This window comes from Cricetulus griseus, chromosome 7 (genome assembly GCF_003668045.3).
Source record: "Cricetulus griseus strain 17A/GY chromosome 7, alternate assembly CriGri-PICRH-1.0, whole genome shotgun sequence".
Taxonomy (NCBI): Eukaryota; Metazoa; Chordata; class Mammalia; order Rodentia; family Cricetidae; genus Cricetulus; species Cricetulus griseus.
The window spans coordinates 4,171,623-4,243,711 of NC_048600.1; the positions used below are offsets into that span (position 1 = coordinate 4,171,623).

The 72,089-nt window shown below is 39.0% G+C and overlaps 1 protein-coding gene across 2 annotated transcripts; it reads left to right on the forward strand.

Moving 5' to 3' along the window:
• The first annotated feature begins 11,749 nt into the window (after positions 1-11,749).
• On the forward strand, positions 11,750-54,558 carry Atl2 (atlastin GTPase 2). 2 transcript variants are annotated; one of them, XM_027426030.2, is made up of 13 exons: positions 11,750-11,905; positions 29,955-30,199; positions 37,692-37,826; positions 38,070-38,174; positions 41,653-41,703; positions 42,086-42,142; positions 43,443-43,535; positions 45,822-45,960; positions 47,065-47,192; positions 48,733-48,789; positions 49,836-49,907; positions 50,528-50,959; positions 53,345-54,558. In XM_027426030.2, the coding sequence occupies exons 1-13, from the start codon at positions 11,788-11,790 to the stop codon at positions 53,462-53,464; spliced, it is 1,752 nt and encodes a 583-aa protein (XP_027281831.1). In that variant the 5' UTR covers positions 11,750-11,787; the 3' UTR covers positions 53,465-54,558. The 2 variants fall into 2 exon arrangements, with proteins under 2 accessions (XP_027281831.1, XP_027281832.1); XM_027426031.2 differs by lacking the exon at positions 53,345-54,558 and adding an exon at positions 52,859-53,177.
• Positions 54,559-72,089: the final 17,531 nt, after the last annotated feature.

The following is a 72,089-nucleotide window of genomic DNA, read 5'->3' on the forward strand; positions in this document are numbered from 1 at the left end:
CCCTCACTGGGCTCTGTTGTGGAGACTTGCCTAGTGCCCTGTCTATGTCTATGGAACTATCAGAGATGACCCATCTGTGCTTCATTCTTCATATTTCCTAGGACTCACTGTTCCCTTTTTGCTGATGGAGGCCAGATCTGAATCCTGCTCTGCTTCCTACCTTGGATTAGACCCTATTACCACTACAAGGACCTCTGATTCTTAATTCTGCTATATTTCTGGTCCTTGATAGAGTGTATGATACCCTCTGGGCCCTAGACAGGTAAAGGAGTGCTAATGGAGGATCATTTCATCTAACTATCATTTACTATCACTTTAATCTGCTGTATCTTCTTTTAAATAAAGACGATATTTTGTGGCCCTGAATCCCTTCCCTGAGTTTCACACAGAAGAAAGGGACACACATCCCCCTTGCTTCCTGTTTTCTCCCTAATCTATTTAACAACACCTTCTAGGATGCAAGCCCAACAAGGGAATGCCAGACCACAACTGTCCTTTGTCCTTCAGTGCCTTTGTTTTTGGGCTCAAACGTGACAAGAACATGTGTAAAGTTCAGAGGCTGAAAGTATCTATCTTACAAGGCCCAGCTCCAGAAGTTGTGTGTGTGTGTGGAGTAGAAAATAGTATTGTAAATATATGAAACAAAAAAAACCAATCTATAAGAAATCCTTTCCATCATTACATGAATAAAATTGTAAAAAGAAGATTTTTGTCTTTATCAATGATTAAAAATGAAATTTCTCTCCTATCGGTAATATTTTGAAAGTCAACAGTATATACAACTATGAATATCTCATGCATCTCAAAACATATTTTAAGTTTATCACTAAAAAGAAATTTGCTATGTCCTGACATCTGAAGCTTTTATATGAAAGAGAGAGGTCTCTCCAAGTTTGACAGTGTTCCTAAAAATTTATACTGCACTAGCAATAGAATGTTATAAAGTCCAGAGTTCTAAGGGACTAATAAGTAAAAACTCATGGATTATACCACAGGATAAAATAAATTCTTTCTACTTTCTTTTCAGAAAAAAATGATATCCCCAAATTGGTATGGTATGAGGAGCTGATCGAAGATTCTACAGCCAAGAAGTCAGGGAAATGCTTAGGAAAATATTTCATGAAGCGAATCAGCTGAGAGATTATTTTTTGGAGTATATTTGTGGCATCTGTGGTATGTATTGGCTCTAAGAAATTTGAAATTTGGGGTAGGATTTCTTTTTTAAAACTATTAAACCTTAAATTTCATAACCTTACTTGAAGAGATGCTTCATGTTTGTGGATGCTTAAAATTTTGGATCTGTTCCTACTGGGAGCTGCCTGGGGCATACTCCAATTGACAATGGTCACCCATAGGTATTTGTGCACATCTGTGGGACCATGTCCTGCAGGTGAATGTTACATATTACTACTAGTCTTCAAACAACAACAACAACAACAACAACAAACAACAACAAAAACAACAAAAAGCTAAGAAATGCTTTGCTTTGTGTGGAGGCCCCTAGAAGTGGCTTTGTCCCATCTTGACTTAAGGTCAGAATATTCAAGCCTATTATTGCTCCTTCAAGGTTATACCACAAAATGTTTGGCCTAAGGTATGTCGATTGTATGTCTTGCCTTTTCAATAGGATATCTGGTTTAGGGTGTGGTTATTTGATGTTTTGAGTGTTAAGGAGGTAATTGCATTTGTTTGCTTCTGGTATCATGGTAAGGAAGTCTTTTGCCTTCCCCTCTTTTGAGTATGTAAGTATGTATTTTGGGGTATGTAAGAACTTGGAGCAATAAACTTGGAGCTAATCACAGTAATCACTGGATGCCCTCCCGACTCTTCTGTTTCTTGTTTATTTCTTTCCTCAGTTCACACTCCTCCTTTCAAACAAGAACTGGACAACTTGGCTGGACTGGACAGCTTTGTTGTGTTTTGCAACAAGGTTTCCTTGTGTAGCCTAGGTGGGCTACATAGATGGTTCTGTCTAGGCCTTTTGAGTACTCTGACTGCAGGCATATACCACCATGTCTTGTAGAACCATTGCTCTGGATAGTAGAAACTAACCAAGTGATTGCCAGTACCCAAACATGGTGTTTATTGTTATGATGCATTTACTTGTAATCTTACGTCATTTTTATTTATAGATTACTATTGTATTTATTATCTATTGCTGCATGGAAAACTACACCAAAATGTCTTAAAACACTATCATTTCATTGTATTTTACTAAATCTTCTCTTTAGGGGTGATCAGGACAAGATGGAAAGGTGTCTATTTCCTGAATCTAACATCAGGTAGTGGTATTACATGACATTGCCTTTGATTAAGCAGGAAAAGGAAGGAAGGTATTTATACTTTAATCTACAATTGAACACAGATCTCAAGGATGCTGGGCAAGAGGGGACACAGCATTAAACTGCAGAAAAGTATTGGGTTTAGTGAGATTTGGTCACTAAGATACAGTAATGAAACGTCTCTAGTGGGAGTGAAACCAAGAATTAAGTAGGTTGTAATGACAACAGATACTAAGGACATTGTGGAGGTGGAGTGGTTCCACTACCAGCAGGTCAGTAAGGTTTTAAGAGTTAATTACAATTGGGTTTGAGATAGGAAGGTTTGGTTTTCCAGTTATGAAGTATGTATTATAATAATATGGATGCCGACATCATCTCAATGATAAGGTGCACTATCTGTAGCTCCTCTGGGAAATCTGAGTTTCCTACTAACTCCAAAGGCATTCATGGGCAGGCAGGCAGGCTCTGGAAACATGCTAGGCATTGTTAGCTCGGGCAGTCTGAAGTAGAGACCATTCAGTATCTTGTTCTCATAGGAGCTGAAAGCACACGACAATGTTTACTTCATGCCACAAGCCATTTCCACTCATTCATTATGTTTGAAAAAAGTGCTACAGAGTGTGATATAGTTCTAGAAAGTCCTGCCAGTGATAATTTATATGAAGACCATGTCTTAAAAACCATTCTGGTATGTATTCTTCTGAAACTGCTTAAGCAGTTATAATGAATGGATTTGGATTTTTGCTGTTATCGCTACTAAACTGTAATACCTAAAGATTTAAAACATTAATTGTGTTGTGTCCTATGGTACGTATGTGCAGGCCAGCAACAAATTTTCAGAGTTGGTTCTCTCCTCTCCTTCTACCATGGGTTTGGGGGACTGAGTTCAAGTGTTCAGGTCTGTGTGGCAAGCATTTTTACCCCTTGATCATCCTGCCAGCCATAAACTGCAATTCTTTAGTGACTACAAGATCCTTTAGGATTCTGTAGAAGTCATTTATTTGAGAGATGATCTCCATTCCATTTGGGAGAGTGGTTCCCATGGATGCCTTTGGTCTGGGCTTCATTTACTTCAGCAGTCTGAAACAGTCTTGTAGACATCCAGAACCCATGAAACCAGCTGTCTAGGGCCCTGAATGAATGGCTCTTATGGTTATAGACTTTTTAGTCCATGTTACTCAGAGATCATAACATGTTTAAAGACATGGACAATCCAAATAGACAGAAGCAGGTTGGATCTCAGTTCTCCAGCTTACTAGAAATATGGGCTTGAAAAAGTTCTGCAACTCCTTCAGCTTCAATGTCTTCCTTTGTAAAAGGATATGAGTATGATGCCAGTAGTTCTTGTCACATGGGATTTTTTTGTAGGAAAAATAATCATGATGGCTCTCATTTATTGATGTGTGTAAGCTCTGGGCCAAAAGCTTTATTTATACTACCTGTGATCACAATGAAAACTGCTGGGGAGAGACCTTCCCAGCAGAGGAACTGAAGGAGGTTAATTATCTTTTCAAGTGTATAAAACCAAGTGGCAGAGCTGGTATTCTTTTCACTATGTTGAATGGTTAGAGCCCCATTTATTTATGTGAAACTCATGTGTCCCAGTTTAAGGCATTGCATCTCAAGATGAATATGGGTTAGAGGAATCATTGACTTACTATTGCATTCATGAAGGATGGCAGTCCCTCATTCTGGACAAAAATGGGCCCCCACATCTGAGAAGCAGGAGGAAAACACTCTATTCATAGTGTTCTGTAATGAAGGGTTGTTTTTCTAGATACCCACAATTCTTGACCTCATGAGATGGACAGGAAATCATGCACAGCTTTCCATTCCTAGAAAGATCTGCCTCAAGAAACTCCTCAAGCTCTATGTTGTCCGTAGGGTGGTGCTATTGAGAGGTGGGGCCTTTAAGAGATGGGGCTTTGTGTGTGTGTGTGTGTGTGTGTGTGTGTGTGTGTGTGTGTGTGTGTGTGTGAGTGTGTGTGTGTATTAAAGACCCCTAAAGAGGCCATTGGGTGCTGGCCCTTAAAGGAATTCTGCCCTTTCCTCTGCAATGTTTGCTGCTTGGATTACAAACAGGTGAACAGTCTTGCTCAGCTACACCCTTTGTGAAATTGCCATTGGGCACTCCACCAGATACCTGGAAACAGTGAGTCGACCTGATCATGGACTAGAATCTCCAAATTTTTGAGCCCAAATAACCCTTTGTCTTTATGCATAGTTTGTTTGTAGCTATTTGTGATAGTAACGGAAAACCAAGTGACACAGAGCTTGATTTTTAGACATATCCACTCCAGCAGGGACTCCAATTTCCCTCTTCACCTGTGGAAAATTTCTTGTCTGGCCATTCCATGAAAAGTTCAATTCCAAAGGAAGCCTTTTGTGAGGCCAATCAGTTTGTTAGGAACAATCATTGTTCAATTTCTGGGATTAACCAGTGACTGCTAGGCCCCGAGGTCAAGGGAAGTCTCTTGCAGAGTCTTGGTGAGATTGCCGGTGATTGGGCCAAGTTTGTGGTTTCCCATGCTTTGAGTGCTACCTGTCCCCAGGGTCATACCCTGGCATCCTGGTTCTGTTTTTTGTCTTCTGGGCTGTGAGGTGACTCTGCCGATGTGCAGAGCTCCTCATATTCCAGGGTAGCAGCAACTTCACCTCCTGTAAGCCATTCTTGCCCCTATCTTCAGGAGCAACAGTTTACAAGTATGCTTGGCTGGAGTTCCTCCAGAGAGCTTGTCTCAGCAAAGGTCACCAGGTCTCCAGAAAATCCAGTTGCCCCGAACACAGAGAGAGCAACTTAAGCTATTTGAATAACAGCAATATCTAGTACTTTTTCTACCTTGGTTATTCGTTTATATTTTTCTGTCCATTCCCCGAGTCCAACCCTGTCTTATCTATCTGATAGACTGTGTATCAAGGGAACAGTTTCCATTAATACTATCCAAATCTCTATATCTTCCAGGGAGAATCTCATTTTCATTTCCCCAACCTTTCCTCCTTCCTTCAGCTCCTCCATCCCCTCCTCCCTTTCTTTCTGCAAGGTCTTAAGCAGCCAAAGCCAGCCTTATGTAGCTGGTAATTACCTTGAATTTCTGATCTCTGGTCTTGTCATCCTGAATACTGGGATTGCAGGTGTGTGCCACCACGTTTGACTTATGTGGTGCTGGGGTTTGAGCCTAGGGCTGTATTCCCTGTTCAGGGAGAGTCTTTCTATCTTACATCACCTTCTGAAAGTTAACACGATGTCAGGGCAAGTCCTAATCAGGTCCTTTATCCTCATTTCCCTAAGAAGAGGCCAGGGAAGGTTTTATTTAGGAACAATGGCCCCTTTTGGTGGACAATTCATACATAAAAATAATACAGGTTATTATTTAGAGATAGGGTATATCATGTGGTCCAGGTTGACCTTGAACTACTGTTATTCCATATTCCAAGTGTTGGGATTATAGATTGCAGACATGAGCCACTATGCCCAGTTTTACACACATGTATGTATATACTTAAAAAAGATTTATTTTTATTTTATGTGTGTATGTGTGTGCCTGAGCGTATGTAAGAGCACCCTATGTGTGTAGGTACCTGCGGAGGTTAGAACTGGAGCTACAGGCAGTTGTGAGCCATTTGATGTGGGAACAGGGAACCGAATCTGGGTCCTCTGTGAAACATCAAATACCCTTAACAACTGAGCCATCTCTCTAGCCCCCTGTATATGTATATTTTTAAAAATAAAAGTTTGAATCTTATTGATTCAGGTGTAGTGACCACAGGATGTAAAGGGAGTAGGTTTGGAGTTCAAGATAAGTGGAATAGCAAAAAAAAAATTTTTTTTAAATGGAATAGGGAAGGAAAAAAGAAAAAAAAAGAGAGATGCAGGGAGTGGTGTGGAGGGGTAAGAAGAATGTCGGGGGGGGGGGGAGAAAAACACAAGGGGTTGCAGAAGCCTGGATTAATAGAATTAGATTCCTTAGTTAAAAGTGGGGAGGAAACCCATATAGGCTCTTAATATTCTGGATGTCTGTATCATTCAAGAGAGTGGATGAAATTACAGGTTAGAGTGTACTCAGATAGCTGTGTTGCTAACTGTATCAACTTTAGCAAAAACTATGGTTTTATTTTAACATTAGAACTACTTCCTAAAAGTCTGAATTTTTAACTATCCTGTGAATGAACACCTTTTTCATTCTTTGCACCTCTCATCTAACGAGTAATTAATTGACTGTACACAGAACATTTTGGAACCGTCCTTTCAAGCCCCACCCCTTACCTCCTTTGCCTTCTTCTTTTTGAAAAGTAGTATGTTCTTGGGGATAATAACATCCTGATAAAAGGAACTCTCCAAGCTGTACATCACAAAGACAGTGCAACACAGCTTCACAAGTGGGCAAAGAGCCTGCCATAAAGGAGGGGGAATGTTAATTACCCTTTGGATTATGTTGGTGGTTCAAATTTCAGAGTGAGACCACGAGTTATTCCTCAAACAGTGCCAGGAGTCTATCCCCATGTAACCCTATTATCTCCTTTTACCTTTAATGAGTCTCTTTCCCATTTATGTATGTATGTATGTATGTATGTATGTATGTATGTATATATGTATTTATTTATGTCCAAACATGTTTTACATGGCTGGACCTTTTATTATTTTGCAATAACCTGACATTATGTTTTTCCTCTAGTGCCAAACTGTTCATGACACTGATTCCTCATAACAGAAATTCTATATTTCTTTTAGATTTGATTACATGATAGAGCAAATGAGTTTAGAATGCCTTCACGTTTGAGGCGTCATGGCTCTCAAAAGGACAGAAGGGCCATTTAAATAATGAAAGAGGGAAGAGCAAGTGATTCCTATGGAATGGATTTAGTTTCAGGTTTCATATGGATTCTGGGTTTCTAATATACATAAAAGTATAACTGTGCATATAAATATATGTATATATGTGGATTATTTCTCAACCATGTCCACCTACTAGCAAAGGTGCCTACTTTTAGTTACTTTTATTGTTTCTATAACAAAATACCTGACAGAAGTAGTCTGAAGAAGGAAAGCTTTAGTTTGCTTAGTTTTGGGGTTCAGCCTCAAGGCAGAGAAGATATGTTAGCACTAGCAGGAAACTGCCAGTCACATTGCATCCACCATCAGGATAAAAGGTGCTGTTCAGTTTGCTTTCTCCTTTTACTCAGGCCAGGAACCCAGCCCGTGAAATGTTGCCTTCCATATTCAGGCTGGTCCCTCCCAACACAGATGAGCCTCTCCGAGAAGACCCTCGAAATCATGTCCTCATAACTCTCTTCTGTCCTTTTGAGAGCCATGACGCCTCAAACGTGAAGGCATTCTAAACTCATTTGCTCTATCATGTAATCAAATCTAAAAGAAATATAGAATTTGTTTTAGTTAGGGTTTCTATTGCTGTGGCAAAACACTGACCCAAAACAACATGGGGAAGAAACCGTTTACTCCAGCTTACAACTTAAAGTCTATCATCCAGGGAGGTCAGGGCAGGGTCTGAAGGCAGGAAGCTAGAGGCAGGAGCTGATGCAGAGGCTGTGGAGGGTGCTGCTTACTGGGTACTCCCCATGGCTTGCTCAGCCTGCTTTCTTATACCATAGAGGACTACCTGGCAATGGTTGGCACTAGGGGGCTGGGCCCATTAGTAAAGAAAATGCTCTACCTACTTGCCTACAGGCCATGCTTATGGGTGCATTTTTCTCAATTAAAATTTATTACCAGATGCCTCTCTGTCAAGCTGACATTAAAACTAGTCAGCACAATTGCATTGCCCATATCTCTACAAAAAGTTTTATTTTTATTTTTATTTTTATTTTTATTTTTATTTTTATTTTTTTGAGACAGGGTTTCTCTGTGGCTTTGGAGCCTGTCCTGGAACTAGTTCTTGTAGACCAGGCTGGTCTCGAACTCACAGAGATCCTCTTGCCTCTGCCTCCTGAGTGCTGGAATTAAAGGCATGCGCCACCAACTCCCAGCCCAAGTTTTATTTTTTTAAAGTTGTTTTTTTTTTTTCCTTTGTGTACCTTCTTCCCTGACCTTGAATAATATTAGAAGGCAGGGTTTTTGTTTTGTTTTGTTTTGTTTTTTGAGCCGATATTATATTTGTAAACTACTTGGATTATTTGAATTTCCTTTACCCTCCCTTTTCAAATAATTGTCATTAGTTTTAAATCCTATTAAGATTATTTTCAATTTTATCATTCCATAAACAGTCTTATACTTTTCTGTAATTTTTTTCCCCCATGTTAAGAATTTCTCTTGGAAATCACTCCAGATCAATTCACAGAAATCTTCATTTTTTTTCATCTAAGTGGTACAAAGTGATCAATTATGATTATTTATCGTAGTTTCTCTAACTTGGACATCTAGTTTCCACTCTTCTGCAGCTGCAAGAGCTATGGCAATGGGCAACCTTGGGCATAGCATTCTGTGTTGTTGGGAGTTACAGTCTTAACAGCTGATACTCAGAAATGCCATTTGTGCCTTGGTGGGAAAGCTGCACAGGCTTTGTGGCTGATACAAATTCTTCCCTTAGGGTCATACTACTTTGTATTCTCATCAGCAATGCATGAAAAGGGAGTTCTTTACATTTGCCAACACAGTGTAATCATAAACTTTTGAGTTTTTGCCAAGTTGTGTGTGAAGTAGTTTCTATTTGCTATTTTAATCGGTTTTTCATATGAATAAAAAGGACATTTTTACATGTTTGAGTCCATTCTTAGAAATTTTTAGGGACTTTGTGGATGTCTTCTGCACATTTTTTTCAATCCTATGAAATTAAAAATCTCAAGTTGCCCATTTAGCAGTATATCTTTTGATCTGACTGATGCTAATTGAAGGCAGAACAACAGATTTCTTGTGGATTAGCCATGTCTTGCACCCTGTAGACTCTGTCAGTCTGTAAGCAGGGCACTGGGACAGTGATGATGATTGCAGGAGGTGTTCTGTTTACCTCCCAATACTACACCTACCACTTAGGCAAGTCAGTTCACACCTGCTGCACGGCAAGGACCACCTACAAGAAGACAGCAGTGACAGCATTTACCTTTCAAGATTATTGTATGGATTCAATGACTTAACTTGTAGAGTACTTTAAATAGTGCCAGGAACAGCAAGAATTCCACAAAATGTTCCTGTTTACAGTCAAAATCATATTCTCAATGTCATGGAGAAGCTTAAGTCAAGCATCCTGGAACCTGCAAGTTTACATTTTTGAGGCAAATCGGTAGAGACTCAGAATTTTAATTAATTCGTTCATTAATGAACTCATTTGGTCATTAGCCATTTCATCATTCCATGAGCACTTATGGAGGATCTGCTATTTGCCATACACAGGTCTAGATGCTGGAGACACCACAGGAAAGACTGATTTTGAGCCCTTGCCGCTTACTCTCTTGTGGTAGAGGGGACGTGAGTCTATTTTATCTCTTGCATCTTCAGTATCCCAGAGCAAGATTAATGCATGGATCAAAGAATGAAGGAACGAGTGACTGATGGGAGAATGAGGCAAAGACATGGGAAGAAAAATGGCAGAGTCCAGACTGTAACAGGTCTTGTCAACTATAGCTTGGAATTGATTCTGAGTAGAGAAATTGTGTGATCCTATTTATATGCAAGAAATCTCAAACCCGTGGCTGGGTGAAGAGTCCATAAGAGAAGGAAAAATTTGTTACAGTGGGACTAGGGGAGAGATGACAAGGGTTTGAATGAAGCAACAGGCTGGCAGTGGTGCTGGGGGGAATTGAGTTAGGGAGATACTCAATAGTCACAACTGGCAATGTAAGACGGGTTGGGTGGAAATGGTTTGAAATTGAAGAGAGATAACTAATGGAGGGTGTTTTTTTAAACTTGGATTTGAGGTGACCCCGGTCCATTCTTGAGACCACCTGCATTAAATTTCTCTCTGTTCACTGGAGTCAGAAGGTGTGGGTCTATCTGGGATGCCTGCAGACTTCAGTGTCTGATAGTAGTACTCCCTTGAACACCAATTTGCAAGCGGCATAGCTTTGGGGATGACTAAGTTTTCTGGGATATTTGATAGGGCACACTCACTGCCATATAACTGCTAGCAATAAATGCCCAAGGTAGACCTTCATACAGCAGAGTGTAAAGTGTTAAATAGATACCACATAGGGAGAATGATAAGAGCAAATCCAAAGGTGAGCATGGTGGGCGTGCCTTTAATCTCAACACTGGCAGGCAGAGGCAGGCGAGTTCCAGGACAGCTAGGGCTGTTACACAGAGAAACCCTGTCTCAAGAAAACCAAAACCAAAACTGAAAACCGCAAAACTCAAAACAAGACAAATAATCCCCCCCAAAAGAACCCGACAAAAAACACCCCCCCCCCGTTAAGCAAATCTTTCAAGTAAGAAAGCAGATACCTAGGCTGTTCAGGGAACATGGAACCAAGATACAGGGAGTTAGTATAGAAGGAGCTAGGAGGTGGTGGCAGCGCAAGCCTTTAATCCCAGGCCGATCTCTGAGTTCAAGGCCAGCCTGGTCTATGTAGTGAGTTCCAGGATAGCTAGGGCTACACAGAGAAACCCGGAGGGGGGGGGCGGGGAGGGGGAGAAGATCCCCAGACAGTCTTACAAAAGCCCTTCTGAAATGATACCCTGCAAAGTTTGATGACAACTAATGCTTTTGTAGAGTTCTAATGGAAGTAAAGGTTGTGAAGTTTAGGCTTAAGAGATCCGGACAAGACAGCCATTTGGACACTTTACCAGCGAAAAGGAATTTCTAATGCCATTGTGGATGTGGCAAAAAGCCACGAGAATAGGAACCGTGTTCCACAGATGCCTCCACAGGATGACATTTCTGTTATAAAGTTTGTGGAACTTCTTACATTATGTCACTGTACTCGCACAAGAAGGTTTATCACAGTTAGGAAAAGACCTGTTGGGATCCATTTTCTAATCAGAGCGCTTTTTTTTTTTTTTTTTTTCTTTCCAACCAGGCATGTATAGTTAAGAGGGCAAAGTAGGCTCTCGGAAGATATGGCGAGCTAATGCAAACAAACTGTAGGACAGTGGTGGGAAGAGAAATGCTCTCTGAGAGTTCAGGGGGAAGAAGATACCAAGAGAAGGCAGGCTCTGGCGACAGTTGGCAGGGGAGAGGGCTGGGGATAAGGAGAGGAGGGAAGCATGCGTCTGCAACCTCACGTGCAGGGCACGGGTGCACATCAGAGATGTGGAGAAGTGAGAGAGGAGGGACTTGGTTCTCCGGGGAAGCCTCCTCCGCCCTGCGGCAAGGGGGTGTGGTGCCGAGCCCGGGAAGACAGAGGCGCAGGCCGCCGAGGGTCCCCCAGCGGAGTGGGGCAGCGGGCTGGCGGGGCGGAGGAGGAGCCGGGGCGCAGATGGGCGTGGCGGGGGCGCGCAGGGCGGCGCAGGCTGAGGGCGGCGCTAGGACCCGCAGGCCGCCCCTCCGGCTCCCGGGAGGTTGATAAAGCGGCGGCGGCGTTTGACGTCAGTGGGGAGTTAATTTTAAATCGGTACAAGATGGCGGAGGGGGACGAGGCAGCGCGAAGGCAGCAGCCGCACCACGGGCTGAGGCGGCGGCGGCAGACGAGCGACGCGAGCGTCGGGGTGAACCACGTCTCGTCCACGACCTCCCTAGGTACGGGCCGACCGACGGGGCCGAGACCACGGGGCCTGCGAGTCGGGAGGGCCGGGCCGCTCGGGCTGGCGAGCCCCGGCCGCCCGGAGGGGTCCAAGTCAGCGGCTGGCTGGGCTCGCTCGGTTCTCGCCGCCGCGGCCGCTCGCAGGGCCTCGCCTCAGCCGCGCCCCGCGCTCCCCCGCGCGGCCTTCGAGGGCGGCCCGCGGCCTCAGCTCTCACAGCTGGCGGGTGAACGGGCGGGCGGGCGGCCCGGCCCCCTGCCCCCCGCCGCCGCCGCCGCGTGGCTGCCGCCGTGTCCGCCCCGACCCAAGGGGGCGGCCTCGAGCCGGGGCCGCGGGCCCGGGACGTGCGCCGAGGTCGGCGGCGGTGCGGGCTCGGGCACTCGCTGCCTTCGGTGCCTCGCGGGCCGGGAAGGGAGGGAGAGCGGGACGCGCCGGGCCCGCGGCGGTGGCGGTGGCGGTGGCGGCGGACGCGGGAACCGCTGGCACCTGGCTGCCAGGTCGCAGAGCTCGCCACACACACCCTTCCCGGTGGGAGCCGCAGTCCGCAGGCCCGGGCTGTGGCCCGGGCTCAGGTTCCCGAGCTCTCCGATCCGCCAGACCCATTCGCAGGAGTTGTGCTTGGCTGGGGTTCCGAGTGTTGGCTTAGGCTGTCACACTGGGGTTAGGAGCCCTGGGGCTGCCAGGCTTTGGCTTCAGGCTGAAAGTGTCTGGTGTGAAGTCACCTGATGTGTCGCGCCCGGGGTTTTGCTGAATGTGAGCTCCTACTGTATGTGTACATGGCGCCCCTGCCCCCTCGAAGACGCAGTTATGCTCGCTGCCAGCGCAGTGCTGTGTGTTGCGCTCACTCACAGCGCCCTTATTATTATTATTATTATTATTATTATTATTATTATTATTATTATTATTTAGGGGAGCTTAGCATTTGATCTTTTACGGTGGTATGAACTGAACGCATGAAGTCCTTGTTGAGAATTGTGATGGTGGCTAAAGGCATAAAGTTATTAGAAGGCGTATAAATTAGTAAAGCCTAGGATTGGATACTTGAGGTCAAGATAAGAGTATAGTAAACACACTGAGTATGAGATTGCTTTCATATTTCCTTTTTCACAATCTGATAAAGGTTTTACTGGGTGAAATTTAAAACATTTTGATTAAACATTAAGCACAGACATAGAAAACTTTAGATTACATTTCATCATGGACATATATCAGAGGTGAGAACAGGTTAGAAGTTTTCTATGAGAAAAAGAAATGTTACCCGTCAGCTACAAACACTTGCTAGAACTGACAACCCGGGTAGCCCTCTGCCCTTGAAATTACTCCCAGAAGGACTTTCACTTATTTAGGTGGCTGATGGTTGAATTTAAGTAAGTATTTATTTGTCCTGGAATGTGTGCGCACGCGTGTCTCTCTCTCTCTCTCTCTCTCTCTCTCTCTCTCTCTCTCTCTCTCTCTCTCTCTGTGTGTGTGTGTGTGTGTGTGTGTGTGTGTGTATGTGAATAGTTTGAGATGTAGTGTCAAAAATACCTTATGTGCTCATTAGGAAAAGCTTACATTTGATTCAGTCATGGTTAAGAGCATGTTTTTATGCTGTTGGACACTGAGAAGAGATGGGACTCTTGGGACTGTTGATAAATAGTGCTTGCCCAACATTTATGAAGTGTTCCTCTCTGCTGCTCATAGATTTTGGCTTTTCTTCTGGTGTGGAAGACTTTCACTTAATAGCCATTCCTATCACATGACTTCCCAAGACAGTCCCTGCACCTGCTAATTTGCTTCTGAGTCACCTATTAATGTGCTCCAGACCTAATAAACTCGTTAGGATTTGTGTCTAAGGTACCTCTATTTTGATGATGTCGAAACTCTTCCTCCTCCCTGTGCTTTTTAGAGCAGTAGTAATTGAGTTTGAAAGTAATAAAGTTTAAAAAGTTAGTTGGGGTGAGCCTGGTGTCACTTTAGTGACACAGACTTAGGAAGATGTCCTGTCCCTCTAAGAGAAGTGTTTGGGTTGGGTTTTTAGGAGTTTAGGATCTCTAGAAAACATGTTTCTTAGAAAATTTAGGACCGTTTTAGAATTTATTCACCATGAAATATAAACTTAGGGATTTCATAAAGTTAACAATTAAAATTTTAAGTACAAGGAACCTAATATTTTCAAGGTTTCTGGTGTTGATGGTCTCATATCTCACTTAGATGAAGGCAGGAACCTTTCTGCAGCTGGTACCAGGGGGCTCCCAAGAGTGACAAGAAGGCAACCAGATGATGATGCTGTAGTTGAAGACACTTTTTAAAATGTGAGGCATATTTACAAATTCTTATTTGTGGGAGACATTTGACATACAAATGTGAGTCAAGCTTGTTTTCAAGCAAGCTCTCAAAGTTAAAAGCCAGACATACTGCATAGAAGTAGACTTACTTTTTTTCCTTTTATGTTTGTTTTTTGACTTTATAAGGAATGTTTTCTCTGGGGAAAGTACAGAGAAATAATTTTAATTTCTCTTTTCCTCCTTAAATGCAGTGGTATTCTGATATTGTAGCCATTTGAGGTTTTTAAAGCCCAGGTGTGTTACTTCATAGAAATTGGTGTTTTTTACCTTAAGGAAGATAGATGTGACCGCAGAATAAATGAACTTGATCCCACAATAAATTCATTTCTGAAGTTTTGTCTTATCTTTTAGTCTCTTTTGCCACCAAGAAATGGAACAGTTGAAGGCTTTCTCTGTTGTTTTAAAAGTGGTAGAAAAAACACCAGCCTGAACATTTAATGACAACCAGGTACTATTTGGTGCTTTACAAAGCACTTCAGCCCTGCTGCATTTTATTTTTTAAAACCCCCTCCTCCCTTTCGGGAGGGAGTTCAGTCACTATTCCCATGGGAGAGTGTGCTGTTCTCTAGTCACAGAAACTTCACAGATACTTGATCCATTCCTCCCTACATTTAGAGGAGGTGGGGGCCCTTCACTGGATTGCCGCATGTGATTAGAGATGACTGAGTAAATAAAGTTTAAAATGCTAACTGGGAAGGCGTATGTAAGGCAGTATCCAAGGGAGAGTGTAGACAATTCAGTAAGTGTGCTGGACTGTTTTTGTTTGCTTTTCATGTGATAAGTACTTAAGATTGAACCCAGATCTTTGCCCACAGAGGCCAGTGTTTGTCATGGAACTGTATTAGCTATACTACCCTAACTAGACTTGAAATTAAAAGTAGGTGGGTAGAGGTAGATGTTGTAGAAAGTAGAAAAATCAATGAAGTAGAGCAGTCTAATGTTAGGGACATCGAGGGTCAAAGTGTTCAGATGTACCAGCTGTTTAGTTTTCAAGTGATTGCTACATATATCTGTCTCTTTGTGTGTGTACTCACCAGATAGAATTTGTAGTGAATTCGTGATTTGCAGTACTTACTCTGGGATAAATGCCTATACAGTGTTGGTTTTATGGGTATATATAACTTCTAGAAATGACATTTAAGTTAGGGAAGACTAACTTAATAATCTGTCACTTTCCCAATGAGATAATATGATTAAGTTGTACATGGTTTTCTGGCCAGTACAAGTAGAATATAGTGGGTTTACTTCCTAACTTTAGTTTTATGAAAATTATTTCAAAAACCTGTATCTCTGATGGATACTAGTCTAACCAGTTAGTGGCAGCCCACATAGCCTACTGCCAGAACTCCAGCTGGAGAGACACCAATCTGATGAAAGATGGTTATCTAGAAACTTCCAGTATATTTCATCTTTTTCTTTTGTTTCTTTTAAAACGTCCAGTTTTGGCCACGGGCTTTAATTGTAGAGAAGGATAGTGTTGTAGGGAAGAAGGATTCCATAGATTGTGTGACTCCTACATTTTGAAGCCGTATTGGGAAGCAGATGACAGAGTATGTGTTTGTAACCTTTTAAAACTTATTTGTGTATGTCTTAGTTTGCTTTCTATTGCTGGGTTAAAACACTGATTACATTCCATCACTGAGGGATGCCAAGGCAGGAACTCCAGCAGAGACCATGGAGGAACACTGTCTACTGCCTTGCTCACTATGGCTTGCTGGGTGTTTTTGTTTGTTTGTTTGTTTGTTTTTTTGTTTTTTTTCTGTATACCACCCAGGACCACTGTTTAGGAGTGGTACCACCTCCAGTGGACTGGGCCCTTCCACACCAATCATTAATCAAGAAAATGTCACACAGACATGCCTATAGGCAATATGAGGGAGACATTTTCTCAATTGAGGGTTCTTCTTCCCACATGACTCTAGCTTGTGTCAAGGTGACAAAGTAAGTAGCACTGTACATGTGCACACATGCCTATTGGCCAGAGAACCACTTGTAGTGAGTTGCTTCTCTCCTACCATGTGGGGTCTCAGGATCAAACTCAAGGTCTTCAGGCTTGGTGGCAAGCCCTCTTACTCAAGGCATCTCCCCAGTCCTAGTATGGGTTATAATAGGCTTTGAAGATTGGGTGGGTCTTAGATATCGAAGTATTAGACTTACATCTTGATAGGCAGTGTGTTGTTTAATCCTTCTACAAAATAATTAAGCACTCTAGAAAATTTATAGCATTCTTGAAATTCTTTATTTCTAAGGATTTTCAATATAAAAGAGGCTTAAAAGTATTTAAAAGCAACTGGAGGCTACAGGAAAATCCAATTGTGTTAAGCTTGTTTGATAACAAAAGAATATGGGCTATTTTTCTGTAATTAACTAGAACAAAGAATTGATCTCAAGCGACTGAATAATTTTTGGAGAAACTCAGTAGCCCAAAAGTGGCTCAGGAACTCTGAGCAGTTTTCTCCCTTGTTTTTGAGCAGGTGTATTTATTTACACCATAGAATCCTGACATGGACCCTAAAATTGTCTTGGAACAAAAGAAAGAGTCCAGTGGGAAATTGACTTTTTGGTTTTGTTTTAGTTTTTTGAGGCAGGGTTTCTCTGTGTAACCTGCGGCTGCCCTTGAACTCACTCACCCAAGTACTGGAATCTAAGATAGGTGTGCTACCACACCTGGCTAAGGGGAAACTGGTTTTTTAAATCCTGTCTCTCCCCCCCCCCTTCAGATTAGTTACGTTTTATCTAGTTTGAAGGATAGTTATTCCCTTCTTTTTGTAACCAGTTTCATAGTAGACATTTGCTGGTATTGTGACAATGAGTATGTTCAGCTTTTGAACTGCTGCTGTAATACACACACACACACACACACACACACACACACACACACACACACACACACACACACACACACACACACACACACACACACACACACACACGGAGTGGGGAGGAGCTGGAGGGGAGAGTACAAAATGGAATTCTGTGTCTTAAATTTCTTTAAGCCTTGAGATTTGTCATGATAACTCTGTTCTGAATTGAAGTCCAAGTCTCTCTGTGTATGCGCAGAGCGCTTGTGCGTGCGTGCACTGGCTAAATGATTACAACAGATTTGTTATTCTTTAACTACTAACTACCACAAAGTTGTTTTTTGGGCCAAACAGGGAATTGTTATTTGTATAAGTCAAGGAGACCTTTTCTGCTTTTTTATTTATTCTTCCTGACTGGGCTATAAAACCGTGTAGACTTGGTACCAGTATTATTTTTGGAAGTGGAAATGATGTATATTGTCACTTAATAAAGGCTTTTATGAAAACATAGTGCCTCTTATAAAAATATGGAATAATTTTAATGTTGCCTCATTGTCTAGGCCAAAGAAGAGCATTGATGATTGTGCTCTTGTATGTATGTTTGCCCATTTTTACTGTCACCTTGGGCGTTGGGCTTCTTGCCATAGATCAAGCTCTTCTGATTGCCTTCTGTCTGATCTCTCTGGTTTTAGACTCCTTTACAATTCTCACTCACCACTTACAGTTTATCTTAGCGTAGCTTTGATCTTGTCAGTCCTCTGCTCCAATTTTTTTTTTTGTGGCTGTCCTTAGGGATAATGCCCTGTATTCTTAGCCTTCAGTTTTAAGGTTAGCCTTCACTTGCCCTCTCTAGAGACAGAAAGATGTCCTTATCTCTAGGAGTCTTCATTGACAACCTGACTTTTTTTTTTAAGACTTTCTTTTTATTTATTCAATGTGTCTTTCACATCATTCATCTTGATCCCATTCATTTGCTCATCCCTTTGCATATGCCCTCTGCTCCTGTTACCCCCTCGCATCAAATAAAACAAAATTTAAGAGAAAAAAAAAGAAAGATAAAGGAAAAAAAATAAAATTCTCATTTTGGATGCTGCAGTGTGACACAGTGAGTCACGAAGTAAACCCTTTTGTCCCTATATCTTCACTTGCAAGTGTTTGTTGGTTCTAGTGCCTCTGGTTTCTGCTACACTATTGATGCTGGGCCCTCACTGGGATTCTTCTTGGTTATCCTGTTGTTGACCTATTTTGTGGAGATCCTGCAGCTTTGGGTCTGTGGGTCAGGCCCTTCATGTGCTCCAGCAAATCACAGATGGGATGGATGACAACCTGATTTTAAGTAATTTAAAATAGTGCTGCCAGCACATCCAGGAGCTTAAGTATATTTTTAAATCATAAATTCATCTAATACTTGTCTGTTGTTTAAAGAACTGGTCAGGACTTCATGGCAGTTTTTGGAAAAAATAATTTGTGTCTACACATAATCTATTTTACATTTTTCCTCATCTAGTTCCATAAATGCATAAAAGGATTTTATGCCATAGTGTTCTTTAAGTGGGAACAGCAAAAAAAAAAAAAAAAAAAAAAAAGTATGGCATCAGTTGCTGGTTGCTATGGAAACAGGCTAGATTTCAAATGGAAGATAATATGAATCTTATAGGAAAAACAATTCTTTGTTTCCTGGGTTGAGTATAGTGAAGGAGATAAACTATATTATATACTTTCCAGAGCATTTTTAAGGTCTAGTGTACTGTGTTCCTGACTATCAAGCCGAACTAGTGGGGGGAAAGTATGAGAATTGACATAATGATAAATCCTTTTCTGGAGTATGAACCTCCCACCCCCATCCCTCCACCCCCTCACCTCCCATTTACATTATAGTTCTAGTTTTCTAGAGAAAAAAATTAACTTTATAAATTCCTACTGTTTTTTTTTTTTTTTTTGAGCAAATAGAGTTAAAATGCTTTCCAGTGCCCGATTGGCTAATAGCTGCTTGTCTCCTTCAATAAAGCATTTAGTTGAAGTTCAGGTTTGTGTGCTTGTCAGTATCCTATCCCAGACTGCACCAGGCTGGGAGGCAAGTTCCAGCACTACCATAGACGCTCACTCTGGAGCAGTGTTTCCAGTACTGGCTACAGCATGTTGACATTTTAAAGTACTCTTTCCATCCCCCCTCCCACCCCCCCACCCACCTTTAAGTACAGGTTGTTTTAGTTTTTTGTTTCTTGTGCTTCTGATATACTCAATAGTTTGGCTTTGGTTGAATCGGAGAATCAGCAGTCTCCAGGAAGAATGGAGCTTATGGTCTAACCTGAAAATGCCCCCTTCTTTGAATACTTTGTTTGAACATTATTAGAGACTAGCTGAAATAAGTGTAAATGCATGACATTTGTATACCAACCTCCAGTAAAACATTGTGACCTTTGTTATCCGTATGTTTTTAGGATTATGAGTTTTGGCCTCATCTTGAAGTTAATTACAAACTCAGGTTTTCAACCTCCACCTTAGGTTTAAGGAGTCAGAATGCATTTTTAACAAGATCCTTAGATTTGTATTAAAATTTTGAGAATGGGGCTAGAGAGATGACTCAGCAGTTAAGACCACTGGCTGCTCTTCAGAGGTCCTGAGTTCAATCCCCAGCAACTGTATGATGGCTCACAACCATCTATAATGGGATCTGATGCCCTCTTCTGGCATGCAGGTGTATATGCAGATAGAGCACAGATATTATACATAAAATAATCCTAAAAAGAAAGAAATAAAAAATAAAAACATGTATGAATTTTGGGAATGACTGCTGTAGAAGATATAAGTCATGATCTAGTCTCCTGCCTACAACATTAGTCATGTAGTTTTAGAATAAGAGAATTGCATTACACAGTCTATAAAGTACTTGGCATTTAAGTATAGATGCCAGTTTTTAAGCACGTGTATTAGCATTTCAGTGTATGTATGACCTATAAGCCATGTCTTCTAGGGATTATATGTGTAGTTTATTGATGCTTAAGACCCTCCTAGGACTAGGAAAATGCCCCTTCTTTCCTAATAAGAAAGGCTCAAAGAATTCTTTAAGAAATTAAGTATAAGTAACTTAGAATTAAATAAGAACTATTATTTTTTAGTTTTTTTTTTAAGTAGGCAAGAGATTTCTTAATTGTCGCCAGGAGGAAATACTTTAAATTGAAGTGTTAGAACTGAAGGACAGCCCCAGTTTTTAAATATTTATTTATTTATTTTGTGTGTATGTATATCTGTGTTCTGTCTCAGTGTCTGTGTGTGGGTAGGTACATTTGAGTGCAGGTGCCTGGGAGGCCTTGTATCCCATTACTGGTGGAGTTGGAGTTGCTGGTGGGGTTGTGAGCTGCTTGCCTGGGTGTCTAGTCAGCTCAGGTCCTCTCCAATAGCAGTTCATGCTTTTAAGCTCCGAGCTATTTCTGCAGCTTCAGGTTTCAGTCATACTGGTATAATTTTTCTGAAGTTGCCATAGAAGTGGACAATACTGATTAGGTTGTTTTTGTTCTGCAGAATGATTTTTAAATTGGTAGCATTGATTCTATTAAGAAACGAAAATGCTAAAAGGAATTTGGCAGAATCCGATTGATTAAAAAATATGCCTTGCTGAGATAATTTACATAAAATCCCCTGATTTAGTAGTATATTTGGATAAGTTTTGACAAATGTATAATTTATAACCTGAAATCCTGATGCAGAATAATACCTCAAAAGTTTTTTTAAAAGTTAATAGTCAATACATTTGTTCTCATTATCCTTACATAATCATTATATAATGACACACACACACACACACACACACACACACACACACACACACACACAAATCATATTATTATGTAGTCAATATGTTTATTCCCAGCTCCTGGTAAGTACTAATCTGTGATTGTGGTTTTGCTTAATTCAAGAATTTTATAAAATAAAATCATACAGTATGTATGCATGGCATCTTTCACTTAGTATACAAAATGTTGTTTAGGCTTACTTGTGTTTTTAATGTGTATATTTATATACATATATATGTGTGAATGTATGTATATGATCCATTTTTGCATTGCCAAGTAGCAGTTTGTTTTATGGATTTAACAGTTTATTTACTTTCTAGTATATGAACAAATATTTGGGTTATTTCCAGATTTTGGATATTATGAATAAATCTGCTGTGAACATTTGTGTTTAAGTCTTTTGTTGTCTTATGTTCTCACTTCTAGCTACGTAGGGGTAGGTATGATTGCTGACAGGTATTTAGCTGTATTCTGTTGTCTGGTAATGCTAGCTGGTATGCAGTAGTATTTTGCTGTGGTTAAAGAATTTATACTTCCTTAACACTTAATAGCATTGTGTTTCAGTTTACTATTTGTGTATCTTCTTTAAATTGTGTGGTAGAAATGTTATGTATAAAAAAAAGAAATGTATATTTAAAAATAATTTTTAGTTGAGTAAGAGTTTCTGTGTATTCTGAGTATTAGATTCTGATGTCTACTTATGAGGGATATGGTTTATAATTTTGTTTTCTATTGTCTTTGTCTGGTTTTGATATCAGTAATAATTTTGGCTTCATGAAGTGTACTGGAAAGAATTCCTTTTCCTTCTCTCCTAGAAGAGTCTATAGAATTGGTTTTATTTCTTGGAAGTTTGGCATAATTAACTGAAGCCATCTGTACCTAGCTTTTTCTTTGAAGGCATTCAGTGGATTTGATCTTAAAGCTGACTCTGTTTAGTCTTTCATACTAGTGAGTACCTTCTTTTAGTCAGCCAACTGTTAGTGAATTTCATTTTTTTTGTCTTTAAAAAAAATCTTTGCTTTTATGTGTATGGGTGTTTTGTCTGAATGTGTGTCCATGCACCACTTTTGTACCTGATGTCTGTGGAAGCCAGGAGAGGGTGTCGACAGTCAGATCACCTGGAACTGGAGTTACCGCTAACCTGGCTCCTCTGGAAGAGCAGACAGTGTTCAGACCTGCAAGCCATCTCTCTCTCCCCTCGGCTAACAAATAACAGGCTTAAGTCTGATTGTTAGTTCCTGTAGGTGTATTGTTTCTAGATGGGTTTCTTTTAGGAAATCTATTTTATTCTGTGTTACATGTAATTTAATTTGAAAGTGATAATTGGAAAAATATTCAGTATTCGGCATATTGAATAATGATTATGTTTTTAGTACTACTGCAGTTTTTTAAAGGAATTTTCTCAACTGAATTGGCTAGTCTGATGGAGGTGCCATGTGTCTTTTATAGCTCTTCCAGGAATAGATAGAATAAAACAAACTTAGGAGATACCCTTTCCTTGGTCGATGAGCAGCTTCAGAGGACTGACTACATTATTCCAAAATTTTAGCATTATTTCTTAATTATTAACTGGTTATTATTTTTCTTGTTAGTGTTCTAAAACTTTGTAGTAACCATCAGTCAACAAACATTTCCTTTAAATGTTTGATTCCCCCTTTTGCTTGTTTGTTTTTTGAGACAGGGTTTCTCTGTAACAGCTCTGGCTATCCTGGAACTTGATTTGTAGACCAGGCTTTTCTCCCTCACTTTGAAAGTACTTTATTGATGAATTCCTTTTAGTGAGAGTCTAGTAATTCAGATAAGTTTTCTTTGAAAGCATTCATTGTTCTTTTTTGCTTGGCATTGTAGCTTGGTATTGTAGTTTAGCATAATGCATTCACTTCATGAGAAATTATATTTTGTTGTGTTACTCTCAAATAGTAAAAAAGTAATTCCCTTTTAACATCTAGGTAATATCACTGGAAAACTCCTCAGTTTATCTTTAATGGCACTCGTCTCTCATACTTTGCACTAAAAACATACTCCTTTGAGAGCTTGCCTCCCAGTATTTAAGCTTTTTATAGATTGCAGATTAAAGTGTGCCTGAATCATTACTGCTTTGGTTCTGTTTGGGTTTTTTGCTTTTGGTTCCTTGCATTTGCTGATAGGCATCGTATCATCATCATGATCAACCTGTTGGTTTTCATAGAAATGACTGGCGATTGCACTGACCTAGAGAGCCACACTACCTCCCGATGGGCCATCTTGTTCTTTAGAGCTATGCTGTGCTGAGATGATTGTCCAAGGCTGGAAGATAACTTCTGCTCTTTCATTTCTTATTTTTCAAAGTTTAAAATAGCACTGCACATTTCCAGAGTGACAGTTGGTTTACTTTTAAACAGTTTGACATTTGAGACTTACCGTTTCTGTTTTTAAAATACTAAGATAACAAAGTAAAAAAAAAAAATCCAAAAATTGAAGAAAATGTTCATTGCTTTTAAAATTATTTTTCAGCTCTGTCCTCCTTTTGGGACTCATAGTTACACGTTGGATGCTGTGCCACACTTCTCTGAGACTTAGTTTGTCCTTCATTCTTTTTTGACTCTTGCTACTCAGGTTAGAGAATGTCTTCAGATGTTTTCAGACTTTGCTGCTTTCCGTTCCTTTTGTCTATTCAGTGAATATTATATTATTCAGTTTTAGATTTTTCTTTTATTTCTGTTGATGTAGTATGTTTATGTATGTGTGCTCACACATGGGTGTGTGTGCACACTCACACGTGTGCACAAGAGCATGAGCGAACACACAGAGACCAGTGGTTGATATGTCTTCCTTAGTTGCTATTTATTTTTGAGATAGGGTCTCTTACTGAACCCGGAGCTCACCAGTTTGTCTGGCTGGATAGGATCTTGCTACTGCTCACCCAGTGCTAGGATTATAGATGTGTGCCTGGTGGTTTTTTTTGTGGGTGCCAGAAATCCAGACTCTGATGATTGTGTGGCAAGGATTTTGTGTTTATACTACATTTCTTTTGCATGTGTCTGGGTATGTATTTGGTGTAGGTGTGTATATGTGTGCATGTATGTGTTTGGAGACCAGAGGCTGATAATGGGTATTTTTCTCAGTTTCTTCTCCATCTTATTTTTTGAGACAAGATCTTTGAGACAAGACTGGTCATATTATATTAAGCATTATAGAGTCTGGAGTTTCACTCAATTTTTGTTGTGATAAAAATTAGCCTCTGATACTTTATGATCATTCAGAATTGATAAATTAGGGTTCATTCTTGGTGTTGTATATTAAAAAAAACTGAGAAGGACCTTCCTCATTGTTTGTATTAAATTTCTTTTGTGTGTGTTAACGTGTGGACATGTATGTATGAGCCTGGAACTCAGCGATTTGAATAGTCCCACTGGCCAGAAAGCCCCAGGAATCCTTCTGGTTCCTGCTCCTCAGGCTAGGATTTCAGGCCTATCCCATGTTCTGGGCCTCTTTTGCATTGGTGCAGTGGATCTGAACTCTGGCTGATTCCCCAGCCCCTATACTATATTTCAAAACTGCACCCTACTTATCTTTTCAAGTCCTGTTTTTAGGGTTTGTTTGGACTTTGTTTAGATAGGATTGTATTTAAGGACAAAGTCCTTAATTCTGACTCAGGACTTTTCTAGTGTTTTAGCCTGAGGTTTGATGTGTCACACCCACAACTACTTCAGTTGGGCCTTATATAGAGACATGTTCTCCTGCACCTGTGAGGTAGTTGCCCTTGCCCAAAGGCTTCTGGTTGCTTTGTCTCTAGTGCTCCCTCCACCTTACAGATTCCCACTGCTTTAGTACTTGCCGACTCAGATTTGCTTGTGCTCAGTTCTACACTGTAGTTAGGAAATTGTTCCTACCTAAGGGATTGGAAATGAGCATATAGTGCTCACTTTATGAGTGTCTTTCTTAGGGATTGCTGTTTTGTGTTGCCATGCTGGCCAGGGTTTGGAAGAGAGATGCCTTTTTGTTGATTGCTGTTTGTGCAGAGTGACTGTCTCACACTATTAGTGACTTCGTATTTCCAGTTCCTTATGTGCCCAGTTACTTACAGTTTACAAAACAGCAAAGCACAAGAGGGCTAGCCAGTTGGTTCAGTGGTTAAGAGCACTGGCTGCTCTTCCAGAGGACATAGGTTCAATTCCCAGCACCCACATAGCAGCTCATAACTGTCTGGAATTCTACTTCCAGGGGATCCCACACCTTCATCCAGACATACATACATGCGGGCAAAACACCAATGCAGATAAGATAAAAATAAATAAATCATTAAAAAAAAAAGCAGACCAAAAGCAAACAAACGCAAAAGAAGAATTGGGGCCGGTTCCTACCACTTTATCTGCTTTTTCCTCACTATGTTATGCTGATTTTTAAATTATCCTAAGGGGCTGGGGAGGAGTTCATCAGTTAAACTCTGTTCAGTTCATCTGTTCAGTTCCCAGCACCACTTCATGTGTCCCAGAAATACAGATAACTCAACTCCAGGGGATCTAACGCCATTGGCCTCTGCAGGCTCTTGCACTGACAAGCACATACCCACACAGTACTAACACACACAAACACTTAAAGATAACAAAAGATCTTAACCATTTTTAATTTTTAATAGTGTATATGTATTTTAGGCTACCTAATATGTCATTTGTGGCTAGAAGTTGGTCCATTTTCCAGTTTTGAGACACTCTATTAATTTTGTACTACTAGAAATAACACTGGAAAACAAACTTGTACATATTTGTTAACACCTTTGTTTATCCTTTGTTTATTCCTTTATAGCATGTTCCTAGAAATAGGGGTTCCAAGGTATAATCTCTTGGAAGTTTTAAGAAGCATGCACTAGAGGCAGGTGGATCTCTGGAGTTCGAGACCAGCTTGGTCTACAAGAGCTAGTTCCAGGACAGGCTCCAAAGCTACACAGAAAAACCATGTCTTGAAAGACAAAAAAAAAAAAAAAAAAAAAAAAAAGCAATAGAATGAGCTCTTGAATACTTACGTGATATCCTTAAATTTGAACATGGAATGTAAATGTTAAGGTCTAAAGACCAGACTTTAAAGTACTTGCTTTTGTCAGATAACTAATGTTTTCAATGAACTAAGCAGACTTAGCTTTATTTTATAAAAGTTGTTTTAACATTGTGTTTGAAATTTGAATAACCTAAAAGATACTTCCATTGTCTCTGAAAAGAGTACTCTGTTCTATTTCTGTAATTTAGGTTTGGGTTGGTATAATACAGCTAACATTAGCAGCATTTTATCTTAATACAGATTGGGAACATATTTTTATTGCCTTATAATTAACTTATAGTTGGTGATAGAGATAGGTCGTCTCTGAACTAATGCATTTTGCTATTGGAATCCATGTGAATAGATATATTTGGTAGACTTAAGAGTAAAAAGGTAGGTATCTTTTAAAGTAGATTTTATTTCTTAGAGCAATTTTAAGTTCAAGCAAAACTGAGTAGAAAGTACAGTTTCTAAATGCCTCCTCCTTATACCGACATTCTGTGTTACAGTAGTTCATTTATTACATTAACCTTCGCTGATGTATTATTATCCAGGATGGATACTTCACATTAGAATCCACTCTTAGAGCTGTACATTTTAATTAACATTTTTAAAGTTAATCAATTTGTAAACATGTAATGAGTGCATTCACAATTATTGTTTCACACCCTAAAACATCCCTCTGCTCTGCCTATTCCTTTCCTTGCTCTGAATCTCTGGCAGCCATTTTTTAAGAATTAAATAAGACAGGTGGTGTGTGTGTGTGTGAGAGAGAGAGAGAAGAGAGAGAGAGAGAGAGAGAGAGAGAGAGAGAGAGAGAGAGAGAGAGAGAGAGAGAGAGAGAGAGAGAGAGTGCACTGGAGAACCAGAGCAAGCTAGCATGAGTTCACACAGTTAACCTTTGCTTGCATGCATGTGGAAGTCAGAAGAACTGTGGTGAAGTTGGCTTGTGCTTACTTCTGTGGGTTCTGGGGTTGAACTCAGGCTGTCAGGTTTGTGCACCAAGTGCGTTTACTCACTGAGCCACCTCCCTGGCCTTGAATCTCATATCAGGTACTCTCCTAGGTGTTAGGAGACAGCTAGTCAACAGGATGAGTGGTGATGCACACATTCCCAGGAGGTACACATGCAAATGTTATTTTAGAAAAGGACTATGGGGGCGGGGCACTGTTTCAAAGTGACTGGGAGGAATCTGTAACTTTGAGTGAGTGAAAGACCACACTAAGGAGATAACTGTTGTTAACCTGGAAGGAGGTGTAAATTTCTAAGGTCAGCATTCTATACAGAGGGAGCTTCTGTACAGGATAAGATTCTAAGGTGAGAAGCAGGTCTGTTTGCTGAAGGGACGCCAGGAAGGCCAGAGGGCTGGGCCTTTGGGGATGGACAGCAGTGTTGTAGGATGGATGAGAGGGAAGCAGAGGCTTGATCTCAGCACTCTGGTGCCTATGACAAGGAAACTAAGAATTTTCTTTTTTATTGTTTTAAGTTTTCTTTGGTTAAAGTACAGTGAGAGTTTATCAGTATTTTAGCTGTTTAGGAGGGGATACATATATGTAAATATTCAAAAGATATATTAAAATTAACAGAGTATAGGAACATTACATTTAATTAGGGGCCTTAGGGGATTTTTTTTTTAATTCTTGGAAATGACATTTAAGTTGAAACTTGGGTACTATGAATTGATTAGGGGTTAACATGGAGAAGAGTGTATGATACTCCATGCAGAGGAGTATCAAGACTAGACAGACCTTACCTGTGTGAAGACTGAAGGAAGACTGGCTTGGCTTACAGAGGGGAGAGCTGCATCACATGACAATAGAGAGATGGGCAGCTTGTAAGACAGATTTTAATGAGAGTAATGAGCAGATATAGAGATGTATTTAGTCTTCTGGTCAAGGTTGGATTTTAGGGAGGGGATCACGTGTGTTTCTGATGTAGACCAATAAGATGTAAATATGACATACATGAGATAAAGGATGGTGGGAGGGACAGGCCTTATTAAAGGCCAAGGGAAAAGGGTGTATGTTAAGGATGGACCCAGATTTATGCCTCAGCAACAAGTATGTGGTGATAGTAGTATGTAGACACAGATTGAGTGAAAGTCACAACAGTATATGTGGTGTGTTAGTGTGTAGACACAGATTGAGTGAAAGTCACTACAGTGTTTTGGCATTTCAAAGTGTAAAAGTTCCTGTTGGAGTATTTTAAATGACTTTTACCTTAGGAGCAAACACCCATAGTGCTTACTGTGTACCACACTACTTAAGTTCCATTTAACGCTGATGACAACCTTATGAGGGAAACATGTGGTTGCCATTTATTTACAGATGAGAAATAGGCACAGGGAAGCTCTCATGTCAATATGGAAATTTTACATTCTCCTGCTGGTGTTAACCTCTAATTAAGCTTGGAAACTTAATCACACAATTTGCATACTGTTTTGGCACTTATCTGGTCTTTCCTAATGGTTTCTTGGGATTTTTAGCTGTCTGTACCTGTCTTGAAAAGCTAACTTTTGTGAATTCAAATATCCTAATGGGCTCAGCCAAATGTTATTGAAACAGGAAATGATAATGCCCTCTTTAATTAAATGTTGATTGCTTTTACTTCTGCAGACTCGCTTGTTCTCTGTAGTGCATTATCACCACTCAAAGCACATTTTGAAATGATGTTGATTTAGGTGTATAGTGTTAAAGGTGCCTTTCGATATGACCAGGAGGCAAATCAGATAAGCTAGATGTTTCTTTCTGTTAAGAAATCCTTAATAGGGCTGGAGAGATAGCTCAGAGGTTAAGAGCACTGACTGCTCTTCTAGAGGTCCTGAGTTCAATTCCCAGCAACCACATGGTGGCTCACAACCATCCGCTGTGAGATCTGGTGCCCTCTTCTGGTGTGCAGATATACATGGAAGCAGAATGTTGTATACATAATAAATAAATAAAATCTTTACCAAAAAAAAAAAAAGAAATCCTTAATATAGATAGAAGCGCTGATCTGTGGATGGTGTCTATGTGGGAAATGTGTTGTTGACTAATATGTTCTACTAAGTTAGAGTCATTGCATGGAACACAGTAAGTATCAGAGGTCTCCTTAGAGTGGAAATTGACACTTAGTGGACAGGCTTAAGGGAGTGTGGCTTATAGTTTTTGATGTAGGAACGTTGATAAGGTCTCAGTGTTAACCTAATTGCTACATGGCATCAGGAGGTTGGTAGAGAAACTGAGCAAGGTACATATGAAGAGTTATTAGATACTTTTAGTATTTTAAAGAACAGAAAACTAATCTTTGGGCAGTTGTCTCAGTTTACATTTTCTGTAGTTATTTTTCTGCAAAAGTTACCTTATCGTGGTGTGTGGTAGTGAACAAAGGAACAGTCCAGTTGTTCATAGAAGCTACATATTCTTAAAGTTGTGGCTATGGTGTTTGAGGAAAAAGTCCAGTGGACAATGGCACCTGGCATCTCAGTGGCTGTTTTTCTCCACTAAAACAGTCCTGTGTACTTTGCTTTGGCAAGGGAGCTTATGTAAGCCTTACTTGGAAAATTTGGGACTTGTTAGCTTTATTGGGTCACGTTTGGACACTCCCTAGAGTCGTAACTTTACATTTCAAATTCCAGAATGAAAATCACTAAAATCTATATGCTTTAATCTTTGTGCTGTGAAGTCATTTTCTAGGTGATGGATTAAAGGAGAGTTGAACTCTAAAGTATGAGGTGAAGCTGATTTTTGCCCGTGTCTGAGAAGTGTTTGCAGAGTGCTGCAGTGCTGGAGAGCAGCTGTTGCTCACTGTTAGTGGGTCAGTCAATTCAGCAGAGATAGAGGACCTAGTGTAGATGCTTCTGGATCTCTGTATAAAATGGGAAATCTGATTGATAGTATTTGCCCTGTTATAGAAGGATTGGAAAGTCCAAAGGAGCTTGAATGTTATACATATACATATACATATACATATACATATACATATACATATACATATACACATATGTAAAACTGTTCTCAAACATTCTACAGAGAGAGTATTTCAAATTTTGCTTTAGGTCAGACCCTTAAGGAAAAGTTGGTAATGTTGGGATTAAAGTAATGTTTTTTGTTTTTTTTTTTTTTAAATTCTAGGTGAGGATTTTGAAGATGATGACCTAGTAAACTCAGATGAGGTTATGAAGAAACCATGCCCAGTGCAGATTGTTCTTGCTCATGAAGATGACCATAACTTTGAGCTTGATGAAGAGGCCTTGGAGCAGATACTACTACAGGAGCACATACGGGATCTTAACATAGTCGTGGTCTCTGTGGCAGGAGCTTTTCGTAAAGGGAAATCATTTCTCCTGGACTTTATGCTTAGATATATGTATAACAAGGTGAATAGCGTCTTTTAAATTGACCCCAACAAATACTAAAAATTGCCAACCAACATAAAAGAAGAAAAGACAGAGGCCGAAATTGTATTTTTAATTTCTAGCTATGTCCAAAATATCTGAGTATACCCTGAAAGATCACTGAGGTGTTGTGCACTTCCTGCCTTTGTTATTTCTTTACATATTTTCCTTTTTGGCCATGAACAGTAAGTGCAGAAGATGATTAGAGACCTTTGTACAAGTATATCCGTAGTCTTCAGATTGTTACTTGTAGTGAGTAAATTCAGCTCTTCAGAGTGGCTTCCATGTTGTCTGAGCCCCATCTCTTCCTGTAAATCAAATATACTGTAATATTATAGTTTTTGTGTGTTTGTTTGTTTTGAAGAGTATGTCATGCTGTTTCTTGAATGTTGCTATATTCGTGGCTGATCTTTCCGTAAGAGGCCTTCCTTTGCTTCTGAGGCTCTTATGTACCTTTCCCTACTTTGATGGTTCAGGTATTTTTATTAATAGCGCTCTTGTTTGTTTTTAGCTAGTTCACTCTAGGAAAGGTGCTTTTTAAAATTATGAATCACTAGCTTCTACCAAAAATGTTTTTAGTAGACATGGTTTAATAGGTGCATTTCCCTCCTCTACACCTTCTCACTTTTAGACAGTATGAGAGTTTTATTTTTTTCCTCCCTGCCTTTGACTTTTTTTCTTAAGAAAATGGATGTAATGATTCACTTTAAATCAGAATGCTTGTTTAATAGCTAAAAGTTGAGCAGAGGGAAGGGGAATTGGATAGGAAGCAAGAAGAGAAGGTATTGTGAAATTCTGGAGTAGGGCATTAAGATGGAGTTGCTTTGCAGGGAAAAGCTACATTCAGAAGCTACATGAAGACACTAGAAATAGCACTTAGCTGAATTATGCAATTATCTAAACACCTGTCTGACTGCTTATTGTTCTAGTTCATCTGTCTTGAATAAGAGAGAAGCTAAACATTGGTTTTTCCTGGAACCATTGCAGTAAATTATTTTCATAGGAATCTCTTAAATGTACCTTAGTATCAAGATTGTAGTTCATATTAGTGAACAGTATTTTATGTGTTTAGCCAATTAAAAAAGTTGTTATATTTTAAAGTTTTCCACTTAAGGCTTATTTCTGAAGTACTGACATATATGAGTAATGCCATAGTCCTATCTTGTTTTGTTTTGTTTTAACTCTGTTCATTTCAAGGCAATAAAGATCTTCTTATTTTGAGGTTCTCTAATTCCTTAAATTAACTTTTTGTTTTTTTCAAGACAGGATTTCTATGTGTGCTTTGGAACCTATCCTGGAACTTGCTCTGTAGACCTGCTCTGGCCTCAAACTCACAGAGATCCGCTTGCCTCTGCCTCCTGTGTGCTGGGATTAAAGGCATGCACCACCAACGCCTGGCTTAAATTAACTTTTTTTTAAAATAGTATACCTCTTTGAGCTGTGAACTTCAAATACCTTTGATTCTAAATAGGTCAGAGGTAGTAAGTGGAGTGAGGGGAAGACTTAGATAACTTGTCTAGAAATAATAAAAACTTACACCCCACACAACATATCTGCATCTCTGGGTAATCAGTGACTGTCTAGAGGGAGAGACAGCTCTCATATATTCTGTGTTCAGAACCACAGGAGTGAGCTCCCCCTTTACTGCAGGAGGGTCTGTAGAAGGTTTGCATACCTACTCAGTGGCTAGCTTCTAAGTTGAACTGGCTTTCTTAACTGTCAGTTGGAATGTTTCATATATAATGGAATGCCTGATAGTAGTCACCTTATTTTGTTAATCAGAGATTGATTACACTAGGCAGTGTCTTATTTTTTTATTTTGTTGATAACATACTGATTTTAGTTGTGGGTCATGCTTTTCCTAGGGAATGTAGGTAAACGAGACATGACTGTCACTTTAATGTGTAGTGAGTTATAGAAGAAGAATTAAATTATGCAACCAGAGACAGAATTGGTGGTGGTAATGGGAAATGGTTAATTTTTTCCCCTTTCAAAAAATATGTGTAGAATTTTAATTTTTCCCTATTAATGGTTCAGATAAATATGTATTCCTTAAAATTTAAGTATGACTTACAAGCTGAAAGATACATAAATGTACAGTGTACAGCTTGACAAAACTTTGTACATGTATGTATGCTTTCACAACCACCATCCCAAAGTAACTACTGTTCTGAACCTCTTCCTATCTGTTCCTTTCTGGTTTCGAACTCTAGTGAAGGAAGTCATCCTGTGGATAAGTTAGGTGCATTCATACATATGCACGCAGCGTTTGTGATGTTTCACAACATGATTAAAATGTATTTTGCTTACTTATTAATCTGTTAATGGAGATTTGCAATCACCTTAATAATTTTTAGTCTGCTGCTTGTATGAATCACCTTCTTTGAAAATGAAGTAAGTTATCTTAGTGTTAGTTTCTCTCCTCTCCCCCAAATACAAACTAAGGAGATTAGATGCTGATGTTAAGTGGCCTCTGGGCCATGTTCTTCCCTTCCGTCTCTGAGATTTTGATTTTGGAACTGGAATTAATTTTCCAGCCTTCCATATGTTTTGTTATGCATTGCTGAAGTTATAGAAGTTAGGAATGGATGAAATAGAGAAGCTTACAAAACATTGTTGGATGTCCTTAGTAAAGTGTTGTCAGTGCTCTTTTGATTTGAAATTATGACTTGTTGGAAAATATTCTTTCATTGTAGCATTTGAAATATTCTTCTGTCTTTAAACTTCAGAATGTATTTATTGCCTTTTTGGGTAATATAAAAAAAATTATGGGACCCTTGTCATATAGTATTTTAACTTTGGATATCTGAAAGCCAGGTGTGAAATTTCAGAGATTTCGGGTTTTAGTGTGAAGTTTTTGTTAATCTAGCTGGAAGGAGGCCGCTGTGTAATGCTCTCTAGCTGTGGGCTATATGCTTTAATTTTCTTGGCTCTCTTCCATTGTCTTGGGTTTCCTTAAAACTCTACTTTTTGTTTGAAGAGTGTTTTTTCATTTTACTGTTTCCTCTGTGGTTTAGAAGCTCTTTAATTTTACACAATCCTAGTCATCTGTCCTTGGTATTCTTTCCTATCATTAGGATTTTTATGATGACTACATTGAGTCTGATGATTATTTTGAATTTTGCTATCTTATGCTAATCTCTGAGCAGGATCTTTCTGTCTCCTAATGTCATCTTCAATTTCTTTCTTCAGTGTTTACAAGTTTTTATTGTAGAGGTATTTTACTTCTTTGGTTAGATTTATTAATTTTTTTTAAGCTATTGTCTTTCTGATTGTTTCTCCGCATATTTGTCATTGTGTGAAAAGCTGCTTATGTTGATTTTGCATCAGGCTATTTTATTGAAGGTATTCATCAATACTAAGAGTTTCCTGGTAGTCTTCAGGGTCTTTTAAGTACAAAAGCATATTGTCTACAAGTGGGAATGACTTGATTTCTTCCTTTTCATCTGTGACCCTTTCTCTTACAGATTAAGCTTACTGCTCAAGGGCTGTATTGAATAAGAAAGGAGGTAGGGGGCACTTGTCCAATTTTGATTTTAGAAGAAATGCTTTACTTTTCCCCTAATTTAGTATAATTTGGCTACAGGTTTGTTTTATGTGTGGGCTTTATTACATAGGAGTTTTTCTTTCTATTTCTAGGTTCTTTGAGGCTCTTATGAGCGGATGTAGGCCCTTGTCAAAGGCCTTTTTGGTACCTTTTGAAATGATGATGATGACTGGCTATGACCTTTATTAATTTGATTTTCATTTTATTTATTTAAAATTTTTTGAGATAGGGTCTTGCTATGTACCCCAGCCTGGCCTTGAATGTTCATTGATTCTCCTATTCCAGTTCCTAAAGGCTGTGATTAGAGTGCTGTGTCCTTCGCTTCTTATCCCCTAGTTCCACTCCTTAACCCTAGACAAGAGGATAGAGGGGGCTAAAAATGGCTAATTGTACCTTCCCAGTTCCACATAAATCTCTGCTAGGTTAGTTTGCCCATAAGGGCAGGTCTCTGTCACAAGGACTGTTCTGGGTATATGTAATTAAAAACAATCATTTTCCCTCTAGTGAATTAAAAAAATTTTTTTTTTCTTCTTCTTCCAACTGTACCTTGAGAACTTTGGAGTTCTGTGAGCAAAGCCTACAAGTATGGGGTCTGCCTCTCGACTTCCGTAATTCAGTATAGTTCTGTTCCTGCTAGGGAACTCAGCTGTGGGCAGTTCTTGGTCTCTTGTTTTTGGGGTGGTATTTTGCTTGTGAACTCAGTTTTTTGTTCAAGGAAAAAGTTGTAATTTTGAGTTTGACCTTTTTTCTTGTAAGGATTTGTAAAGACTTTGGCTTTTACAAATGAGGCTGAAACTAAAAGTCCATTGCAAGATGGAAGTCAAATCCCCATGTCCGACATCAACTCAGTAACTGGGACTCTTTCCCCTTTCCATTCTAGCAGCCCTTGGGATGCTTTTTCTCTTTTCTATTGTCTTTTTTTTTTTTTTTTTTTTAAGCAGTACCCATAGCATAAAATCTACTGTGTTAACCATTTTCAAGTGAACAGTTCAGTGGCATTAAGCTCAATCACATTGTTTGTAGCAGTTGCCATCTTTCTAGTTTTCAGCTTAGAAACTCTGAAGTATTAACCCATTTCCTTGTCTTATAGGCTCTGGAAGCCAGTGTTTCGTTTGTTCATTCTTTCCATCTGCCTCTGCCTCCCGAGTGCTGAGAGTGCTCTCAAGGCATGCGCCACTACTGCCAGGCCAATTTTTGTTGTCTTTTGAAATTTAATTTTTAACTGTCTTTGTCCTTATTTCTAGGAATAGAACAATTGTTAGTGCTTCCTTGTAAGCCAGGCAGAATGAAGCAAAACTTCAGCTTTCATGAGTGTACATTCTCATATAGGAAAGAGACATAGAAACAGATCATGTATTGAATAAAAACAGATTCTCTGAGAACAATCTTCTAACTTATCTGTGTAGGTTAGACATTGGAAAAAAGAACCTATCCAATACCAGATACTTACTTTGACATTGTGGGAGAATGAACAGTAGTTTCTTAAATAATTTTATTCTTCCACAGTGCCAAAAAGTTTTTGAGTGTAGGCAGGAAAAGTATGTATAGAGAAGCTAAACAGTATATATGTAGGGTTTGTCTGATCATAGTGGTGTGTTAGAGACAGGAAAGTGTATATATTGTTTGTGTTGGGATCTATGGAATATTGGTAGCAGAGTTTGGAAAAGTGAAAGATGTTTTGTTAGGCAGCAAATCTCCAGATGGCCCTACAGGTAGTGAGTAAGCCATAGATAGCTTTTCAGAAGGTAGAGACATTTCTTGTGAAAATAAGTGACATGGACAAAGTGATTCAGAGGGTCCAACTTAGAATATCTGAACTATAGAGTAGGGCCAGACCACGTTTGTCTAGGGGCATCATTCAGTTTCTAACCCTGTAAAGGGAGCTTTGTGAATCTTACAGTGTGTAACATTGGCAGCCTATTGGGAGTGGAACTTTTTAGAATAGTAAATTCCAAGCTCCAGGCTGTGTTTTGACATAGATGATGTTTAGGTTGCTGTGTTTGTCTACCTTGTATGTGCCTTCATAAATTACATCATCCCTCATTGATCTTGTCTTAAATATATCTCCACCCCTAACTTGGGTCATGTAATCTGTTTTGGATTAGAGATTCAAATTTATTAGAAATATTTCTAAACGGGGTGATAATGGTGCACGCCATTAATCCCAGCACTTGAGAAGCAGGAGAATCTCTGGATTCGAGGCCAGCCTGGTTTACAGAACTAGTTCCAGGAAAACCAGGGTTACACAGAGAAACCCTGTCTCAAAAAAAAAAAAAAAAAAAAAAAAAAAAAGATTTCTGAAACAAAGATTTTCTTTGAGATGCTTTAAATAAAGGATATGTAGACTTTAAAATGTAGGCATCTTGACATATGGCAGAGTTGGTCATTTACATCACATAGTTAACATTCTCAACATATTACATTGTGGTATACTGTGTTTATAATATTTATTTAGGGTGGAGGATATTGAACCTAGGCAAGGCCTTTAGTATAGAGGCAAGTGCTCTCTCATTGGACTATACCCCAGTTCCATACTATGTAATTACAGTAGTCGTGGGCCTGTAACTTGAGTTAAAAGATATTACCCACTAACCCACCCACACTGACACCCCCTACACCTCCCCTGTCCCCCTACACCCGTATCTCCCAAACACACTGGTGATAAGGATCAAATCCAGGGCCTTAGGCTTATTAGGCAGATGTTCAACTATTAAGCTAAATTTCCAACCCCCAGAGATTTTATTACAGAAAAATTCTCAAACATACCTCAAAATAAAAGAGAATAATATTATGAGCCCAAATGACCTGTAGACACTGATGGTGGTGTTTTAGCTATTTCCTTTGTGTGTGTGTTTCCTGGACAGTTTTAAAGCAGTTGCCAGGAAGGCACACCCTTTCATCATGGATATTTAGGCATCTAATAGATAAAGACTCAATGCTAATTTCCTTGCACACAAAATGTCTTTCTGCTGTTTTTCCTGTTGTTTTCTTTCCTTTCTTTTAAATTATAGTTTGTGTTTGCCTGTTTGTTTTCTAAAGAGAGAAAGAAGGTGTGGAATCAGATGGGTAGGGAGGTGGAGAAGATCTGGGAGATTTGGAGAGGAGAAACTATAATCAGAATATAGTGTATGGAAAAATATTTTAAATAAAAGAAAGATGTTTATGCCTATTTAACACTATCTTATAGGGAGAATAATTTGGGTTCAGATACCACTTTGTTTCATAAAAAGGCTTCCCTGCCCCCCCCCAACCAGATTGCTAGAATCAGCTTAAAAATAAATCTTTTTTTGTTTGTTTGTTTTGTTTTGTTTTTTGAGACAGGGTTTCTCTGTGTAGCTTTGGAGCCTATCCTGGCACTCGCTCTGTAGACCAGGCTGGCCTCAAACTCACAGAGATTCGCCTCCCTCTGTCTCCTGAGTGCTGGGGTCAAAGGCTCGAGCCACCAACACCCGACTTTTGGTTATTTTTAAAGGACAATCCTAGCAGTGTGAAGTGTTTTGTATATACTATTCTAGGAGAGGGCTACTGTTTTTATATCCTGCTATCTGGAACTTGGTTTTACTGTTTTGTACAACAAGATAATAAAAAAAAAACTAGTTCTTGTATTTTTATGATCTGTAAACACAGAAGAGCTTCTCCAAAGGTGGTGTGTGTGTGTGTGTGTGTGTGTGTGTGTGTGTGTGTGTGTGTGTGTGTGTGTGTGTGTGTGTGTGTGTGTGTGTGTAATCCCACTCAGCTAGAAGTCCAGAGTGGAAGCTCGGAACCCTGATTGGAGGAGACTAGGGTTCTGCACAGGATTCAACTGTTTGAGTGATGCTAGACAGGGTGTTTTATCTTTTTCCTCTGTAAAATGTGGAATGGGTGACTTAAAGATTTCAGGTCCTAATTTTGTTGTTGTTGTTTTACATTTATCCTTGATTTTAACAGGATTCTCAAAGTTGGATTGGTGGAAACAACGAGCCATTAACTGGTTTTACATGGAGAGGCGGTTGTGAAAGAGAAACAACAGGCATACAAGTTTGGAATGAAGTGTTTGTGATTGACAGACCTAATGGAACGAAAGTAAAATTCTACTTATACTTGATATTTTCTTTATTTTTTTTCATGAGCAAATTTCTGGTATTAAATTTTAAAACACCACAAAACTACTAATGTCAGGTACTTCAGTAATTAGTGTGTTAAAATGTATAAAATATACTTTATTTGATTTAATTACTGTTTTGAACTTTATTATTTAATGTATAATTTTTTTAAGGCACTTTTGGTGATTGTTTTACTAAGTATTTTAAACTTACAAATTCCTAGGTGGCTGTGCTGCTAATGGATACCCAGGGTGCCTTTGATAGCCAGTCAACCATTAAAGACTGTGCAACAGTGTTTGCTCTGAGCACTATGACCAGCTCTGTCCAGGTGAGAGTGTGTGCTGTGATAAATAAGTTCATTCAATCCTACCTGTGCAAATCCTACCAAAAGCAAAATGCTTTTGATCAAAGAAAAGTGGGTGAGAAGTTAGAGAGAGCTGGTTATACTCTTTATTAGTTATTTACATTGCTGTGTGTGCTTTTCTGGATCATGGTGTAGAATTAAATACTTCAAATAGAAAGGGTGAAGTGAGTCACCTGTGTTTTATTTTTTATCATCATAGAACAATTTTTTAATTAGTTCTTTGGCAATTTCAGTGTATTTTGATCAATTTACTCCCTTCTCCCAACTCTTCCCAGATCCTCCCCACCTCCCAACCGTGTCTTCATTTTAAAAAATGAACAAACCATTGCACCCAGTTTGTGCGGCTGGTGTATTGGGTATGTGTCGATCCACTGCAGCTTGACTTCTGGCAGAGGCCACACCCTTAAAGAGAGCTGCCTCTCCCTTCTCCCAGTGCTGTGAATTGTCAGTAGCCCTTTACCTGAGGTGGGACTTTCTGCCTAGTCCGCTCTCCGTGCTGGGATTCTGTCTGGTTTGAGCTTGTATAGTTCTCTTTTTGATGGAAAAGTTCTCTCTTGGTCTCCATGGGCACTTAGTGTGCATATGGTATATGTACTTACATTAAAAAATAAATCGTGAGAGGAAAAGTTATTGGATAATATTTGTCATTAAAATCAGTCATATGATTTCTTAACAAAAACCAAAAAGAACAAAACAAAACAAAACACCAAATAATTAAATAGCAACCTAGCTTTCTATTTGGTATCTTTGACAGTTCTTGATTATTTGAACTAAAGGAAATAAAAATATAAGAATATTTTTTTTTTTTAAATTTAGGTTTTTTGAGATAGGGTTTCTTTGTGTAGCCCTGGCTGTTCTGGAACTCACTTTGTATACCAGGCTGGCCTTGAACTCAGAGATATTCCTGCTTCTGTCTCCTGAGTGCTGGGATCAAAGGTGTGTGCCACCACTGCCTATCAAGAATTAATATTTAATTTAGAAACCCAAGTGATAATTAGAAATTTATAGCATTGGTTTGGTGTAGAAAGGGATACTGTCCCATGTATCACCCACACTCTAATTGTACAGGTTCTCTTTTCTTAACTAAGTTATCTCTGTATAATCTAGAGTGTTAAGTTGACATGCATCATTTTCATTCCTTGTCTTTTTTGGGATCATTTGTGGTTGATAACTCCATGGCTCGAATATTAATGATGGAAGTATGGTTTCTTAAATCCTGCTGGTGATAGTGTATCAGGAAGGATATCTGAATATGATAAGATTGTCCTTAGTAGTGGTAGTTCATAGGCAAAACTGTCAGAACATCTTAAAACTTCTGTGATGATTTCTAGTAATGTCTGAAACATAAGCAGTCTCATTTAGTTCCTTTCCTCCTTTTCCATAACTTGAAGCACCTGAGTGGGAAGAAGACTAGGTATCTGTGTGCAAAAAGAGAGTTTTTTTTCAGCCTAGTTCCTGTTACAGCCAAGGATCTCTGTCGCCACTCATTAAGCCATACTCTTGAGGACCTTCAGAAATCTTTAGTTTTTGTTCTTTTTTCTCTGCCAAATAGCATGACAGTAGATCCTGAGAGGTGGCAGAAATCATCTTTTTCTAGTTGCATTTCACATTTTAGCCCCTCATTTTAGTTAGCTAATGCTAAGGCTTGCCTTTCTGAAATTATAATGAAGGAGCTCTCTATCCTAAACTTTGTTGCTATCCTTTGTTATATAACTTTTTGATGACAGGAGATTTGGTTTTGGACAATTTAGACGACTCACGTATTTTCTTGAGTATAAAATGAGGATTTTACTTATCCTGCCTATCTCATATGTAGTTGTATATTAAAATAGATGAAATCTAAATGAGATAATGCATATAATAATAAGATATATATATTCTTTTGTGAGGGGGATGGTAATGGGGATTAAATTTGTGGTGTCATGTTTACCAGCAAATGCTCTCCCACTGAGCTACATTCCAGCCCTCAGTATTACTTTTTACAGACCTTGGAAATGTTTTCTTCCTTAAATAAATTGTGGCTTCCAGGCATGGTGGTACACTTCTGTAACCCCTCAGCACTTGGTGAGCTTAGTTAGGGTGTGAGCTACATAACAAGAGCTAGTAAGAGGCCATCCTGGGCTACATAGCAAGAGATGAAAACATTTTTTTTTCTTTTGGGATGGTAGACAGATGACACATTGATCTTGTTTACTTTTTCAACAGATTCTTAGGATTTACTGAGCACAAGACTCTCTCTCTCTCTCTCTCTCTCTATATATATATATATATATATAAAGACCCAATGATCTAAGATAACAAGTGCCAATCTTAGTTCTTATAGTCTACCCCTTACAGAAAAGGATCTACACTTGTGTTCTAAAAAGGTTAGGTCCACATGAATAAGAATAAATTGGTTATGTTGTTAGCTTTTTATATTTTAGATACCTTGTTGGGATTAACCAGTGACTAAGCATCCCCTTTTGGTGTTTACTCTTGACTGCTCAAGTTTACCTAGATTATCACCTATATGTTGTTAGAACAAATTGTTCTTTCTGGAATGGCTGCATTTACTGATGCTGAGTTCTGTCATGAAAGGACTGGACCCAGCAAACCCTCTCCAATTTGTCCTCTCTGAGAACAGAGTGCAGCCGCTGTTAGTTCTGCTCTGTGCCTTGGGAAGCCTCCAGAAAATTCTCAAAAAGGACAATGGTGCCACCTACTGTTCCTTTTACTAGTTTCTATGACCTGGTAAAAATTGCATGTTTCTTAGACTCATCAATTCAAGTAAAAAGAGACCATGCCGTGTGTGAGGATGCATGCCAATAATTGCAGCACTCTGAAATCTTAGCACATGGGAGACAAAGGCAGGAGAATTATAAAAGTTTGAGGTCAGTCTGGGCTAAGTAGGGAAATCCTTTTTAAAAATGTAAAACAGAACCAAACAACCAAAAACTCAGAACCTATTGAATGAATATATATATTCTGTACCTAGAAGAAATATATTTTTCTAAAAATTTTGCCTCTCTTATTCACCAACTTAGATAATGAGTGAAATAATCTTGATCACCCTCCCACTCCCTTCACTCCCGAACTCACTGTGTAGCTCAGGGTGGCCTTTGACTCCATCTGATTCTTCTGCCCCTATCTCCCAAATGTTGGAATTTCAGGAGTGCATCCTCACAGCTGGTTTCAGCTTGTCTTTTTAAAATGACAATGACAAAACATTGAAGAGACCAAGAAAGAGGAAAAGAAAGAACTTAATACACTTAGGCCCTGAGTATATATACACATGAATTTACTGCTTCCTTTTTAATAAGAAGTGCTTTCCATATGTCACTGGCTAAAATAGTGGCTAAATGAATAATTTGTGCTGAGGTCTAAAATAACCTTCCAATTTAGAAGGGATTTTTTTTTTACTCATTACAGCATTGATAAAAACAGAAAAATTTTATTTTAACAGGTATATAATTTATCCCAGAATATTCAAGAAGATGATCTTCAACACTTACAAGTATGTCTTAGATACTCTGGTTTCTCTTCAGATCATATAAATCTTTCGTCTTTTGCAAATATGTCTTAGAGAATATATGCCAAAGTATTAAAGCCTAATTCTTTCTTTGTTGTAAATTCATGTTTAGAAGTCTATAATATTTTGAATTTTATATAGCTTTAAATGTTTTGTGTGTTGGTTGCTCAACTAGAGGGCATTTCTGATATACTTGATTCATTAGCCAATAAAATACCTGATTTTCAGATAAGAATAAAGACTGACATCTACTACTAGACTAATACAGATAGTTTTGTTGACATCTACTACTTTGATGAAGACAGTGTTATAAATGACTTCTTTTAGGCTCCTCGGCAGCATTGTTTTAAATAACTTGGTTTGATAGTTATTTACAGAGTATGGAAGACTTGCAATGGAAGAGATCTACCAGAAGCCATTTCAGGTAAGTGTTTTAACACTTTAAAAACCTACTATGAGAAGCTTCAAGCCCCAAGGACATTACAAACTCATTTCACACTAGAGTCAAAAGGAACTACTGGCATATCATCATCAGCTTACTAATAGTTAAAGCCCAACAGGATAGGAAACAAAAAGAATGACTAGATTAGTTTGCAATACTTAACACCCGGTGAAGGGTGCTTCTTTTAATTGGATGCTATTTAGTTCCAGAACTTAAGACAGTAGAGAATTTAAGACAGTATGCCAGATTTATTTTATACCAGGTAATAAACTGTTAGAAACTTTTATAGGTTTCCTTTTTTTTTTTTTTTTTTTTTTTTTTTTTGTGATGTACTACAAGTTGAAGTTAGTCTCCCCTCTATTCTTCATTTCATATGGAAAAGTTTGGTTGGTTTATTTTTTTGAAATAGCTAATTTGCAAGCTGCTATCCATACTGTGGACTGCAGTGCATGGGAAAGAATGATTACTGAGGTTGCCTGTTGGTGGGTAGGGTTCTTCCTGTGTTGTGGCTTTGATAGTGATTATAATATTAGTGGGTTTATGTTAATTTTGTCTCATTTTTATCTGACACTTCTGTTTTAAGCAATCACTTTTATGAAACTATTGGACAGATCATGGCTTCCTTTTGTATATATGGGTTAAATATACTATATTTGGATTATACCAATATTTCTAATCTAGAATAATTTATCCACCTAGGAGACATATGCAAGCTTCTGGGGATATTTTTGATTGTCATAGTTTTTGAGGGGAGGGTAATGCTACTGGCATGTAATGTAGAGGAAGAAATACTTTACTGTAATGCAAAAGGCAGTCATGTACAAGTAATTATCTGGGTCAAATTGTTAGTGCCAAGAAATTAAACCTTGTATGGATAAAACATTTGTGAAAATGGTCTCTTTAAAACCAAATATATAACCAATGTAGAATTAGTCATCTAGTAGTAGTTGTTGTGGTTATACAGGTTGATTTAAAATTATGTACCTATTGTTCATGTTTGGCTTTGGGTATTAGGTTCTCAAGGAGATGATTGGTTGGTACAAGGGTTGGGAAGTTGCTTTAGGTGGGCCACTGATTATAACTATGATGAGTGTGTGCTAATCATTTGGTTATTGTAACCATTTTTGCTTTGAAATTTTTGGTGCTGGGGATTGGTCCCAGGACCTCAAGAATGTGTTCTACCCACTGGGCTACTCACTATTAAGGTTATTTGTGGAAGGAAGTTTTCAGTAAACAGAATTTTGTAAGAAGTGATTTGTATTTTTTTTTTTTCTGTATGTAGACATTAATGTTTTTGATTCGAGATTGGAGTTATCCTTATGAACATTCGTATGGTTTGGAAGGTGGAAAACAATTCCTTGAAAAGAGATTACAGGTAAGCCCCATTTCCTGGAGAAGAAAGCATATGCCTCAGGTCAGGCAAAGGGGTGGACTTCCTGGACTGCCCTGACACTACCAGTTACTGTCATGGGAATAAATGAATTGTCCCAGCATAGTCAAATGTTGCCATGTAAGTGGTGAACATTTGCCAAAGAAGATACTCTTAAGTAAAAATTAAGGAACAATTATTCCTCTCAAGAGTGAACTACCTACTCGTAAAAATTCAAAGACTGATAATTTGAAGGAGACTATTATTATATTATTATTATTGTGTGTGTGCCTATAGTGTGTGTCTTGGTGTGTCACTGAGGTCATCAGGCTTGCATGACAACCAGTTTATCTGCTAAACCATCTAGGCCTTTTTTTTTTTTTTTTTAAAGAATCCAGATATCCTCATTCCTATGCAGTATGTTTCACAAAAGCATTCCTGGAAAATGACACTATGAACAAGATCATGACCCTTTATCCCTAAAGGCACTTTCCTGTGAGAATACTCAGATATTTCCAGACTCCAGAAGACAGTGGAGAGAAGTCCTTTTATTATGTGCTTATTATGATAAAATAAAAATTATCATTTTACTATGTGTAATAAAATGATAAATATTTTATTATTATGATCCTTTATTGGGAGATTTTTGTCTGTGGCATGGTATATTTCATTTTTCAGCTGCATTCAAACAGAAGAAAGCAACACATAACATATTAGTTCTACTAACTAAACTCTGAGTAATTCAAAGACAAAGTCTTAAAGGTATTGCAGTGATACATCTAGTCACAAAATTGCTCATATTTTAATTGTGCAGCTTGCTGAGTTTGTAAAATGAGCACAGATGTGTAACTTGTGTCAGAAGTACCCATTCCATAAGCTTCCCCTCCCCCAAATCTCTTAACAAGTTTTGTTTTTATACTTCATATGAAATACAAAAAGGCTGCCAGAGATCTGCCTGCCTCTGCCTCCCCAGTGCTGGTATTAAAGGTTTGCATCACCATGCCTGGCTCAGAATGTATTCTTTTGTGTCTTGTTTGTTCAATATTTTGTTCCTGAGAATAAACTATATTGTTACCTATCGTTTTATTAGTTCATTCTTGTTACTATAGAGTATTATGCTGGTAACAACTGTCCTTTGTCCTGTTGATGGAGATTTAGGTAGTTTCCAGGTTTTGGTTATGACCAGTGAGTGCATGTTTCATTAGAATGGCCTTCTAGTAGAATATTTGGGAGAATGCATGAATTAGTTAATATCTAAGCATGCAGACAGAGTGGTGGTGTACACTTCTAAGCATTAAGGAGGAAGAGGCAGGTAGATTATTTATGTGTTCAAGGTCAGCTTGGTCTATGTAGAAGGTTACAGACCAGCCAGGGTTACATAGTAGACCCTGTCTAAAAAAACCTCCAAATGTAGATATGACATTGATTATTTCATTTATTTATTGATTTATTTATTGTTTAGAGCTTTGTTTTAATGGTGGAAGGAGAGAACAATTCTGGAATGTTGACGTCTGTATGTGTGCCTTAGCATGCACATGCCCTCCCCTTCCCTATATGCAGGCGCACACACAAAATAAAAACATGTAATAGAAATTTTTCAAAAGGATGTTCTTAAAGAAAATACTTAGCAGTCTCGTCTCAAAGATCCAGTGACTGGCATAAATAATAGATAATTATGTAGAGAAAGCACTGAATTCTTATTCTAAGTTTGTTTGGACTGCACTGGAGCTCTTTTTAAAAAATTAGGTGTCAATGTGTATGTCTGTGTCAGTGTGTGCACGTGAGTGCAGTGCTCTTGGAGGCCAGAAGTGGGGAGGCCTGGGGGGAGGGGGGGACCAAACTAGCTCTCTGCAATAGCAGTGTGTGCTTTTGACCACTGAGCCCCTACCCTGGAGCTTTTTGACTGTACTTTATGTTTTGCTCAGTTGCTATCTTTTAATATTAGGAAAATTCATATTTTGCTTTTTTGGCTTCAGTTCGTTTAGTGTTATTTTGACATAAGCACTTTAAAGGCAAATCCTTTATTAATTTCTAAGTCATAATCATAACTTGCTATTCAAGTATTAGATATTATAATTGTTTGTATGTTTTGGAACATCAGACAGCTTTGTCTAAGAAAAATGCCTTTCAAGTTGATAAAAGTGACCAGAAATAAACTTTTAGTAGTAGCAAACAAAATCTCCCCTCTAAAGTAGCCTGAGTGTATGTATATGGGTATGTATGTATGTGTGTCCTTTTTAAAATTAAAAAAGAAAAATCTCTTTATACTACACTCTTTTTTTCTTCTTTCAGGTAAAACAAAACCAGCATGAGGAACTACAGAATGTCAGGAAGCACATTCACAATTGTTTCTCAAATCTGGGTTGCTTCCTTTTACCACATCCTGGTCTTAAAGTTGCGACAAATCCTAGTTTTGATGGACGACTGAAAGGTGGGGATTCCCATACACGCTAAAAGTATCTATTACTGATTAGCAGTTTTATTATATTTTGTTTTTATTTCTGACATTATAATGTGATTACAACATTTATCCCTTCCCTCTCCTCTTTCAAACCCTCCATTTTCCCTCCTTGCTCTCTTTAAAATTCATCTCTTCTTTTTCTCATTAATTGTTGTTGTTGTTGGTTTGTGTGTGTGTGTGTATGTGTATGTATATGTATATGTATATGTATATGTATATGTATATGTTTATGTATAGTGTTAACTCATGTGTGTGTTTTCAGGGTTGACCATTTGGTATGGGATAACCACTTGGTTTGCTCCTCCTTGGGAAAGACTAGTTCACCTACTCTCAGCATTCCTTAGTTGCCTGTAAATGTTTCCTTAAATTTTCTATTTTAGTGATAACTGTGATTTCTATGTTCTCGCTTTGGTTCTAGCCTACCTTGGGTTGCTTTGCCACCCTTTCAGCTTAGTGATTAACCCAGTTTATAATGTGGTCTTGCTGAGAACTCATGTCTTGAAGCTTCTGGAGGCTGAGAGCATTTCATAGCTTCCTCTGATTGTGGTCTGCTAAAAAAAAGTCTCTCTGTCTTACTGAATTGATGAGCGCACCAGGTGTGTGTGTGTGTGAGAGAGAGAGAGAGAGAGAGAGAGAGAGAGAGAGGGACAGGGAGAGGGAGAGGGAGAGGGAGAGAGATTGAGATTTCAGTATCCTAAGTGTGATGGCAAAGGGGTTGAGATTGATATTATTTACACTATAGCTAGAAAAACAGTCTAATATGGAAATTTAATACCGTATCCTGTATGATTTGTTCTTTTTGAAAAAGATACTTTAGTTACTGTAGAATTTTTTTGAAAGTCCACCATTTGAGATGGAAGAATTATGGGGAAATGGGAAAATAGAGTAATAGCTTTTTTTTCTCTGTAGGAGACATGGCATATTTAGATGAACTTTTTTTTTTTTTTAGAAAAGAGGAATACTTAAGTAATAGATGCTATGTACTCTTCATAAACAAAATTTCATGATTCTATCAGTGGGAACTTGTGTTTTTGGGCTAATATGTAATATGTTGGCTAATTTCATTTCTATTAGATATCGATGAAGAATTTAAACGGGAGCTTCAAAATCTGGTTCCATTACTGCTTGCTCCTGAAAATCTGGTTGAGAAAGAGATAAGTGGATCTAAAGTCACTTGTAGAGATCTTGTAGAGTATTTTAAGGTAGGTGAACTCTTAGCTAAATGGCTCTGTCTAAAAAAGAAATGTAGTTAACTTTTAAAACATCTTCATGTATAAGAAATTTACTTTCAAGCAAAAAAACGTGTATTTTTCTGCCTTGAATCCATTATATCAACCTTAAAGTTACAGCAGAGTCTGGAGAGATGGTTTAGTTGTTAAGAGTACTTCCATAATCATGAGGACCAGAGTTCACATCCTAGACACCATGGGCATCTCACATGTTTGTGGTGAGCTTCGAGAGGGCGGAGAGAGTAAGATGGATAGGACTTATTGGCTACCAGCTCACTGAGAAAATATGAGCCCCAAGTTTAGAGCAAGACCATGAATCAGAGGAATGTTGGGGTATGAGAAGATAACATGTAACTCCTGGTCTCTGCATATTAGCAAAGTTGTGTGTGTATACATCCAGACCCAGGAGCACATAAACACTCACAGATAGAAGTGGGTGCACATGGCACATACAAAAGTAAACAGGTGAATCTTTTTCCGTTTAGTGATACTCTGTTCTCAGAACTGTCTTTCCTTTTCTGCATCTCTGATGTGGAGAAGAGAGCCATTTTTCAGATTATAACACAGCTCTGGTATTTTGAGTGATACCTAGAAGTGGCTGCATGATTCTGTATCTCAAATTCTCACAGAAATCCTCCCTGATAGCTCTGAGAATTAGTAAGAGTAGCTAAAAGTGTCTATATTGGTTTGTGAATCCAAATAAGCTACTTGTGGGTATTTTTTCCGGTTAGAACAAGTTGATTATACAAAATTGTATTAATAATAGTTGTAGGTAGATGGGTGGGAAATACAGCTAGTGAAGTTAATGTATTTTGCTTACCTGTAGATACGTATCATTTTCATGCAATCATTGTTTAATTATGAAATAAGTTGGAGTCAGTAGAAAGTTGAGATGAAGACTCCTGTTTGAATGTCATAAACTTGTCCTCCTTACTTTTTCCTTCTCTTCTGTTTTGAGAATTTTATACTTGTGTATAATGTCATTGATTAAATTGGTACTCCATTCCCTCGCTACAACTCATCCCCTAGCCCCACCCCCCACTTTTCTCTTGAAACTTTTTTTTTTTTAAACCAGAGTCTATTTCTTATGCTTTGACCACAAATTAGGATTTCTTTTTCCTTTGAGTTAAAATACTTAAAGTAAAATAATGTATTAAAATAAATAAGTAAAATGTATTAAAATAAATAAATAAAAATGTATTAAAATAAAATAAGTAAAAAACGTATTTTTTTGAAACATTGACAGTAGGAAAGATTTCATTTTTATAAAATGGATGACATTTTAACATACAAAACTCTTAAATATGAAGTACAACTTTAGACAAGTTGAAATATTTCTGTAGAGTTTTTATTTGGCAACATTCTTATGTGATAATATTCAGAACAAGATTAACTTTGTTCTAAGGCCTAGAGCTTCATTTTGGCGGGGTGAACTATTATGTTTAATATGTCTTTGGGGACATAGTATAAAATTGCATTTTATACCAATACAGTGAATCTTTTATCTTTATAGGCATACATTAAAATATATCAAGGAGAAGAACTACCACATCCAAAGTCTATGCTTCAGGTAAGAGTAAGGAAGTGTGGGGGTGATGTGGTTGTATATGTTTAAGGGAGAATTAAAACCATGGCTTCAGAGGGATATAGAAAAGTGGAGGGACATAAGCTTTATTGCATATAAATAAATAATTATATGTACTTAAGATAGCGCATGAACTCTCATGGTTTGTATAAGGTTTTTGTTTGTTTTGTAACTGCAAATGGTAGACCCAGATCATGTATTGACTATTAGAAATGTGAGCCTTGCTACTTTATCTTCAGATACTGAAAGTATAAAAAAATTCTCTTGCACAGGTGCTTTAATATAGGCCCCTCTGAACTGAATGCTTTTGCCCTGAGTCTTTGGTGAAAGGTTATTGCTTGATCTAAGAATTAATTTCATTTGCTAGTCATGAGCTATCTTCTAGTGCAGATAGACTTTCTCTGTGTGTGTTCTTTTGGGGGGGGCACTTTTTTTTTTGTTTTTTTTGTTTTTTTTTTTGTTTTTGGAGATGGTTTCTCTGTGGCTTTGGAGCCTATCCTGGCACTCACTCTTATAGACCAGGCTGGGCTCGAACTCAGATCCATCTGCCTCTGCCTTCCAAGTGCTGGGATTAAAGGCGTGTGCCACTACCGCCCGGCCCCTCTTCAGTTTTATAGGGGGTTAATCCAGTATTTATATTAAAGCTCATGCAAGAAAAAACAACACAGCTTTGTGTGTTTAAAAATAACTCATGTGAGTCTGGTTGTTCATACATGGAATTTTTGATTCCCAGGGACTCAGCACATTTTGGAATTGTGTCTTTTTATCTCTGTCCATTTCCTGAGTGCCCGTGATATATATTGGCTATAAACCTGTTTTAGCACAAATCCTCTCAGAGCGAAATTAGACAGGAAGTCCTATCCTGTGTCATATCCTTTATACTGATACACACTTCCAAAGGAAAGTAAAACTAGAGGTTGATATTTTTCTGTTCATTTTCAGAAATATTTGTTGTTAATAGGAATTTATAGCCATACTTTTGTAGGTACTTTTCCCCCTACAATAGTGGTGTATTTAATTTTATCTTTTAGGCAACAGCTGAGGCTAATAACCTTGCTGCAGTAGCAGGAGCAAGAGACATCTACTGTAAAAGTATGGAGCAGGTTTGTAACTAACGTTAAGCTTTATGCTAGATAAGAGTAGAAGATGTTTTATATTTAAAGTAATTGAACTAATTTGTACTCCTTACATATTATCATGCTACATTATCCTATAATTGTCTTTTTGTGAACTCTGCTGGAATAAACTATTAGAAAGTAAGTCACATGGCTAGCTAGTGTGCAGGATCCATGAGCTCCACTGCTGTGTTTTCTGACTTTTAATTCAGAATGCTACTGTTAGCCCATGATGGGAGTAACATTAGCTTAAGACCAGTAGCAGTTTCTGCTCTAAGCTCAGTCTTAAAATACTGTGTTACATGTTCTTTAATCTGGTCTCCTGCTAGTAATCTGTTGTGCTGCTTTGGTTTACTAGTGGATAAACAGAAGTCAGAGGGCAGTGTAAACGCTGTGTGGTCAGTTTTGGTGGTTTAGCCACGTTTGAAAGGCTACTTGATTGATGCAGTTAAACATAAAAGAATAGGATTTGGTTACTTATTAGTTATGCTCAAGTTTAAAACTGAGTCGTCTAGGTGGTTTAATTTTATGAGACTAAAATCTAGGCACAGGGGATGCCTTTCAAGTATTACTTCTAGCTTGTAATCATTTTAATTTGGCTTGTACAGGTATGTGGTGGTGATAAGCCTTACATTGCACCTTCAGATTTGGAGCGAAAACACCTGGATCTCAAAGAAGTGGCACTTAAACAGTTTCGTTCTGTGAAAAAAATGGGTGGAGATGAATTCTGCCGTCGGTATCAGGACCAGCTTGAAGCTGAAATTGAAGAAACCTATGCAAATTTTATAAAGCACAACGATGGCAAAAATATCTTCTATGCTGCTCGTACCCCTGCCACACTGTTTGCAGTTATGTTTGCTATGTATATAATCTCAGGACTAACTGGCTTCATAGGCCTAAACTCTATAGCCGTTTTATGTAACCTTGTCATGGGGCTAGCACTGACGTCCCTTTGTACGTGGGCATATGTTAAGTACTCTGGGGAGTTCAGAGAAATTGGAACAATGATTGATCAGATTGCTGAAACACTCTGGGAACAGGTTGGTATCTATTTTTTGTGTTTGCAGTGACTAATCTCACTTTTGTCTGATTTCCACTCCTACATCCTACCTTATTTGTACACCTACTTTTCCTTTACCTGAGGAATGCCAAGAGGATGGGCTTTCTTTTGTTGATTTTGTTTTAAATTTAGAATCTAATTTAGTTAAAAATTTCTCTATTCATGATTATAGTTTACTTTGATTACCTTCAATCTCTCATATTTTTGGTTGATTCTTAATTATAAGTCTGATTATGCCAGACAGTGGGTAGGGCTAGATTTACTAATAATATTTTTCTTTGAGAAAAGAAAATACCATCAGTGAGCAATTTTAAAGGTAAGGAAAAGAAGTTTGGAAGTACAGTCAGTGCTTTGGGGAGAAAAATGAAATTTCTTCTAACTAGTATCAACAGGAAACAATATAGGAGAATATTGGATGTTAGGTCTTCGTGTCTTCTGTGAAGATGGTGGCAATTTATTGCAGTACTCCAGGAATGATCCCACAGATTCTCCAGAGAGAGAGTGAACAGAGCAGAGCACCACAGACAGAGGTCAGCTTTAGTAGTAGTCTCTCACATAAACCACTGAGAGAGCTCTTGCCCAGCAGTTATCTGTTAAGGAAAGCTCTTTTATATTTTTTCACCTGGTTGCTTGAGTATAGGTAATTTGTGGTTGTTATTAAAATCATCCCCATTAAGTACCCAGACATCATCTCATCATGCTGAGGAGCAGAATGAAAGCCCAGACTATTACTGATAAGCAGTAGGAGAGGTGTTCTCATATTGTTTCTGTGTCAGTGACGTACTGGGCTAGGATGTGCAGGTCATGTTTGTTCAGCTTTCTGTTCAAAGACCGAAGAAGTCCACCATTTTTTTCTGAAGAAAGGTGATTAGGTATTAACTTTTCTTATAATAATATCATTATGACTGTGTAAAACCATGGTTTCTCAACCTCCCTAATGCTGCAGTTCTTTAACACAGTTCCTCATGTTGTGCTGACCCCTAACCATAAACTTACTTTCATTACTACTTCATAACTGTAATTTTGCTACTGTTACAAATAGAAAATGTAAATATTTTTGGACATAGAAGTTTTCAATGGGTGTTATGACCCACAGGTTGAGAACCACTGATATAAACTAACCCATTCTGTTAATTTGGACTTTTCTCTTTCAGAAATTACTCTTATATATTAAAATCTCCTTTGGAGTTTGTGTTTCAACATTTTGTTAAATTCAAATTTTCACCTCTTAAAATCAATCTTACTGCTATGTTATCTTTTGATATTTTCTAATAGAAGATGGATTAAGAATTAATCATCACTGGTTTTTTGTTTTTTGTTTTGTTTTTTGGTTTTTCGAGGCAGAGTTTCTCTGTGGCTTTGGAGGCTGTCCTGGAACTAGCTCTTCTAGACCAAGCTGGTCTCGAACTCACAGAGATCCACCTGCCTCTTCCTCCCAAGTGCTGGGACTAAAGGCGTGGCCACCACCGCCCGGCAATCATCACTGCTTTAAAAATACTTTCAATTTTTGAACCAGTACTATTCTACTACCTGGATTTCAGTAATTCTGCAGGAGCTTTTGAAACGCTTTCTGTTAACATTGATTCTAGGATTTTAGAGGTGCTGTTTTTATAGAACAGTTTCACAGGCGTCTCGGGTATCTAAAGTTATTTTCAGTGTAGTAGAGTGAGGTAAGAGCCACCGTCAGGGACCCCAGTCAGAGAAGACTTGCACTGTGTCCAGCAGGCCTTGTCTAAAATGTCTTTGCATTTCTCTTTTCCTTTGCTTCAGAGGAGTCCCAGGAAGGTGAGAAATCTACAGAGTCTGAAATTCTCTAGTCTTTAACTCTAGCTTCAAGGCACTCTGAGTCACTTTCCTAACACATCACTCCGTGTTTTAGGTGTTTTCCAAACTGTTTGAAGTTACTAGACGTCGAATGGTTCATCGTGCTCTTTCATCAGCACAGCGACAGAGACTGTCATCCAACAATAACAAGAAGAAAAATTAGACAGTATTTTTAACTCTTTTCTCTATCTGAAGTGTTCACACTTATACATGTAGGACAATAAGACCGTCTGGGCCGGTCTGCATAAATGCTGTATACATACCAGATTTGATGCTGCATATAGGGTATGGATTGCACATCCATCTCATAGGATTTGTAAATGGTTTGAGTAAGAGGAAAGTAATTTTGTTGCATTATAAAATGTCTAACTGCATTGTTTGTTGCATCATAACTTTTTTTGGGGGGAGAAGCATCCTTTTATTTCTCACCTTCCTGGTTGTTTTTGTCATTGATTTGAATTGAATTTTTTATATCTGTTTTTATATGTACTCTTTTTTTACCTCATGTTTTTGTTTGTTTTGCACATTTCTCATACCACAGGTATTGAAGCCCCTGGGTGATAATTTGATGGAGGAAAACATAAGGCAGTCTGTAACAAACTCTATCAAAGCAGGCCTGACTGACCAGGTGTCTCATCATGCCCGATTAAAGACAGACTGACAGTTCATCTCCTCATGGACTCCACTCTCCCTTTTTCATGCTTGCTGTACAATGAGAACTCAAATAAAAATAAACCAAAGTTTACAATCAACTGTAGAGGTAGTTTAGTGTAACTGGCTTCCCAGATGGCTGCCACAGAGTGTGAACATTGTTTGTTGGTTTCCAGCCTTCTTCTAATGTCCTTAGCCCTGGAGATGGCTGAGGAGCATTAGTTTATCATGCACACTTGTGCCATGTTTAACTCTTTTCTTTCTTTTTACTGAGTCTAATGCTAGTGAAAGTTGTCTTATGTAAAAGGATATTTCAGGGAAATATTTTAAGAAATCTATTTAGAGTCTCTTTAATATAGTGTCCCATTGAAATTTTAATTTTTAGAGAATTTATGAATCACTGTATCAAGAATCAGATCAGAATGACAATGAAGCCTTTATTGAGCCACAACATTAAAAGTGTATATTGCTTTACCGCCTTCCATTCCAGTATTACATAAATGCATGTATCAGAAACGTCACAGAAACCACATGATAACTCTTAGAGCTGAGAAGGTAATTCTGAGGTGTACATTTGTCTTGCCTTTTGAAATTTGTAAACCTGCCCTGAAAGGAGATGCATATCTGGGAAACCTAACTGTCTTTTTGCAGTTTAGCCTTCATGTACATAAAATATGCCGTTAATTTTATTGGGGGAGAAATTCCATCCAAAAATGTTGCCTACAGCTATGAGTTAAGAGTGTCTGTACAGTGTGTAGCTTTTATTTTCTAAAAATCACAGGTAGGGCATGTATATGAATTATAAATATATAAATACAATTTTGTATTAAAAGTTTTGTAGTTTATGGCAAAATCTGGTTCTGTGGTAGGCTAATAAGTACAGTCCCTGTGAAAGGAATGTTTGTGGCTCATGTCAGTGTGTGAATGCATAGACAATTTGAAGTTTTGATATATTTGTGATATTTATCTTCCTTGAACACTGCAATCTCACCCCAAGGGAATTCAATGGGAATGTTTTATTGTGACTTGTCCTCTGTTGCATTTTAAAGTTATTTCCTGTAATTTATTTTGAGTACATAATTAAAAATTTGTTGTATATATGAAGTGAAACTTGTGATTCTTTTAAAGGAATTCCTGAAGTCTGTATCTCACCATATAACTCGTATTTGTTCATGCTGAAAAGAGTGTGGGTTAGGGTGCACCCAAGTTAGAGCTCAAGGCATTGTACTCCAAAGCTAAGTTACCTTTCTGTGTCTATATATGTGTAAGGAGGATTTGTGAGAGCCTATCTGGGATTGGTTAATTTTTCTTTTTCTTCTTGCCCATCTCTGTACCTGTCCCCATCGTGTGTGTGTGTGTGTGTGTGTGTGTGTGTGTGTGTGTGTGTGTGTGTGAGAGAGAGAGAGAGAGAGAGAGAGAGAGAGAGAGAGAGAGAGAGAGAGAGAGAGAGAGTGTTATGTAAAGCTACCTTTTTCAATATTTTTTTAAAACTTCCTTTACAAAGACCTATTACAGCACCCTGTTTGGTTTTTAAGTAAAGAGAATTTAAATGTTGACTTGCATGCATGAAAGGTTTGTTAAATTTACTTTGGTTGCTCTTATCTTCTCCCAGCTCCCATTCCAGTCCTGGTTTTATGTGACTGTGTTTGTTTCCATCTACAGTAACTGCTGCCCACTCATCCATCCTTTCTTCCACAAAAGAATAATCTTAACAAGGCTCTCTTTATTTCTCTGACCATTTTGTTTTATGAATGCTGTAAATTTGTTTTTATGAGTGAAAAATAAAGTTTGTTGTATACTAGCAATTGTTTTAAAATTAAAAACTTACATAGATTACTTTTTCTTTTTTTTTTTTTTAAGTGAAGTCTAGACCACTGGACTCCATAGTATTTCTTGCTAAAAACAGTGTTTTCCCTCAAGAAGTCTCTTCAGGACTCCAAGAAAGCACTGGAAGACTCTGCACTTTGTTAAGCAAGAAGCAGTGAGAACAAAAAAGATGGATTAAACATAAAACATTGAAATAACAACTTCAGTGTTGGTGTATTTTCTGTGTTACATTTTTTTCTGTAGTGTTACAAAATAGTTTGGCTTTTTTTAATTTAAAAGATGTTTTTTTCTCAAAGACATAGTTTATCTTTTTAAGACACACCTTTTGTGAAAGGAACAACCATTTGGGACTTTGTTGTTGAGTATGTCTTTTCATGACTATAGATTGCTAGTCATCCTTCTATATAACATTTTATTTGTAAAATTAAATAATGTTATTTCATGTTCGAGACTTATGTTTTCTTTTAAAAAATATTTTTAAAGTTGTGTATTTGTGTGGGGGTATGTGTACCCGAGTGCAGGTGCCCAGAGAGGCCAGAAGAGGACATTGGATCCCTTTGAACTGGGGGTGGTTGTGAGTTGCCCAGTATGGGTGTTAGGAACAGAACTTTGATCCTCTGGAGGAGCAGTGAGTGCTGTTAGCCACAGGTTATGTTTTTGAACAGTGATCAGGGCTTTACTTGTAGAACTTAACCAGGTAGGCTAAGACTTCACCTCTGGCATGACTGCTTGTTTTAGTTACATTTCATTATTATGTGCTTTTAAATATTTGGTTTTAGCTTGGTTAAAGACCTTTCAAAACATACTTTAAGGGAGCTGTTCAATTCTGGTTCCTTGGGCAAATTACCTATAATGGGGCTGGGGCCATGGCTATGGGGTTAGTGCTTGCTGTGGAAGCATTAGGGGCAGAGTTTGGATCCTCAGAACCTACCTAAAGCTGGAATTCAGGGCTCCTATGGCAAGAATGATGGACAGAGACAGGGGAATGCAAGTTCAGGTCAGATAGCCTGGTGTATGGAATAGCATCAAAGTAGAAGACAAGGACCCATGACTGCCAGCATTCACACTTGGAAGCACATATACACTACACAAATCATTCATACCTCACCTCTATGGTACCAATTTAGTGTTTTAGCCAGGTAATAAATTCATCATTGGATTCACTGCTTAGTTGCAAGTGTGGTGCGTATCCATAGCATACGTTGAGGCTTTAACTTGAAAATTTCATGACCCTAGTTTTTTCCTGCTAGCCTGACTGAGCTGATGCTGATGCTTTTCCATTCCTGGGTTGATGAAAATCATCTTGGAGAGCTGATGATGTATTCTGCCAGCTATCTTTCCCCTTGGCTATACAAGTCAAATGAGTTGCTTATTTGTCTATAACCTCTGCCTGTAAGAGATGGCGTTGGAATTCTTCAGTGATTGACTTGTAGTGAAAGCCAAATTGGAGCTTCCTGAAGCAGCACAGAGTTACTGCCTTACCTATTTAAGTCTTCCATTGGATCCTAGAGACTTCCTTGGATCTACATTTTGCTGGGTTTAGGCAGAGGAATGAGCTGTCCTTAACATACTGCAACAATACAATGTCCATGCTTTCTGCAGTGTGACTTCAGGTGCTCTTCAGAGATACAGATCTAGATCAAAAGTCCCTAAAGATATAAAGGCCTGGGAAAGGGATAACATATTACTACCTCTATAAAACATTTCCACAAGGCTTGTGAAACTGAAGGGAAATCACTCCATCAAAAAAAGTCTTGGCAGGGGGTGGTGCATACCTTTGATCTTAGGACTCTGGAGACACAGGAAGATGTAGGAGGATCGAGTTCCAGGCCAGCATTCAAGAGGCTTAAGGCAGGAAATCTGAAAATTCAAGGCTAGCCTGGGCTACATAGTGACATCCAGTCAGTCTCAAAAACAGAAGAAAAAAAAATCTGATCAGTATGAAGCTTAAGATATAGTGGTACAACAGTCCTAGCTAGTATACATGCTGTTTGGCCACTTTATGAAAAGCGCTAAAAGTAGAACAAAGAATACCAAAACGTGGGTGTGTGGGTGTGTGTGTATGGGTGCTTTGTCAGCATGTATATTTGTATCACCTGCTACACTTTGTTTTATTTGACACGAAACCAGGATTAGGCTCTACATGATAGGAAGATGTCTTTTTTAAAAAATTTGAGGCAGGGTTTCACTATGTAACCCTGGCTGGCCTAGAATTCACTACATAGGCCAGGCTAGCCTCGAATTCCTAGCTACCTGCCTCTGCCTCCTGAGTATTGGAATTCAAAGAGTACACCACCATATTTGGCTCAGGAGTTTTCTTTTTATGACAGTTTTCCTCCTATGACGAATGACAATGAGAACGAATTAATGATCTGTGGAAGGTGCTTACTGTGTAGGTGCAGAAAACTATGCTCTCAATTTTGTGATAAGCCTCTGACCTGTTGATGGCTTGGCCAACTGTATATACACTTCTTGTGGTTTGTGGGTTGTTTTCCTCCCCAGTGATGCTGAGGTTGGGACTTGGGACTTTTTATATGCTAGCCAAATGCTCCACTATTGAGCTATATCCTCAGCCTTTTGAGAGTTAAAAACAGTTTTTTTTCTGACAGGTTTATGTAATCAGTAGGCAACATAGACGTCAATTATTCTGTAGTCACTAACAGCAAGGAAGACCATCTAAACTGCCTTGGCTCTCCTGGAGCATGAAGATTCCTTGACATCTGTACTTTAGGGCTTGAGTTAAGCCTGCTTCTCAGCACACCACTTTCAAGCTTTGTGAACTTGCACAAATGCTTTGGGCAGTTGAACCTTGCTTTCCTCACCTTTAAAATAGGAGCCATATTTACTTTTCAGTTATCTTAGGGTGTGGTGAGAATGTATCAAAATGCCAAGAAACAGACCTTTAAATCTTTTGTGTAGAGATACATTTTAGAAAACTACCAATTTAGGTCTATTTTTAACTTGGTTCTGCTTTGTAAGGAAGTTAAATGAATTTTGGAGCATGGAGATACTGTTTTTTGTCTATGGAAGATAACCTTCTAGATTAAGCTCCTTAGAAATGATCCTCTTGTTTTTTGTCTTTTATAAAATATTTATACATAGTAAATGCTTAGAATATTTCCTCTGAACCCACTTTAACTTTTTCTTGCACAGTTTCATGCATAGATGGTGTGCTTTGACCGTAGACTCCCATTATTTTCTCCCTTCCCAACCAGGGAAGCTGTAGCCACGCCTGCTTAGGGGCTGGCTACAGGTGTGCCTGGCCACACCTGTGAGGGCATGGTCAGGGTGATGAAGAGTGAGAGGTGGTCAGGTGGCTGGTTTCGGTTTCTGTTTCACTTTCGGCTTGCTGTACAGATTGCTGCCCGCCAGCTTGCTAGGTCGCTCTGTAAGTAAGGCTTTTTCCCTATTAAAATCCCTTGTATTTCTACCTGGCTCTGTATTGGTAATTTCCCACATTATCTGAAGTCAGGTAAGTGGAGAATGTTGACAGACCTGAGAGCCATAAATAAGGTAATTCAACCATTGGGCTCTCTGCAAACTGGAATGCCATTGCCTTCCTTAATACCTAAAGGGTGGCCTATCATAGTTATTGATCTAAAAGACTGTTTTTTCACAATACCATTACAGGAAAATGATAGAGAAAAATTTGCATTTACTGTACCAACTCTTAATAATTCACAGCCATTTAGGAGATATCAGTGGAGGGTTTTGCCACAAGGAATGCTAAATAGTCCTACTTTGTGTCACCACTTTGTGCAACAACTTGGAAATAATACGTAAGAAATTTTCACAATTGTTTATCATTACATGGATGATATTCTTTTTATCAGATTCTAATAAGGAAACTTTGGAACATACGTTTGAAATGGTGAAGCAAGTTCTGCCTTGTTGGGGGTTACAGATTGCCCCAGAAAAGATACAAAGAGGAGATTCTATTAACTATTTAGGTTACAAGATAGACTTACAAAGAATCAGATCTCAAAAGGTACAAATTAGGAGAGATCGTTATCAAACTCTTTAGTTCTCTTCAGAAATTATTAGGGGAAATTTCTCAATTACAGATGATTATTGGTGTAGAAGGACATGACTTAAAGCATTTAAAAATGGCCCTTAAAGGTGATAAGGACCTAAACAGTCCGAGAATATTATCCACTGCGGCAGAAAGAGTTACAATGGGTAGAAAAAAAATATTGGATGCACATGTAGATCGGAGAAACCTTAATTTAGACTGTATTCTGGTTATCTTGCCATCCAGAGAATACTCTTCTGGAATTCTGATGCAGAGGGAAGACACCATATTGGAGTGGATATTTCTGCCACATAAACAGAATAAAAAGTTAAAGACATATATAGAAAAAGATTTCTGATTTGATTTTAAAGAGCAAATTAAGACTCTGTCAACTGACTGGAAAAGATCCAGCAGAAATTATAATGAAGAAATTTCCTCCTTGTGGAAGGATAATGAATATTGGCAAATAGCTCTTACTGACTTCTTGGGAACGATTAGCAACAATTATCCCAAAACCGAGAGAATTAAATTAATAGAAAAGACAGTCTGGATTCTTCCACGTATTGTAAGACAAACTCCCATTTTTGGAGTTCTTACCTTCTACACTGATGCCAACAAATCAGGTAAGGCAGGTTATAAAGCAGGTGAGGTAAGTAAAGTAGTTCAAAGTCCATATACATCTGTACAGAAGGCAGAATTATATGCAATTCTCATGGTACTTATGGATTTTACAGAACCTATTAATATTGTTACTGATTCTCAATATGCAGAGAGAGAGTCATGTTACACATTGAGACTTCCGAGTTTGTTCCTGATAATACAGAATTAACCTCATTGTTTTTACAATTACAGGAAACAATCAGAAACAGAAGTAATCCTATATACATTACACATATCAGATCCCATACGAGTCTGCCAGGCCCACTAGCACAAGGCAATGATGATATTGATTGTTTATTAATTGGAAGTGTGCTAGAAGCCTCAGAATTTCATAAGAAACATGTAAATAGCAAAGGTTTGAAAAAGGATTTCTCCATCACTTGGCAACAAGCCAAGGAGATAGTGAGAAACTATCCTACTTCTTCCTTATATAATCAAATTCCATTGCCAGCAGGTTGTAATCCTAAGGGCATTCGGAGAAATGAGGTTTGGCAGATGGATGTCTTTCACTTTGCAGAATTTGGAAATTTGAAATATGTGCATCATACTATAGACACCTTCTCCGGGTTCCAATGGGCTACTGCTCTTAACTCTGAAAAAGCTGATTCTGTTATTACACACCTGCTAGAGGGGATGGCAGTTATGGGTATACCTGCACAAATAAGAACCAACAATGCTCCAGCATATGCCTTAACAAAATTGGAACAGTTTTTCAAATATTATAACATAAAGCATGTCACTGGTATACCATACAATCCTACAGGACAAGCAGTTGTTGAGAGATCTAATAGAACACTAAAGGAGATGCTCAATAGACAGAATGGGAAAAATAAACCCTCCAAACATAGGTTGCATAATGCTTTATTAACACTAAACTTTCTTAATGCCAATGAAAAAGGACAAACAGCTGCAGAAAGACACTGGATTACAGAGAAAACTGCTGAACTGAATCAGCCGGTATACTTCAAAGATGTACTAACCTCTGTATGGAAACCAGGACATGTGTTATGTTGGGTAGGGGTTTTGCATTGGTTTCCACAGGAGAAGAAAAACTTTGGATACCATCAAAGTTGATCAAGATTCGTGTTGAAAAGGATAAAACCTCTGGACGAGGAGAAATGACAGGTATTTTACTAAGGTATATCTTATAAACTAAACAGAAACCTCCCACAGGAAAGGGAAGTGTTTTGCTTTTATCTTCACAGGAAAACTCATCTCCAGAAGGCAAAGGACACTGCGTGGATAGATGCTTGAGAAGAGAAGGTAGCTATAACCATCAAACAAAAGGAACATGCCATACGGTAAACTTTACAGCTGTCTTTCAGAGAACTCTATTTCTCTTTATTTCCTAGTCCCTATTCAATTAAACCAATGCTGGATTTAGAGGTGGATTTGGCTTTCCTCCTCTAAAATCCAAGCACGTTGTTTAACTAAACTTTAGAATTTCTGTATTGTATCATTCATATTTTTTTTTGTTTTTTGAGACAGACTTTCTCTGTGTAGCCCTGGCTGTCCTGGAACTCACTCAATAGAACAGCCTGGCCTCAAACTCAGAGATCCAGTTGCCTCTGCTTACCAAGTGCTGTACACTGTAAAGATTAGTCATTTGTATTGGTTTAATACAACCCTGATTGGCCAGTAGCCAGGCAGGAAGTATAGGCAGGACTACCAGACTAGAAGAATTCTGAGAAGAGGAAAGTCAGAGAGTGAGTCTTAGCCAGATTCAGAGGAAGCAAAATGAGAATGCCTTACTGAGAAAAGCACCAAACCACGTGGCTAACCATAGATAAGAATTATGGGTTAATTTAAGTTGTAAGAGTTTGTTAGTAATAAGCCTGATTAATAGGCCAGTTTATAATTAAGGTAAGCCTCAGTGTGTTTATTTGGGACTGAACGGCTGCAGGACTGGGTGGAACAAACTTTCATCTACAGGCATGCATCACCACTGCTCTGCCCAGAATATTTTTAAATGGACTAAAATTGTTGATCTCATTCCTCTCCCTACCTCTTTTTCTTTCTAACTGTAACAGCCTCTGTAGATGAGCGAGGTGGGTATTTGGTAACAATTGTCTAACCAGAGGCTAGATTTTCTCCCTTGGCATCAAAATACTAAAACACAGAGCCATTAATTTAAGCCTGGTAAAGTGCCGTGGAAGAGATAGAGGTGAAGCTTCCTAAATATTTAAATTGTCTTCAGAGTTTTAGTATAGCAATATAATTTAATAAGCTTGCTGGATGTCTGCCTATAACGTGGAATTGGCTCCTAGGCCTGTCTATTTGGATAAAGTCCTGGCTATATTCATCTTGTAGATGATAGACAAAGAATGTTCACATTACTTAGCACAGAGCATGGAAAGTGAAGTTTGACATTCAGACTACATCTATGCCAGGTACCACAGCCCAAGAGTGGGTATGCTCATCTGTAGCTGGACTTTTCCACCCGCCAGTTCCTGAATAACCATTCAGAGGCTTGATAAAATTGATTGGCCTATTAGCCCAGGTTTATTATTAACTAGCTCTTACAACTAAATTAACCTATTTGTATTTTACCATGAGGTTTGTGACTTGCTACATCACATCTTGCTCCCCCTGTGACTGCTGGCATCTGCCTTGACTCTGCCTTCTTTCTTCCTGTATCTCTGCTTGGATTTCCCACCTAGCTATATTCTGCCCTGCCATAGGCCAAAGCAGTTTTATTTATCAACCAATAAAAGCAACACATTTGCAGCATACAGAAGGGCATCCCACATCACTCATCTCTACTTTGTGTGTGTGTGTGTGTGTGTGTGTGTGTGTGTGTGTGTGTAGTGGTGCAGGGGCAGAGGTTAACTTCTTTCTCTATTGCTTTCCACTTTTTGTTTTGGAACAGGATCTTTCACCGACTCTAGAGCTCAGTTATTGGCTAAAATGCATGGCCAGCATTCTTCTCCACCCCTGTCCTGTCACCAGGATCCTCCAGTCTCAGGTATGGACTGGCATGCCCAACTTTTTATGTGACTACTGGTGATCTGAACTCAGGACCTAATGCTTATACAGTAAGCATTAACCTATTGAACGGTCTCTCTAATCCCACCCCTCACCTTCATTTATCTGAGTCAAAAACAGCCAGTCGCAGACTTTTGAGCTGTCCAACACATTGTTTCTTCATATACACAGTGATTATTACAGTAAACCAAATCAGCATCTATTATCTTACATGACTGTTCCTCTTGTGTGTGTGATGTGTAAGGGGGACTAAAATCAACTCAGCAAATTCCCAGCACATGATATTATTTTTTCATTTGTTTAGTTGTGTGTGTCTTGTATGTATGTGTGTGTGTGTGTGTGTGTGCGCGCGCGCTTGAGCTTGTGGGAATATGTGACACAGTGAATATGTTAAATATCAAAGGGCCACCTGCAGGAGCCAGTTCTACCATGTGGCTATGGGTAATTGATTTCTGGTCTTGGTCTTGTTGGCAAGCCATCTTGCCAACCCATAATGGAATATAAACTGTAGTCCTTACACTCTATTCTTTCTCTCTGTGTACTTATTATATGCCTTTCAGTATGATGGCCTGTATGAGGTAGGGCTTGTTCACAGTCATTTTTCTAGCCCATAGAACAGTGCCTGGCATAAGTGAGAACATAATGCACAAATATTAACTTTTGTGTCTTTCAAATGTACCACAGTTCTTAAACATATATTTCAGCAGCAGAGGCTATTAGATGAAGTGACTGTCAGTCACAACAAACATGTAATTATCTTCATGCTAAATACTTGGAGAGGTTCCAAGAAGTGACTGGATATGTTTAATTGGCATTGAAAAAGAACTTCACTTATCCAAAAGTGTCATATATATTTCTTTCTTTTCTTTCTTTTTTTTTTTAAGATTTTATTTATTTTGTATACAGTCTTTTGCCTGCATGCCAGCAGAGAGCACCAGATCTCATTCAAGGTGGTTGTGAGCCACCATGTGGTTGCTGAGAATTGGACTCAGGACCTCTGTAAGAACAGAACAGTCAGTGCTCTTAACCGCTGAGCCATCTCTCCAGTCCGGTCACATATATTTCTTAAAAAAAAAAAATCTGTCCATACATGAAATGAACTTCTTTCAGTTTTTTAAAAATTATTTTAAAATTATGCATATGTGTTTGGGTATGAGGACTTGTGTTGTGGGAGGTAAGAAGTCCTTGTTCTCACAGATAAGCACTAAGGGAACAAGGAATGTTAAACACACAGGGTTGTCCCTTCAAGGGCAAGGTGTATAACCTGTTTTTCACCCAGAAAGCTTGGAGTGGACATGGTTAATAGCCTGGTGACCTTTGGGCTCTCTGAGTGGCCAAGACCACACCAGATCCTCCTCCAGACCCTTATTGTGAGCTTGTTAATTTATAGAACTCATCTTTATTAAGGATGTTACACTTACTATGTAAAGTTTTTGTTTAGTCACATCTTAAGTTCTATTGTGCACATAGGATTGAGTTAATTATCACCAGGAAATTTTTCAGCAAGTTGTGCTATGCTTAAATATACCTAGAATAAACTACTTGGGGTCAAATGTAGATGGAGGTTTCTGTTCTGCCTGGTCCCACAGCTGTTTAGTCTCAAATAAATACACAGAGGCTTATATTAATTATAAACTGTTGGCTGATAGCTCAGGCTTCTTATTGGCTAGCTCTCTCTTAATTATTAACCCATTTCTATTAATCTAAGTATTTCTACATGGTCGTGGCTTACTAGAGAATACCCAGACCTGTTATTCCTTCTGTGGCTACATGACATCTCCCTGGCGACTTCTCTCTCCTTCTTCTCCCCAGAATTCTCCTTGTCTGGTAGCCCCACCTATACTTCCTGCCTGGCTACTGGACAATCAGTGTTTTATTAATCAACCAGTAAGAGAAACAGTGATACAGAAGGACATCCCCCATCAGTCAGACTCTTGAAGTTGAACCAACACTGGCTATTTAATTGGGCTGAACTGAACTGCCTTCTTGCCTCCTGTGAATTGTTGTTCTCTTGCCTGGCCTGGTCACAGAGACCCCCATAGTGTGTAAAGCCCATGAAGGCCAGAGACATAGGATCCCCTGGAGATTCAATTTCAGGCATTTTTGAACTGCCCAGGGTGGGTGCTGGGAACCAAACTTGGGTCTGCTGCAAGAATAGTGTGAGCCCCTAACTGCAGAACCATTTTTCCAGCTCTTTCAAGTATTTATATGAGCATTGTAGATAAACTAATAGAGAAGAGAGGTCTTGAGGAGAATTGAAAAAAGACAGGGTTCTGGTCATTTTTACTTCAGTTTGCCTCTGGTGGTATTGCCGGGGCACGGCTTGTATCAGTCCCATGTTACAGAGGCTATCTATTCTGGACTGATGCCTCTGGGGCTGAGATCTGGGCCAGCTGAATGACCCTGGGTCCATCCCTGAGTTGGGGGTGGGTGGATGCTGGACCAGAAAACTCCTAGCTACCCAACAGTGATCAAGATGAGACACAGGCATCTTGTCATTTCAGGAGGGCTCTCAGTCCATGCTGGAAACTGGAGTTCCTGGTTTATTCTAGCATCCTCCTAAATAGCTTTCCAACAGTGGGGGTGACCTCAGAAGGCATTTACCATCATGTATACAGCTGATATCAAGTAATTCTTTTAATTCAAGAGTCACCTTGGGCTGGAGAGATGGTTCAGAGGTTAAGAGCACTCACTGGCTGCTCTTCCGAAGGTCCTGAGTTCAATTCCCAGCAACCAAATGGTGGTTCACAACCATCTATTATGGGATCTGATACCCTCTTCTAGCATAAAGAGACACATGCAGGCAGAATACTGTATACATACTAAATAAATTAAAATGTAAAAAAAGAGTCACCTAAACAGTCTCTAGGCACATAGACAAAAACTCAGGACAGGTGCGGGCACACCTAGGACCTAGGTCTGTAGTTATGCAAACTAGGAGACATTCTCCTCTGAGACCAAGCCATTGGACAGCAATTTAGCCAGCATCTGAAAGACAATGGGAGATTCAGGCTCCTGGAAAATGGAGCGGAGATTTGGACCCCAAGAAACTTTATAATCAATAATTTTTGGTCCCTGACATGGTATTGCCCAGTAAAGTTGCCTCTTAAATGTGGCAAGTGGTAATTTTGAATGAGTGCCAGGTTTTATGTTGGTTGGGCTCTTGTGTGTATGCCTATGGATTATTATATTTTTTCCTGATTGAAGAATAGTGGTGCTAGGTATGTGATATCAGATGAGACCTTCTGAAGTGAAGACTTTCATAAAGGGATGAAAGACATTTTGTGAAAAATTCCAAACATAACAGAACAGTATAATGAATCCTCCTTGGTCCATCACTGGGCTTAAATGGCATATCACACAGCCAAATTGTTTTCACATGTGCACTTCCGTTCATCTCACAGTAGACTGACTTTGAAGACAAATCTCAGCGATTATGTAATTTCAACCATAAATGTTTCCATATGTATTGTGAAATAAGACCAAAATCTTAGCAACCATAGTATCCTTGCCATTCCTCAAAGAAAAATGATTATTAATATCTAGTATCTACTCATCATCTAAATTTCCCTGTTGTCTCATAAATATATTTCTAAAGTCCCTGACCTGATATGAGAAACTGATTTCAGTATTCATAAGCATTGCCTATCCTGTGTTGTATATCACAGGAACTGTACATCACTCATAGCCTCCGAGATTAAAGGGGATCCATCTATCTGACCTCTTACTCAAGAGTTACACATCTGCAATGAACCACCCTAGAATTAATCAGTCAGGGAATGCTTGTATGAACAAATGAAAAACCTCATTATCTTTTCCCCCCCACTGTCCTCTTGCCATTTCAAAAATAAATTTGCATTTCATGTAATTCTAGATGGAACCCAAAGAAACATTATGCTATTCATTCACTAACTTCCTGCTCTCTGGTTCACTTCCTGTCCAGGCAGAATTTTTCAAAGTGAAGACAGTAAACTTCAAAGAGCCAGAAAGAGCATTAGTTTGTGGGAGCAGTGGCAATGGTGGCAGTGGTGGTAGCAGTGGTGGTTGAGATAATAATAATAATATAGCTGTGATAGAAACAGTATTAATTTACTCATTCAATTTAATCATTCCACAAAACTTAATATGTAGCATGTCATATATAAGTACCTGTGTAATGGTGTCATCCAGGTGGGCCAAGGAAGAAGGCTATTAAGGGAGAGTATAGCAAATATTTTTCGGTTGATTGATCTGTTAGACCCCCGGAAACTCAGGCCTCCGGAGTCCCAGCCCAGGACCACGGTCACCCCAATCACCAGGCGGATTCGAAAACTTGCTACAAACTGCATGAGGCTTTATTGTTGTTTAACGACCTAACCCCCTGTTAGCTCAGGTATTTCACCCACCCGCCATGGCTAGCAAAGACAGCTCGAAGGGGCTGCAGAGAGATCTTGTAGGGCAGCATAAGGGGGGTGTCTAGGGGTATGCACAGGCTCAGGATTGGTGTGCCTCTAGGCTTGGAGGGCTTGCCCTGTGTTGATTGGCCAACTGGTTGTTATGGCCCATAGGCCCTCCCAGGATGGTTGCTATGCTCTGAGAGTCATTGTTGTGCACTTGTCTGTAAAGCACACCCAGAGCCGTAAAGCATTGCACCACCAGCTAACTTCTGATTGGTTCCTTGCCATGAGGCAGGCATCTGACTTTTAGTTACTAGGACAAGGTCATGGCAAGCATGTGTTACTGTCATGGCTGCCGAAATGGGGAGCTGGTCCCTTCAGATCTATTCATTCCACAATAATTTATTGGATGGTAGTTATAGGCAAGAGTGGCCAGGTGGTGGTGGCATATGCCTTTAATCCCAGCATTTGGGAGACAGAGGCAGGCAGGCAGGCAGACTTCTGTGAGTTCAAGGCCAGCCTGATCTACACAGCAAGTTTCAGGATAGGCTCCAAAGCTACACAGAAAAACCCTGACTCAACCCCCCACCCCGCAAAAAAAAAAAAAAAAAAAAAAAAAAGTGTTATGGGAATGTCAGTGAGCAAAAGAGGAAGGGATGTCTCTGTAGGAAAGTCAGACAGCAGCAAATTTAACAGCAAATTTTATGGTTTGTATTGGAAATGGGATAGTGAATGGGCTTCACCCAGAAGGTGTTAGTTGAGCAAAGAGAGAAAGGTGAAGGAATGCATGGTGCTAATTCGGAGTGTGGGTTTTCAAGGGGTAGTTAGGGGGCAGTTATGAGTGGCAATGGGCTGGATGAGGGGTAGAACAGTAGGAGATGATTATGAACCCAGGCCAGGCAGGTCTTTCGAGCTGCTGAATCCACAGATTTGTAAGAGAATTGACAGGCATTAGAGTATGGGGAGCAGAGAGTGGTAAGAGCGGTTTATATTTTAACTGGGCCATTTTGACTATGGTTAAGAGGATAAATGTGAGGAGGAGAGGGAAGTGTAGAAAGTTCACTTTAGCACATGACTGAAACCATCCAGGCCACAGTGATGACCTGGGACTGGAAAGAAAGAAGCAGATTTTGGAAATGTGTTCATGAAAGTAGTTATGCTAAGTGCATTTCCTAGGTATGGGACATATGGCTTTATGCATTTTTAATCTTTATCATTCAAAGATGGGGAAGCTGGGGCTGAGAGAGCCAAGACCAATGACCCCCCACTGCCTTGTTTCTAAATAAATCAGGCTTCCTAGTTCTAAGAGCAGGGTCCCCTTTAGGTCATTTAAGTAGAAGACAGGAATCATAAAGGCCATAGAAGCTTGCAGACTTCTTAGGAAGCTCAGCCAGTCTTCTTGAGACAGCCCTGAACCATACCTCAGAATCAAGTATGCCAGGAGCCTGAGCATAATGCAGTCTCTCTGCATGATGGGAACAGCCTTCAGTACCACTGACTTATTATCTGTTTTCTTGAAACACTCACTCACTTGCAAAACACTGTCTTGGACTTTGTGGTGGCTTGAAAGAAAATGGTCCCCATGGGGAGTGCCACCATTACAAGGTGTGACCTTGTTGAAATAGGTGTGGTCTTGTTGGAAGAAGTAAGTCACTATGAAGGTGTGCTTTGAAGTCTCATATGCTCAAAATACCACCAGGTGTCTCAGACCACTCCCTGTTGCATTCAAGAGAAGATGTAGGACACTCAAGTACTTCTCCAGCACAATGCCTGCCTGCACACCACCATGCTGCACCATGATAATAGACTAAACCTCTGAAGATGTAAGCCACCCCAATTAATTTTTTTCCCTTTATAAGAGTTGCCATGGTGATGTTGTCTCACTAAGAAACTAAGACAGACCTGGAGATATGATTGATGGATATGGATGCTGTACTCTAAAAAATTATCCCATTTGAGAAAGGGTGGATTTGTACTTGGGGGATTACCAAAGTCAGGGGGTAGTATCAAAGTTGTATTCAATCTCTGATTGTCCAGCAGCAGCATACCCCTTCTTCCAATATCTACAACAAAATGTAACTCTCTCTTGTATGAGATGTGGCATTCCCTCCTAAATAGAGGATCCCCATATCCCAGTTTAAAACCTGTTTCTAGTTTCCTGTGTTGCACACACATACTTAAAATCCCTTTGGAGTTGTTCTGCATATGAATGTCAGGCTGACTTCTCAAAGAAATCCCAGTTCCCTTGAATAGCTAGATACTGAGGTATGTGAAGTGGTGAAATTTTAGCCTTAGAAAGAATTATTTCATATTCAATAAATGGTACCCCCACTAAAGATGGTTCCTGTGACTCTATCTGCCTTTACTAAACCTTGCAAGACATATCACTGGAGGGCAGACTACAATGAAATCAGCTGGAGCGAGGGATGGAAGATGACATAGAAAGCTGCATATGATTTCTCGATAAGTTCTGTTGTCTTGGAGGAAATTCTTTGGCTTTACTTTACTCCGTGGTTTTTTGATGCTAGACTCTCAAAGAAATAATTTCTTGGCAATCAGTCATATTTAGAAAATTCACTTCTATCTTAAAATCTGAATTTCTGATTGAACTAGTTTGTTTGACCTCCAGGGATTATTCAAAGATTGTTCTGGATTGGTGCCCAAATGACAGTGCATGCCTGGTGGGCACCGAGTTATTTTCTAGCATGTATGAATAGAACATTGTAAAATATTTGCAATTTGGGTTCATGACTCTTGGAATCACCATGCCTCCTCAGGACGGAAAGCATGACTTTCACACTTGTCTATTTATCCTTCCAGTATGTATGTTAAGTGTATTTCAGATGTCATGCTGCATTCTGGGGTACAGTGGTGAGTCACACATCCACAACTCCTCTCAGGAGGAGGCAGGTAACCTGCCAAACACCATCTTTCCTTTATTTTTCTGGCTTCAAGTAAAATTTATTTGTTAGAGAGCAAACAAAATATCACATTTTCCCACTTTTTGTCTAAAAGTAAACAAAATAATGTTATAACTAATATCAGAAAAACTATAGAAAATAAGTACAATAACTGTATACAATATACACAGGCAAAAAATATGACAACAATGTCTAGTCCATAGCAACTGACAAGTTCAGAGAAAAGGCTCCATATCTGTCCTGACTTGGTGAGTCCAAAAGGTTGTATCTGAAGGGACCAGCTTCCCTTTTGGCAGCCATAACGGCTGAACACGTGCTTCTATGACCTTGTCCTAGGCACTAGAAAGTCAGATGCTTGCCTCGTGACAAGGAACCAATCAGAAGTTAGCTGGTGGCGCTATGCTTTACGACCCTGGGTGTGCTTTATGGACAAGTGCACAGCAATGACGCACAAAGTATAGCAACCACCCTGGGAGGGCCTATGGGCCATAACAACCAGTTGACCAATCAACACAGGGCAAGCCCTCCAAGCAGGGAGGCACACCAATCCTGAGCCTGTGCGTACCCCTAGACACTCCCCTTACACTGTCCTAAAAGATCTCTTGGGAGGCCCTAGGAGCCGTCTTTTGCGAGCCATCCGCCATGGTGGATGGATGAAAGACCTGAGCTAACATGGGGTTAGCTCGTTAAATTACAATAAAGCCTTGTGCAGTTTGCATCAAGCTCTCGAATCCGCCTGGTGACTGGGGTGACCGCAGTTGTGGCCTGGGGCCTCGGATACCTGAGTTTTCCGGGGGTCTAACAATCTAATTCACTTTCTGTATTAACGTGCATTACCATCCCCAGATTACCTTTTGATGTCTCTTAGTTTTGCATACTTTAAAGGTCATTAGTGTATTTCTTTTCTGAATACAGTAACAAGGAAAACTATAACTATAAATATAGAATCATCAACTCTATCAGTGACTGGAGAAGGAAATAATATTACTTGAGTAAACAAGAAGTACAAACAAGTGACTTCCAAAAATGTGGTCTTGACCCCTTTGCTCATCACTCTTCCTCCTCTGCAACTGGATTCCAGTTCAGATCATTGTTTAGCTGTGGGTGTCTGCTTTCTCTCCTTATTCTGTATCTCCCTTATTTCTTTTCAGAGTAGATTCAGTAATCTACTTTTATATCACACACACACACACACACACACACACACACACACACACACACACACCTTTTTTTTTCAAAACAAGAACCCAATATCTAATCCCCCTTTTTCATCTTTTTTTCCTGACGGTTACAAGTAACAACTTGTAACCAACCCCTGAAAACAATGACAAATGTCCATACCCCACTGAATGACCGAAAACTAACCGCCTCACCTCTTGGGAATGTGGGCATTTTTATTTTAAATTTACTTTCTGCTGTCTGGGGATGATGTCATCTTAAGGGAATCCTGAAAAGAAAAAAAAAAACTGATTTAATTTTCAAGTCCTGGGAGAGGAGGCAGTATCATTTGTATCTCTTGTATTGAAGGGACCAGCTCCCCATTTCTGCAGCCATAACAGCTGAACACGTATTTGTCTGACCTTGTCTTAGTCACTAAGGTCAGATGCCTGCCCCTTTCGGCAGCCATGACAGTAACACGTGCTTTTCTGACCTTGCCTTGGTCACTAGAGGTTAGGTGCCTGCCTCATGGCAAGGAACCAATCAGAAGTTAGCTGGTGGTGGTATGCTTTATGGCTCTGGGTGTGCTTTACGGACAAGTGCACAGCAATGATGCGCAGAGCATAACAACCACCCTGGGAGGGCCTATGGGCCATAACAACCAGTTGGCCAATCAACACAGGGCAAGCCCTCCAA

What these genes read in the sequence shown, in the direction of transcription:
- Atl2 (XM_027426030.2), top strand. Translation starts at nt 11,788, where the DNA reads ATGGCGGAGGGGGACGAGGCAGCGCGAAGGCAGCAGCCGCACCACGGG. An exon ending in CTCGTCCACGACCTCCCTAG is followed by an intron (nt 11,906 to 29,954) that starts GTACGGGCCGAC and finishes TTTAAATTCTAG; the next exon opens with GTGAGGATTTTGAAGATGAT. An exon ending in ACTGTAAAAGTATGGAGCAG is followed by an intron (nt 49,908 to 50,527) that starts GTTTGTAACTAA and finishes TGGCTTGTACAG; the next exon opens with GTATGTGGTGGTGATAAGCC.